The 71,239-nt window shown below is 42.0% G+C and overlaps 3 protein-coding genes, 1 long non-coding RNA gene and 1 pseudogene across 4 annotated transcripts; 4 read left to right on the top strand and 1 right to left on the bottom strand.

The window, feature by feature from the left end:
• Positions 1 to 18,238: 18,238 nt before the first annotated feature.
• LOC113019754 (P2Y purinoceptor 14-like) lies at positions 18,239 to 19,579 on the top strand. The gene is made up of 3 exons (XM_026163575.1): positions 18,239 to 18,346; positions 18,446 to 18,705; positions 18,913 to 19,579. Exons 1-3 carry the CDS (start codon positions 18,242 to 18,244, stop codon positions 19,577 to 19,579), a joined length of 1,032 nt encoding a protein of 343 aa, XP_026019360.1. The 5' UTR covers positions 18,239 to 18,241.
• Positions 19,580 to 30,563: 10,984 nt separating this feature from the next.
• On the top strand, positions 30,564 to 32,145 carry LOC113019722 (P2Y purinoceptor 14-like; annotated as a pseudogene).
• A 6,362-nt stretch (positions 32,146 to 38,507) lies between these two features.
• Positions 38,508 to 39,727, top strand: LOC113019724 (P2Y purinoceptor 14-like). The gene is made up of 3 exons (XM_026163545.1): positions 38,508 to 38,612; positions 38,710 to 38,969; positions 39,130 to 39,727. The coding sequence occupies exons 1-3, from the start codon at positions 38,508 to 38,510 to the stop codon at positions 39,725 to 39,727; spliced, it is 963 nt and encodes a 320-aa protein (XP_026019330.1).
• Positions 39,728 to 45,898: 6,171 nt separating this feature from the next.
• LOC113015556 (P2Y purinoceptor 14-like) lies at positions 45,899 to 48,193 on the top strand. Its single transcript, XM_026157568.1, has 3 exons — positions 45,899 to 45,997; positions 46,089 to 46,345; positions 47,557 to 48,193. Exons 1-3 carry the CDS (start codon positions 45,899 to 45,901, stop codon positions 48,191 to 48,193), a joined length of 993 nt encoding a protein of 330 aa, XP_026013353.1.
• Positions 48,194 to 60,337: 12,144 nt separating this feature from the next.
• LOC113019762 (uncharacterized) lies at positions 60,338 to 60,717 on the bottom strand. Its single transcript, XR_003272074.1, has 3 exons — positions 60,669 to 60,717; positions 60,495 to 60,583; positions 60,338 to 60,411 (listed from the first exon to the last, which is right to left on the bottom strand). It is a non-coding gene; the product is annotated as an uncharacterized LOC113019762 (long non-coding RNA).
• Between the last annotated feature and the right edge of the window lie 10,522 nt (positions 60,718 to 71,239).

Consider the following 71,239-nt stretch of genomic DNA (forward strand, 5'->3'; position numbering starts at 1 on the left):
AGCCATGCACACACTGGAAGTGATTCCCCTCATCGCACATGGCTCTGAAAATGGTTGTTGGTCACTTGTGGACATTGCAGGCTATGGTTGCCTGGGTAACGCTTTAATGTATTTATTACCAGGTTGTATATCAATCAGTGGTTCCCCATGTTCTCATTGGTAGTTGCTTCAATCTCTTACCTGGGCCCAGAAAAATGTCGTTCGCTTCATTTTGCCAGAGTGTATTTTTGTTGTAGTCATTTAAAGTTGCAGAATGTCATTCACTTTCTATGTCTCAGGTTGCCAAATTCCTGTGAATTTGATGTATGTATGAAGCTTAAATCTGTAAGAAAACCTGCATCAGAATGAGGCTTAATGAAAAAACGAGTACTGTGTCAAATAAAGCAGCATCTTAACACCAGTGAACTCGTTTTGGTTTCTTTTCTGAATCTTGTCAACAGTTTTTCAGGTCTTCGCTGTGTTCCCTCTGTCTGTCCATGATGTCATAGTGTCTGCTCGTGGGTCTGTCTGTTAAGTTCAGTGTCCAGTCTGGATCTCTGTGTCTGTATTTCCTGTTTTACTTAGAAGGTCCATTTCTGATGTGTATAACTGTGTCCCAAAACGTCGGCTGTATCCTTTGGAGGCTGTCACAGCCAGGCGACGAAGGCTGTCCCAATTCGGCGATTCCTTCAAATGCAGACGACAAATGAGTCCTCCATTTCCCCAAATTTGAAGGATGGGTCGGGTGTGTCCTTTGTGGCCCACCATATCCCAGAATTCATAGTGCGGCCCAGCCAATTTCAGTTCCCAACAATGGCAGCCGCTACTAAGTTTTAAAATTACTCTTATTAATCTTTCTGGGTCACAAAATAAACTTTTAACATTTCTCAGGTGAGAAAGTAGCTGTGTAAACTTCAAATATCTGCTTTGTTTATCGAGACATTGCATATGTGCAAAAGTGCGCCGATGTTTTTGGAGACGTCTGTTACCCACCCGCTCAACCGGGGGATTCAATGGTCACTCCAGCCGGCGAGAGCAGCGGACTCCCGTCTTTTCAGACCCCCGCTCTTTCGCTACTCAGGTTAAACATGATATATAAGTCACTCGGATAACTTAAAAATGTAATTGTTTGGATTTTTTGTAATTAGCTTCCTTTAAGTTGCTTCAGTGATGCAGTTTTTCAAAACTTTTTTATGAAACTAACACCTCGGTGGTTGTCCAGTTTCCTCTTTCTGATAAAACCTGTTTTACTGCATGCCTGTCGTGTTTAATAACCCACATAGTCACCCACATGTGCACAATGCAAATTATGCGGTTTCAGCATGTTTTGAAGCAGCTCAGCAGTCTGTCTAACCCACATGAGTCACCATTCTCATCATCAGAAGTCTTTATTTTTCTTAAACACTTAAAACATCATCATCTTTATTTATACAGCACTTAAAAAAAAAACAAAGCTGTCACGAAGTACTGTACATTTAAAGTAAATAATAAAAATACACAGGTGTACAAAATGAATTGTTAAGTGATGATGAGAAAGTTGCACACATTCATCATGGAGGTGGATTCATGGTAATCTGTTCTTTTTACAAGGTGGAATGATTGCACAGCATGCAGGCTCAAAAGTATACATATGGGGTCAATTATAAACATGTATGGGATGCTGTGTAAGACATAAATAAAGCTAAAATACAAAGGTTTGGACACTGTTTTGCATGTTTCGGAGGGGGGCTATGTGTTTACGTGCATAACGAGTGGTGCTGTAACAGCAGGATCATTCACACACACTGTTCTCCTGATTTGGAGGTTCTGGCAGTCTCGTGCAGACCTTTTTACATCCCGAGGGAGTTTACAGTAGTTATTGTGATAGCTGTTTATATACCGCCGGATGCTAACATTGGCACGGCTCTCAGCCTCTTGCTCAACACCATAAACAAACAACAGCTTGCCCACCCTGATGGGGTTTTTATTGTCGCCGGCGACTTTAACAAAGCGTGCCTAAAGACTGTGCTTCCTAAATTTGTCCAGTTTGTGTACTTTGCTATGAGAGGAGAACACACTTTGGACCATGTCTATTCAAACATCAGGCATGCTTTCAGAGCGACACCCCTCCCCCACCTGGCTGGATCTGACCACCTCTGCATGTCCCTCACCCCCACCTAGACCCCCCTGCTGAGAAAAACAAAGCCCCAGACAAAGACAATAAAAACCTGGCCTGAAGGAGCCCTCTCTCAACTGCAGGACTGCTTCTCAACAACTGTATGGGATTTATTCTCCAGCCACAACCTCAAGGAGTACATGGACACTGTACTCTCATACATCAGGAACTGTGTTGACAATGTCACCATCAACAAAAGGGTCAGGGTTTTTCCAAATCAAAAACCCTGGATGAATAGCGAAGTGCAATCCCTCCTAAAAAGCCGCAACACTGCCTTCAAGTCAGGGGACAGGGCTGCGTATAGGGCGGCCAGGGCAGACATGAGTAGAGGCATCAGGAAAGCTAAGGCTGCCTATAGGAGGAGGATTGAAGATCACTTTGCTGACAACGACCCCAGAAAAATGTGGCACAACCCTCTGTAGAGCTCGTCTGTCCTGCATGGTGCTGTTCCCGAACCAGGTTAAGATGTTTCCCGCCAGGATGCTCTCTATGGTGCACGAGTAAAAGTTCCTGAGCACCTTGGAGGGCAGTTGGAAGTCTCTCAAGCGTCTGAGGTGGTAGAGACGCTGACGGGCCTTTTTCACCATGGTGTTGATGTGACAGGACCATGACAGGTCCTGCGTGATGTGAACTCCGAGGTATTTGAAGCTGTCCACTCTCTCCACTGGGCACTCGTTGATGACGGGGGTCTGGTAGTTCCTCTCCTGCTTAGTGCTGAAGTCCACTATCAGCTCCTTTGTCTTACTGACGTTTAGAAGGAGGTTGTTCCTCTGGCACCAGTTCTCCAGATTCCTAATCTCCTTCAGGTAGGCCGTCTCGTTGTTATCAGAGATCAGGCCCACCACGACGGTGTCGTCAGCAAACTTGATGATGGTGGTGGAGCTGGTAGTGGCCACACAGTCATATGTGTACAAAGAGTACAGCAGGGGGCTCAGAACACACCCCTGGGGGGCTCCAGTGCTGAGAGTGGTGGAGGCTGAGACATGTCCGCCCATCCTTACTGCCTGTGGTCTGCCAGTTAGGAAGTTGGAGATCCACTGACACATAGATGAGCTGAGTCCCAGATGCTCCAGCTTGGTGGTGAGTGTGGAGGGAATTATGGTGTTAAATGCAGAGCTGTAGTCTATGAAGAGCATTTTAACATAATTCCCCCTTCTAGTGTCCAAGTGAGTGAGTGATGTGTGGAGGAGATGAGAGATGGCATCGTCTGTGGAACGATTTGGACGGTAAGCGAACTGTAGTGGGTCCAGTGTGTCTGGTAGTGAAGAAATGATGAAGTCTCTGACCAGGCATTCAAAGCACTTCATCACTACTGAGGTGAGGGCTACAGGGCGATAGTCATTGAGAGAAGCAGGGTGGGGTTTCTTCGGGACAGGAACAATGATGGACTCTTTGAAGCATGTGGGGATCACCGACTGAGATAAAGAGATGTTGAATATCTCAGTGAACACAGGAGCTAGCTGGTATGCGCAGTCTCTTAGGATACGACCTGGGATGCCGTCTGGTCCTGCTGCTTTCCTGGTGTTCACTCTCTTGAAGGCTCTCCTTACTTCATGCTCGGAGATGACGAGCACGTTTCCGGTGCTGGCAGTATCTTCCTGTCTGCAGCCGTTAGCGCCGCTAACACTAGCATTGTTGGAGACCTTAGCTGCAGCCTCGAAGCGAGCATAGAAAGTGTTCAGCTCGTCTGCCAGAGTCACGGCCGCGTTCGTCATACCGGTTGTTGGTGCTTTATAGTCCGTTATTGTCCTTAGTCCCCGCCACAGGCTCCTAGAGTCACTCTGTTGGAGTTGTGACTCTAGTTTCCTCCCGTAGCGCTGCTTCGCCTCTTTCACCGCCCTCCGGACGTTATATGACGCGGCTTTGTACGGGTCCATGTCCCCCGTCATGAGTCCCGTGTTGTAGGCAGCGGTGCGGGATCTCAGAGCGTCGCGGATGGTTTTATCCACCCACGGCTTCTGGTTGGGAAACGTTGTGATAGTCTTTGTCTCCACGGTATCATCCGCTAGTTTCCCGATGAATCCCACAACCGCTTCCGTAAACACGTTGACGTCATCGTCGGAGCTGTTTCTGAACATGCCCCAGTCTGCGTCATCGAGTGCGTCCTGTAACGCGGCCACCGATTGATCCGTCCAGCGCGCGACCTTCCTCTGAACCGGAACTTCCTGTTTCAGCCTTTGTTTGTATTTTGGCATGAGGAAGATGGCGGCGTGATCAGATTTGCCAAACGGGGGGCGGGATTGTGCCTTGTAGCCGTCCTTGACCGTAGTGTAGCAGTGGTCCAGTGTCCTTTCACCCCTGGTGGGGCAGGTGATGTGTTGATAAAAGTTCGGCGCTGCGCGTTTGAGGTTGGCGCTATTAAAGTCCCCCGTCACAATAAGCGCAGCGTCCCGGTGTTGTGTCTGGTGCTGTGTGAGTGCCTCATGCAGCTCGCATAAGGCGGTGACCGTGTCCGCTTGTGGTGGAATATAAACGGCACTTACAATGACCGATGTAAATTCCCGAGGTAGATAAAAAGGACGACACATGATGGACAGTAGTTCCAGATTTGGTGTGCAGGAGCGTGTGAGAGGAACAAGAATGCTATGTGAGAATGCTCTTCCTGGACTTTAGCTCAGCATTCAATCATATCATCCCGGAGATCCTGGTCCAGAAACTGTCTCACCTGGGACTCTCCACCCCCATCTGCCTCTGGATCAAGGACTTCCTGACAAATAGACCACAGTCTGTCAGACTCGGCCCCCACCGGTCCAGCACCATCACACTCAGCACCGGGTCTCCACAAGGATGTGTTTTGAGTTCCCTCCTGTTTACGCTCTACACATCCGACTGCTCCCCTACCCATCTCTCAAACACCATCATAAAGTTCGCGGATGACACCACAGTGGTTGGACTCATCTCAAGGGGGGATGAGTCGGACTACAGAGATGAGGTCAACAGACTGACTGAGTGGTGTTCAGTTAGCAACCTCCACCTGAACACTACGAAAACTAAAGAACTTATCTTGGACTTCAGGAAGGGCAGAGCAGACCCGGCCCCACTCTACATCCACGGGAACTGTGTGGAGAGGGTACACTCCATGAGGTTTCTGGGCGTGCAGATCTCTGATGACCTCTCCTGGACTGCAAATACCACGGCGGTGGTTTAAAAGGCCCAGCAGCGTCTCCACTTTCTGAGAGTGCTCAAGAGGAACAACCTGGAGGAGAGGCTGCTGGTGACATTTTACAGAGCCACCATAGAGAGCATCCTAACGTACGGCATAACATCATGGTATGCAGGGTGCTCAGCTGCGGACAGGAAAGTACTGCAGAGGGTCATCAACACAGCCCAGAATATCACTGGCTGCTCTCTGCCCAGCCTGGAGGTCATTGCATACTCTCGGTACCTCAGCAGAGCTGGCAATATCATCAAGGACCACTCTCACCCCAGCAACCAACTGTTTGAACTATTACTGTCAGGCCGACGGTACAGGTCACATAAAACCAGGACAAACAGATTCAGGGATAGCTTCTTTCCCAGAGCTATCACCGTAGTAAATAAGCACCAAAACAATTGAACCTGCTTAGCTATACCATACCGTCACTGCCATTATATTATGCTGCTATTCATACTGTCATTATATTAATGCTGCTATCCTGTATATATCGTACTTACTATTGTTTGAGTACTTGCGATTATTTTATTGTACTTTTTATATTTTACATTTATATTTATTATTTATCTTGCACCAAGGGAGTGGCACTCCAATTTCGTTGTACTCTGTACAATGACAATAAAGGCTATTCTATTCTATTCTATTCTATTCTATTCTATTCTATTCTATTCTATGTTTCCCTACTGTAGGGGTCTGTTCAGGGCTCTGAGAGGGTACAAGATGACAACTTTGGAATTCTACAAGAAACAGTCGATCATATTTGTTTGTCAAAGCTGAATCCAGGGCAAACTACGCTAAATTAGCATTTTTAGCTAACAACTACAATAAGCATAAAAGTTACTGTACGGCTATCATTTGTCAACATGACGCTTGTTCTTTTACATGTAATACATTTATTAACAACCTGAGAGTTTATCCGCTGGTCATTCGACATGACGAATGACTTCTGAAGTCTTAATTCAGCTCAAGACGCTGTAGATTCCCGTCAGTAACACTTTCGGTCCGCTAGTAAAACGTAGTTCTATTAATCTGCGCTTGATTACTTTTGAACCGGAAACGGATGTAAGTCCCAAAAAAACAGAATTTTGGAACTGAAACTGAATTGTAGAACTGAAACTGAATGGTGAGAAGTGAATCTGAAATTATTCAAGAGCTAAATTTTTAAAGGATAAAATATGGTTTCAAAGCAAATGAATTCATTTTCAAACTATAAAATTCAATTTCAGCTTAGTGATGATCATTTTCAAACCAATAAATTGAATTTCAAATTAGGCTAATTCATATTCTGTTTTTAAAAGCATTTATTTAAGTTACAATTCAGATTCAATCCGAGCAATTCAAATTCAAATTGAACTTATTCAAATTCAGTTTCTGATGGCACAGATTTCTGCCCATATGAAAGGGCATAGCCTCACATATAAAACAGGAACAGACCGCTATGTAATTCATTTATTTCAACAAAGTAACTTTATTCTGAATATCACCTTTTTAAACGGTAACTGTAATGGACTACAGTTACTAAAATTTTGTTTTAAATATGTAATGCTGGTACATGCACTCTGTTACTCCCCAACACTGTCTGTGTACAATATATAGTGCTCTAGCATGGTCCATGGTAGTGATGTGCAAAAACACAGTGACTTCCAAACCCTTTTCTCAGTGATGATTCAGCTCTCATAACTCTCCTCCTCTCTCCTCTCAGTTCCAAGTTCCACTTAATACTTAATACTCCAGGGCTGACTGAGGCCCTCTGTTAAATAGTCAAGGCAAGAAGATTAGTGGCAGGTCTGACGTCTCCAGCACGGGAACGCTCCCAAGAGCGCGTGACCTTGATAAACATAAACAACACATACAGAGGGAAATGAGAGGGAGAGGAAGTGAGAACACCACACCAACGCAAGTCGACCGGTGAAGATCATCAGACCTTGACAGTTTCCATTTTGCATCATAGTCTAAACTTTGTGGTGACACCTCACGGACTAAATAATGAGTGATTTAGAAAAGTTAACATCTACAAAAGTGACCAAAGAAAAAACAAGGAGGATTTTGGTGAAACACCTTCAGTACAAGTGACTTTAACCAGCATTAGCCAAAGAACAACCAGCAAGTTTCATGTTGCCATGTTTTTATCCATGGCAACATGATGTTGCCAGGGGATCACCAACTGGTTTCTATGCTTAAGTAACTGTGGTGCAGCTGAAGTCATGTTTCCGATATCATTATTTTAACTATAACTGTGACTCTATTATTTTACAAACTTCAGCAACGTGTCTCATTACTGTCACACACAGGCATTAAAAACAGAAATATTATGTTCACTGTCATTAGTTCAAAATGAAAATATATTGTTCAAAAGGACAATTACTGAATTTTAACATTTGATATGTTCGCTTTGTGCTATGCTCCAGGACTTGATGACTCAATTTTCTTTTATTTATATTTAATTTGAGACAATTATTTACTGTACAGCTAACAGAGAGGAACTCATGTGTTTCCAGAACGATGAAGCCACTCACCCAGAAAGATGAGGAAAAACTGTGTGATATAGCTGACGTCACTACTGAGCATCATTTCTGGAACTGCCATATGTTGTTTCCTGATGTCTTTGTTTTTTTCTAACACAATAATTCCAGGTTTCAGTTCATGGCTTTGCTTTTGTTCCGGTTTGTTTGTGTTTTTCAGTTTGCCTATCGATAAAGATTTATTTTTTCAAGTTTATTAGTATTAAAGTTGGCATTGCAGGATAACATGTAGGTTTTCATTTTCAGATTCTCCCTTACACTAAAAAGTCGTCTTATCCCTCAATTGCAGCGGTGTGAAACATAAATCTGGTCCACTGGAAGGCACAAAATTTGGATTTTTAATTGTATTTTCATATGTATTACAGCTTTTCCTACTAAAGGTCATTCATACTACACCATGATAATGAAGTACAATACTACATAAACAATTAAATAACCAAGAAATGTTTTTCAATATCTAGTATAAAAAATAAAATAAGACATTTCTTGTAAACTGACAAAGATATTCTTTAAAAAAAATACAGGTCAATCAATGAATACATGAATGTAAATTTGACATATTCATATCCATTTTTCACGGCACGGTGGTTAGCACTGTTGCCGCACAGCAAGAAGGTCCTGAGTTCAATTCCACCATCAGGCCGGGGTCTTTCTGTGTGGAGTTCGCATGTTCTCCTCCTGAGGATGCATTTGTAGGCCGATTACGTCACAGCGACGCAACAAAGGCTGTCCAAATTCGTAGACTCCTCCGAATGCAGTCGACAAATGCGTCCTCTTTTTCCCTGAATTTGAAGGATGGGTCGGGTCTGTCATTAGTTGCCCAACCTATCCCAGAATTCATAGCGCGGTTCCAATTCCAGTTTCCAACAATGGCGGCCGCTACTAAGTTTTTAATATCACTCTTATTATTCTTTCTGGGTCAAAAAATAAACTTTTAACATATTTGCAGGCGAGGATGTAGCTGTGTAAACATTAAATATCTGCTCGGTTTATCAAGATATCACATATTTGCAAAAGTGCTCCGACGTTTTCGGAGATGTCTGTTATCCACCAGCTCGATAGCTATCCGAGAGCTCGAGGAGCAGAGAACAGGAAACTCCCGGCACATCATTTTCAGTTCACCGCAAGGAGCAGACGGCCGAGTTTATTAAACTCCACCGAGACAGCAGTGACACAAATCCAAAGGCTACACCGTCCAATTTCACAGGGGTTTACTTTCAGCCTACCCGACCTTTTGAGGATCCGGCCCACGTAGACCGTGAAGGCCGGGTCCTCAGGAGGATGCAGCCCATGAATTTGGACATGACTTATATACACACAATTTGTAGAACTACTTATTGAGATGGGCAGCTGGCTGCTTTCTGTCTCTGTCAAGGCTGTCCATATCTGAGAGGAGACCGTGGAGCTACAGTAGGAAACCATTTGATATTAAAGACAGAGCTTTATCAAAATACCACCATCCATGTGTGTAATGAACTGTTCAGATAGGTTACTGGAACAATAAATAAGTTTAAGTATAAATTTTCATAAGATAGAAAGAAAATGATGTTGGAGTCATTTAAAAGAAAAGTTTGTTGTGGAAAAACTGTTTGTTATTCTATAAAAAAGCTCTCGGCAAAGTTAGGACAATTGGAACAGCCCCACTCATCTTTCCAACACTGTAGCCAAAGACCCAGAGTTCAGTTCACTGAGTAGTCCCTTAACTGTAACTAGCAATTAATTTATGAATTATCTATCCATCCATCCCTCCTTATCAGGGTCAGATCAGAACTGGACACTATCCCAGGTACCATAATAATACATAATTCTTTAGGTTTTAGAGAACAAGACTGTGAGACTTTCTGCAGGTTCGAGTTAGACGAGATTAGACAAGGACCTAATAAGGCAATCAGGAATGATAAGGAAGGAGATGGTGAACAATGTGTCCGCCTCTGCCAGGGCCAAAGCAACACGTCCAGTGACCAAAAGACAGATGAAAAGTGAAATTCACATTTTTCTATCTTTACTATCTTTACTCTTCTATCTTGTAGCACATTGCATTGGACCCATTTATCCTTCAGAGACTAAAATAAAAAAAAAAAATCTGAATATAATCCAAGTAAATAATATGATGACTGGTAAAAATAAAAAGATTACAGACAGTATTGTGGAGCCCACCATCTGTATCCCCAAAATTACCTGACTGTGGAATCTGTATCGTGAGGCCATGGGTCTTTCATCTAGTGTTTGCAAATATACACCCCAAAAACAGGAACTTAGCCCAGACAGGCAGAACCTGGACTCATGGGCCAGAATGGAAACATACAGCAACACCCTTGACACTCAGCATGGACCATGACACTATTGATCTTGTTTTTAGAGTTTGTTCCTGTGTTGCTATGATTAGTGCCACTGTGCCATCTTTCAGCCCAGCTTTGTCCATCCACTGGTCCAGATTTCTAATATTAGATTAATATCAGCCACTTCTTCTAACTGTTGGTGCTAAATACCATGTTTTCATGTTTTCAATAATGGTTGCTCTTGCTCCTCTTTTTTCTCTGGCTTCGGCTGTCTGAGATAGTTACTAAGCAAATAATAAGTCGTAACTATCTTCCTGATGTATTCATGAATCTTTGTTGTTTCGTCCTGGAAAGGGGTTCAGACACTATCTAGTCTCCGGGTGCCTTCCTTCTGCTTAGTGTATGTAACACTCCCCTAGTAAAAGGGCAACAAACAGCTTATATATGGTCCTGAAAAAAAAGAGTAAATGATGAGATGGATGAAAGGTAGTGTGTTTTCCTCTCCCGCATCTGCTAAAGCTTTATTTATACACATTCACATGTTCACAATAGGTTACAAAAACTTCTTAATCTCTTGTGTCACATTACTAAAATCTGAGTAAACTAAAATAATATAAAAAAAAATCTAAACAGTCATATCTGTTGCTTGTTACTCAAAGTTACACATGACACTCTTTTTCCCCACACATAGTTTAATAGAACAAACATTCGTACTGGTTCAAATACAAACTTGTATTGGAAATCTCCACATCAACATTTCAGAGTGACCAGAGTTGTTATTACACTAACTTTAGACAATTACAGTGGTAGAACATCAAACTGTCTCTGTGAACTCACTAATATAGAGGAGCTGTGGTGTACTGTTGTTACAAGAGAGTGCCTTCAGTTTAGAAGAAGCCACAGACAAAGGCTACTCCAGCATGCGGTGAGCTAAGCTAGCTCTGCTCTCTTAACCATAACACGTTTCAAAGAGAAAAAACAGACAAATACAGATCCCACCAAGACAAACTGTTGGTCGGGTTTTACCCTTATTTGGCATCTTAATCATGTGGACCACATGTGTTGCCTTATTATTTACTAACCTGAAAAAAACAGGTGGACTACAGGTAGTGTGTTTTCCTCCCTCGTTTCGGCCAGATCTGAAGATGAGCAGTAGCTCACACTAAACCGTCTCACTAGGGTGGAGGTGCCCCCTTGTGGCGCAACTTGGGATTGCACAACATGTTGACTCTCCACCCAAAATCACCAAATTAAGGGCCTCCTTTAAGAAAAATACACCTGGAAACTTATACAATACACAAAAGGTAAATCACATAATAACGCTACCACACATTACGGTGTATCACATACGTTCTTTTTTTTTGTCCCATCTTATCTTAATGACCTTGTAGTACCATATCACCCTATTAGAGCGCTTCGCTCTCGCTCTGCAGGCCTACTTGTTGTTCCTAGAGTATTTAAAAGTAGAATGGGAGGGAGAGCCTTCAGTTTTCAGGCCCCTCTTCTGTGGAACCAGCTTCCAGTTTGGATTCGGGAGACAGACACTATCTCTACTTTCAAGATTAGGCTTAAAACTTTCCTTTTTGCTAAAGCATATAGTTAGGGCTGGACCAGGTTACCCTGAATCCTCCCTTAGTTATGCTGCAATAGACGTAGGCTGCCGGGGGATTCCCATGATGCATTGAGCTTTCCTTTCCAGTCACCTTTCTCACTCACTATGTGTTAATAGACCTCTCTGCATTGAATCATATCTGTTATTAATCTCTGTCTCTCTTCCACAGCATGTCTTTTATCCTGTCTTCCTTCTCTCACCCCAACCGGTCACAGCAGATGGCCCCGCCCCTCCCTGAGCCTGGTTCTATTGGAGGTTTCTTCCTGTTAAAAGGGAGTTTTTCCTTCCCACTGTCGCCAAAGTGCTTGCTCATAGGGGGTCATATGATTGTTGGGTATCGATGAAGCGCCTTGAGGTGACTTTTGTTGTGATTTGGCGCTATATAAATAAAATTGAATTGAATTGAATTGATGAATATCACATTATCAACTTTTTTTTTTTTTTTTTTTTTTTTGCCTGTCCCTCTTTTGCCATCAGAATTATTGTCTAAAGGCAAAGAAAGATCACATACGTTCTTAAAATGCAGATAAGGAGTTTTCTTGTCTCTCCCCTTTGCTCTCTCTCTCTCCCTCTCTATAGACAGTGACATGTTTTTTGTGTGTTTCTAAATCTGTTGCACTTTTATTGCAGTGAAGACAAACAGGAAGTAAGTGAGAGTGCAGGGTAGAAGTGTGATCGCGGTGTTTCCAGATTTAAAGCAGTACGATAAAAGAGCACATAAAAGCTCAAGCAGCTTTTCCTACTCATTGACAACTGCAGAAACATAGGTGAGTCCTGCTTGTTTTTCATCTTCCACTTTTTTCTTCTACTGATTTCATGTTTACCTTAAAATATGCATATATAAAAGATACTTTACCAGCTCTGACACGCTAGAAGAGAAACACTATGTTCCTTCGATACAGCTATCGCAGCATCACAGCTGGTTTCTGGCAGTGTTCAAGATGCACAACCTACAGCTCTATAACACTTTTTTATTAACTAAGAGCTCCTAACTAGCCTGCAAATCAACCTTACACTCATTTTTTGCATTTATTATGAACAATCTGTGAGTAACACAACATTATATTTAAAAGTGTTGTATATTCAGCAATGCAATATATTTGGTCATTTTCCATCTGCATACAGGGATTTCTTCTCTGCATTTATACATGACACACATACTGTGGCCCTTGTTAACGATTTTATCCAGTTGCTATTGCAGATGACAGCTTTAATCTATGTACTGAGGCGTATGATGACCCAATTTCGGCTTTTCAATCGGCTTTTAGAAAAGCCAGATAGTAAGGAAAGTAACAAATGTTGAAACATTGATCAGATTAGAGAAGGAAGTTAAACAGTTGATACTTGTTTAATGTGCAAGTTATGATAGGGGGCAGGGGCAGGGAGGAAGCAATTGCATGGGCACTGCTGAGCAAGAATAAAGTAGTTGTGGTAAACCAGTCATATGACCAATTTAAGGCAGCATAGTAATAAGATGCTATGTACCCATTTTTAAATTGTGGTGATAGGCCAGGTAAAACCAGAGTCATGATAAAAAACAAAAAAAACAAAACGCTGTGTTTTTTCCTGAATACTGTCGTCACATTTACTGTCTAAGGACAGCGCTAGAAAGCAGTCTCTGCTGATGACCCCCCAAAAGTTTAGAAAACAAAAAACACCATTTCCTATCGGTGGAAAAAGGTACAATGTTGACCTATCAAAAAATGATATGGAAACATGGTATTTGTTTTTTTAGGAAGAGGGGGACGTTTTAGGAGTGATGGTTGTGAGAGAACAAAAGAGAGAGAGTTTTAAGATGTGAGAGATTTGTGACATTTAGGCTACGTTCACACTGCAGGTCTTAATGCTCAATTCCGATTTTTTGATCAAATCCGATTTTTTTGTCTGCTCGTTCACACTACAAATAAAATGTGACAGCACACGCGCTCTAGTGTGAACGCTCAAAGTGGCCCGCATGCGGAAAAGAAGACGTCACACACAACGCGCTCTGTTTACACCCAGAGCAAACAGCATTGTTTGACTGATGGTCTTAATATAAAGACTTCGGACTTGTGTTATTTTGTTATTTACATAATAATGTAAATACATAATAATGTAAATAACCTAATAATGATCCTTATTGCTGTTTTAGAGGAGCGGTGCTTCAAAGGATAGCTGCAGATTTCTGTCAGAATCTGCAGAATATACAGTGCAAATAAAATGTTCACGTTTCTCCAACGTTGTCTTCCCAGCAGTTTCACTGGATGGCCAGGAAGCGTTCACGATGTCTTCTCCGGCGCTGATAATTGCCGTCTGTCTTGTGTCAGTGACGTAAAAGACGGATTTAATGCGACATGACCGTTCAAACAGCAGTCGCTTTCTGAGACATCAGATATGTATCGGATTCAGTACCACATACGAAAGTGACCCAGATCGGATTTGAAAATATCGGATTTGTGCCGTTCACACCGTCACACCATGATCGGATATGGGTCGCATAGGGTCAGAAAAATCGGATTTGATGCGCTTTCGCCTGCAGTGTGAACGTAGCCTTAGTGTGTTTAGATAGTGTAATTGTTCGTGTTCAGGTTATTTTCTACGTGCTCGTGTTTATCTGTGCCACCTTTCTGTCTCTGTGCATTATGTTCTAGTTCCACTGCATATGTCATTAGTCAGATTATGTTCAGCCCTGTACTCACCCTGCTGACAGTACCCCCCACTCCCCCCGTCAAAGGCCGGCACTCGACCAACCAAAAAAGGGTGGGCGGATGGGACCCAGGACGGGGGGGACAGACTCCAAAACAAAGACAGTTCAGGTGGGCGGCCACGTGACCAGTGGCTGAGACAAGAAAGACAGTTCTGGTGGGCGACCACGTGACCGGCGGTGATGCTGGAGTAGATATGGTGGGTGGCCGCGAGCATGGCAGCGGCAGCCGCGAGGAAGACGGCGGCTGCCACTGAGCAGGTCCGGCGGTGATGGGGGAGCAGCTGCAGGTGACGGCTTGGGAGGTGCAGGTGCAGGTGCGGAAACCTCTGGCTGAGGAGCGAGAAAGCTCACAGCTGGCTCCGAATGCTGTGGCGGCAAATCAGGGAGCAGAACAGGATGATACATGAGTGACTGGGCCAAAGACTGGGTAGGAGACTGGACTACAGGCTGAACTGACTGGACTACAAAAGACTAGATGACAGACTGGACTGGCTGGAAGACGGGCGATTGGGGGACAGGAGGAGACTGAACCAACTGGACAGGAAAGGCCGGTAGATTAACAGAGGTAGGGGAGGCTAATGGCTGAGGTTGGTGAGGCTAATGGCTGAGCTATAGACTGAATTAGTGAGGGGATAAAGCTGCAGCTTGGGCTAGCGCATCAGGTGCTTGAGCGGGGAAGAGCTCAGCTAGCCTAACTAGAGAAAGTGTGAGGGCATGAAAGGCTGGATCAGGAGGTCGATGGAGTGATAAACTAGCAGGTGGACGGGCTAGTTCTTCGAAGCCTCTATACAGGTCTGGTTGGGTTCTGGCTGCCCTCAGCCTGGGTGCTGGGGCAGGCATGGAAGGTGGCTGGACGCCAGTCACCTTCCCACCCAATGAACACGAACAGCTGCAGGAGTGGACTGGGTCGCAGCTGCCCTCGTCCTGGGCAGCTGGTACAGGTGTGGGTGTAGTCTGACTGATAGGAGTGGAAATAATGACTGGGTGAGTGATACTGAAAGGTAGGTGCAGGAGGATTTTTAAGAGTAGCCTGGGCTGATGAAAACTAAACAGGCTGACAGGTGGACGATGGAGCAGTCTCAGATAAAACAGTCCTAGAGTGAGCAGACCAAGGGCTTGAGTACACAGGGACCGTAATAGATTTATCAGAGAATGTTCTGTCCCTTCTGCCATCACCATTTACAGTCTTTAATTGAACAGTCTTCGGGGGTGTTGAAGTGCGGATATTGTCCTTAATAAATCCCAGCTCAGAGGGAGCAGAGCAGAAAAATTCTTCCCAGTTCACATCATCCTCCAGGAGGGAAACTCCCCATGGATCGGAGATTAGTCTATTATTTGTTTTAAGTGAAGAATGAAATGAGGAGGGTGGAAAACAGTCACTGGAACTCAACACGGGGAGTCGCTCAAAACGGTCCATTTTATGGTGGCATATGCACCGCTTTCTCCGGGAAGAGGAAGCGGACGGTGTAAACAACTGAGCGTCTGGTGCGGGAGCCTCCGTTGAGCGGAGGTGGGAGGCGTAGCCGCTGTGCCGTGGCGATGCGGAGAGGCCAGTGAGTGAAGCGGCCGGCGGGCGAGCGAGGAGCCGAGCGAGCGAGTGAGCGGTCGAAACTTGACCAGTGACACCCACCCGGCAAATGCTCCGATGCAGGGGAGGCAGCAGGTTCGCCCAGAGCCAGATGAGTCCCTGCAAAGACGTGTTCTCTCTCCGCGAAAAGTTGCTGTTTTCCCCTAAGCTCCTCCGGCCACCGAAGGAGCGCTGCCTCCTGCCGTTCCTGCTTTGTTCATTCTCTCGATCCAATAAATCTTTTTCACTCCTGACAGAATGACGCGACCGGTGCCAAGAAGACACACTTTTGACCCAGCGGACTCTGACTTTTTCGAGCGGCAGGAGGCAGCGCTCTCCATGTGGGCAAAGAAGCTTCAGGGGAAACAGTGGCTATTTCTGGAGAGGGAGCAAATCTTCGACATGACTCGTCTGGCTCTGGGCAGCCCTCGAAGATGCCAGGGTCCTCCACCTGCTGCCTCACCTGCTTCGGAGCATTCGCCACGGAGAGTGGGTGTCACTTGCCAAGCTTTGGCCGCTCTCTCTCTCGCTGCTCCGCTCCTCGCTCGCCCGCCAATCACATCGCCCGCCTATCACAGGCCACTGCTCAAGACATTATCACTGCTAAACCTGGTAATTTCTCCCACTCAATCACCATTTCACCCATCAGTCAACCTTTTTCTGCTAGCAGGGCAGCTCAGAGACTGCCTTCCCTTCCATCTGTTTCACTTTCTCAGGTGAGGGCAGCTATTGCTCAGCCTGTCCCTGCAGCACCTCCTCGGGTGGCTAGGGACCAGCTAGCACTCACTCCTGTGCCAGCTCCCAGGACGAGGGCAACTGTGACCCAGTCTACCTCCACACCCATTCCTGTTTTTCAGGTGGGGGTGACTGTTGCCCAGCCACCTCCCGTGGCTTTCCTAGCACCCAGGGTGAGGGCAGCCAGAATTCCACCTGACCCCCCTAGAGGCTCAGCTGAGACTCTCCAGCTAGTGCCCTCATGCTCTGGAGGCTCGGAACAGCTAGCCTGTCCACCTGCTAATCCAACACCGCTTCCATCTCCTGATCCAGCCTTTCATGCCCTCCCACCTTCCCTGGTGCCTTCAGCCTGCCTTCAGCCAGAGGTTCCCGCACCTGCTGACCCCACTTGCCTTCAGCCAGAGGTTCCCGCACCTGCTGGCCCCGCAGCTGCCGCTCCGTCACCGCTGGCTACATCACCGCCGGCTCCCACGCCATCCTCTGCAGCTCGTCGTCTGCAGCTCGTCGCCGGCCTGGTCGGCCTCCGGACCTGCTCAGTCGCCGCCACTGCCTTCGGCATGGCCGGCTTCTGGACCTGCTCAGACGCCGCCACTTCCTTCTGTGTGGCATGCCTCTGGACCTGCTAAGTCGGCGCCACTGGCTTCCGTGTGGTGGGCCTCTCGATCTGCTTAGTTGCCTCAGCCACTGGCCGTGTGGCTGCCTGTTGGATCTGTGTTTCCACAAGCCCCGCTGGTTTAGAAACTTATTCTCGTTAACGACAAAAACAAGATGAACATCTTTTACTTGCTAGCAAGGGAAGTCTTTGGTTAAGAACCAGCTCTTGGAGCTCACGCTCCTAACCTGCCTCTAGCCCAAAGTCCTTTAAAGAGCAGCTCGCTGGCAGCTATTTATTGACAAACTGTTACAATACACAATACAACACAAGCACCTACCACCGTAAACCCCCACAATGGTTCTAAGACAAGGCATTATGTGTGTGTATGTGTAAGCATCTATATCCATGTGCAAGAACCTTCGGCCGCCAGGTACCGGCCTTTGAAAGGAGGGGCGGGGGGGTCATCTCTTCCTCACCTCCACACATGACACTCCTGACATTAAGCCACGAAAATGATTTTTTAAATATAAAAACTATGACTTTGATTCTGAATTTATGGTTTTTGTCTGTGTTCAGATCAATTGTGTTAATGCAGTATGTCAAAATGAAAAAGAAAAAAAGTACATTCAGACATGTGAGATCGTGCTGAAAAGAAAGCCAAGTAGGCAAAGTAGTCAAAAACGGCCAATTAAACCCTGGACCCCAGAGGGTCAGTAAAAGTTTAAAGTAACACAATGGTTACTTTTCCTAGTAATTACTTTTTCAAAGTACCTTGCCCAACACTGGTCTTGAGACACCGAGTATGGTGATTTAGATCTGAAAAAAAGAAGAATGAATTAAAAAACAATACTAATGATAAAGTGTTAGTATAATTGGTTATTAAGACTGAGCAGTGGATTTCTATGACTGCTCCTTCTTGATCTCAATAAATTGGATTTATTTTTCAGCTCCAGAAACATGGCTGACACAATAAATGTGACTTCATCTTCCAACCAGACCTGCGATGCTGTTAACACTTCAGCCTATCCTTTCTTTATGCTGGTCTACAGTCTAGTGTTCCTGGTAAGTTTCAAATCATCAGATCACTGTTAAAAATGTGTTAAAGGTTCTCAGTGTATGTGCTGAAGTCCTGTCCTCTCCATACTTTCTGTGTTTCTTTAGGTGGGGTTGATCCTCAATGGCTTCATCATGAAGTTTCACTTTTGTGGAGCACAGCAGCGGGCATCGAGCAGCTTGAAGATCTACCTGAAAAACCTGACAGCTGCTGACTTCCTGCTCTGCCTCTCTTTGCCACTCCGCATCACCCACTATGCTAGCAGCTCTGTCATCATTCGGCAGCTCTACTGTAGTTTTGGAGCTTGTGCCATCTTCCTCAACATGTACGCCAGCATCATATTCATGGGCTACATCGCTGCCAACAGGTAAACGTCATGATGAAGATTAGAGGAACCTTTTACTGAATTCACACTGCATTTCATGACAATCTTTTTACTACAAATTCTGATAGCCTGACTAAATCACTGACATCACTTTTGACTTTATTAATTTCTACTGATCTGAAACCACTGTGACTGATTAATGAATAGTGACTGATTCATCTACTCAACCCCCGTTTCTTTTCTCTTCAGGTATCTAAAGATCATCCAGCCTTCAGGAACTCACATCCTGCAGACAGAAAAAACTGCCCACATCATTTCCATCATTACCTGGGTGTTTCTCCTGGTTCCGACTGTGACATACACCATCCTGTTTTTCATCACCCAGACCCCTGTGACCTCTAACCCCAGCTGCTGTGATCCCTTCTTTAGTGAATCAATCAAGCTGTTCTTCACAATCATCCACACTTTGTCTCCCATTATCTTCTTGTTGGTCTCCATATGTATGGTCTTCTTCTACTACAGCACCTCCCGCAGGGTGTTGCAGGCACAGCAGAGTCAGCTGGCCTCCTCTGGCTCCGAGAAGCTTGTGAAGTCTCGCAGGAACATGTTAGTGCTGGTCAGCATCTTCTGTGTTTGTTTTGTCCCCTATCACCTGGCTCGTCTTCCCTATAGTCTTCTGTGGAGCAATGACTCTGTAGGCTCAGTCTTGAACTATGTAATGGAGGTGACCACCATGGTGGCAGTTTTCAATGTCTGCCTGGACCCTGTTGTTTACTTTTTCCTCTGTAAGTCTTTCCGGGCAAAGATGAGGAAGGTGGCCATTGTGACCAATATCCGACAAGCAACTGAAGAGAGTGAGCTCAGCAAGGAGCATCTGGACATTAACAGTCTGCAGGAGACAGACACAACACTGTGAGCACAGAAGCAGGCATCAAGCAGCTTTCAACTCTGCCCTCAACAGTTCTCTACGTTTCATATCCTGATGTAGTCTCAGCGATTTTAGTAAAGCTTGTTCACTTTTGTTACATAAAGAGAAAGAGGAATGTGCTGATCTTGGCCCATGAGAAGTCCATAACAAGTAACTTGGATATGAATGAATCTGTAAGAGGTTTTGGAAAGGAAAGCAAAAGACATCCCAGTGTACTTCAGACCCAGCAACACAATCAGACAGAAACTGGTTCATCCCGAACACAAAACTCCTAAACACAGACTTAACAATGTGGTGTATGCTGTACAGTGTAGCAAGGAATGCCCAGACCTCTACATCGGAGAGACCAAACAGCCACTTCACAAGCGCATGACACAACATAGAAGAGCCACCTCCACAGGACAAGACTCAGCAGTCCATCTGCATCTTAAGGATGCCAATGTTCACATTTTGGACAGAGAGGACAGATGGTTAGAAAGAGGAGTGAAAGACACCATTTTTGTCCACTGTGAGCGACCATCTTTGAGCAAAGACACCAGCTGTCTGCCATCTATAATCCAGTTTTGAGATCCCTTGCCAGACACCTTAACGCCCACTCACATCCTGGGCCATCTGGCCTCAGGAAATCACATGATGGGGTGGGGCCAGGTTTCACAATGAGCTCACCCGAAACCCTGGCTGATTGTGACCTAAACCCGTTTTCACACCTTGGCTCATGTGATTACGTAGAAGATCCCTAAGGGGTCCCTAACCCTCTTGGGGACACTCGCATAGGGCTTAAAATCTGTGACTCTCCTCCAATTGCTCTTAGAACATCTTGCTTAACTGTAACTAGCAATGAATTTAAGAATATCTTTAATCCATTCATCCATCTTCTCCTGTATATATGTGTATTACATATATCAATAATGTGATTAGGTAGAGGATCATTAGGGGGTCGATTGTCCCTCTCGGGGGAATAATTCCCAAATCTGGGACTCCCCACCATTTGACCTTAGAACTGAAGAAGCTTCTTGTATGAGAGGTGAAACGTCTTCAAACAACTTAAAGAAGTCCAGACGCTTTTCTTTCCAAGGTCCTTAGACTACGATGAGCTGGATGACTGAGAACCTTCACAGACAAGCAGGAGACTGTTGTTGTACAGTGGATTGAAGAGAGAGAGGAGCAGTTCGGTTTCAATCAGAGTTCAGTTCCTTGCAAAATAAATAAGCTTAAAACAAGACAAAATCTGTTGTTTTCTACAAACAGTGTTGGGGAGTAATGGAATACATGTACCACCGTTACATATTTAAAATCCAAAATATGAGTAACTGTTTTCCGTTAGTGGTACTGTTTAAAAAGGTAGTATTCAGAGTACAGTTGCTTACACAGAAGTCTGTTCCTGTTTCGTATGTTAGGCTATGCCCTCTCTATTTTAGGTAATTCCACGGTGGTGGAAACCTAAACAAAACACGCATTAAGAGGCTCTAATGCCTGTGTCTCAATCTTGAGTCTCATAATGGCGTGAGGAAATATTTTTAAGAATAATTTAATATGAAGGCAAAGCGGAGTGTTACAGGTATAGCCCTAAAGAATGTAGCCTCGTGGGTAGGGATGGTATCGTTTAGGTTTTATCTGATACCGGTGCTAAAACAGTACTTTTGAAATGGTGCCGGTGCTTAAACGGTGCTTAAACTGGTGCTTAAAGAATGAAGAACACAAACTTTGTCCAAAAACCTCTCACGTTTAGCTGTTTTTTTTTTGTAAAAAGATAACAATGTTAGCCTTTTCTGCAGCTATAGGGCATATATGGTATCACTCTTGGCTGGAAGCAATGCTTAAACAGTGGGAAAAAATCCAAAAACCTCTCATATTTAGCTGTTTTCCACTTTTTCTTTGGTCATTTTAGCCTTTTTGGCCAGGGTGAAGAGAGTATCTGCCATCAAACAAGAAGACAGCCGCATGTAACTACAACGGTGTTTGCTAGTTCACCTTACGTGCATTAATGTAATAACGTGGTTAGCCTACTCAACGTAAATTACACACGAACAACATTAAGCTACTCGCCCAGAGAAGAACGGCTGCTGCTGCCATCATCATCCGTCATCATTTCTGCTACACTGGCAGGGCTAGGGGCCAGGACTCTACTCTTTGGGTTTTTGGGGGATGTTGCAAACTCCGGGCCCGATAACAGGCACCACACCCGCAGTAGATGTGCACAGTGTGAGGTCTCGCAGCAAGCTATCAAATACGGTGCATTTCTCGGCTTTTAACAAAACGCTATATGTCTCAAGGTTTGTCGTCAGATTCAAGGTGTTACCTCCTTTGACAGTATCACAGTATCAGCTTAAAGCACTTGTTGCAGGCTGCTGAGTTTGCATCTTTTGCTGTGAAGTACAGCCAGACTTTTGACCGCTTCGCCTTGGGCATTTTTAATCTGTAGCTCTTCTCTAAAAGAACGTACGTACCTTGGCCCGCTTACTATCCTTGCAAAGGTAAAATTATTGGCTAGAATCCAAAGTGTATCACATCTCAGGAAAAAAGGCAACTACCGTTTATGTCAGACCGGTACACATCCCTACTCATTGGCAGTGTAGTCTGTGCCGCAGGGAGAATGGACTGCCATATCCGTTATGTGTCTGTGAGCGCGAGGGAGGGAGAAAAAGGAGAGGCTCAGAGAAGAGCTCGAGAGGATGTGGAGGGTGAAGGTAACGGTGGTCCCCGTGGTAATCGGAGCACTAGGTGCGGTGACTCCCAAGCTAGGCGAGTGGCTCCAGCAGATCCCGGGAATAACATCGGAGATCTCTGTCCAGAAGAGCGCAGTCCTGGGAACAGCTAAGATACTGCGCAGGACCCTCAAGCTCCCAGGCCTCTGGTAGAGGACCCGAGCTTGAAGGATAAACCGCCCGCAGGGGCGTGCTGGGTGTTTTTTTTTTTTTATACACACACACATATACATATATCACTGACTTTCAGCTTGTTGTGTTTGTGGATATATGACTGACTTTAATTATTAAACATTCGCACATAAATAAGTGACGTCATATTCAGTACTTTTGACAGTTCACCCTTCGGCCGCTCCATCTTATTAGGGAAATTCCATATACATAAATGTAAATTTCAAAACTCAACCCCATCATTTAATTTGTTTTTGATTGAAATTGAATATTACTTAAACTCTCTTAAATTAACTTCCACTAAAAAAGGTTTATCATTGATTGAAATTCATTCAGAAATGTTTAACGAATGAGCTGTCACAACTTTCAAGTACAAAGTTGTTATGAAGTCTGTCACATTCCCCCCCCCCCCCCCCCCCTTTTTTTCCTTTTGTTATTTAAGAGATAAGATAAAACTTTATTAATCCCTCGGGTGGGTTCCTCTGGGAAATTCGGTCGCAGAGGATTTATCCTTCTTATTTCATTGTACTGTATATTGTTACTCTTATTTGCCTTGTATGTCTACTGTACAAACTGAAGTGGAATGACTGGCTGTTCGCTTTATAATTTCAATAAAGTTTGGAAAAAAAACAACTCTTCGGCTGCTCCCTTCTGCCGTATTTTGCGGCAAAATTATCCACACCCACCGCCGCGCTATGAATTGTGGGATATATGGGACCACGAAGTGTGCACTGGACCACGCTTGATATTTGGGGAAATCGACGGCGCATTTGTAGTATGCATTTGAAGCACACTTCGAATTGGGACAGCCGTCGTCGTGTGGCGGTGACGTAACCGCACTTAAAATGCGTACTTCAAACGTGCAGACCATGAATTGGGACACAGCCAACATGTCTTGAAGTTCTCCACAGGTCTGGTAATGAGCTAATCATTTGATTCAGGTGTGTTCACCCAGGATGAGATGCAGGGACACCAGCCCTCATGGACTGGGATTGATTTATGTGATGGCATGCCATATCTGGCCCGATTTTGGTTTGTTGTATGTGGCCCAGGGCCATAGAAAACAGGTCTTCCCTGGATCCGGCATCAAGCTGGCAAATTAACACCAGTGAACTCATTGGGGTTTCTTTTCTGAATCTTATTAACAGTTTTTATAAGCAGGTCTTCTCTCTGTTTTAATGCCGAGAGGAACACACATCAAACCCTGAAGAAGAGTTAAAAGGGACTGCTGAATATTCTGTAGTAATCTTGTTTTTAACATTAAGTGGAGTTCACACTTTCATTTTTACAATAGAAAGGACATTGGTCAGGATTGTAGAATAACTACAGGTCTGCAGTGTAGAAAACCTTTTACATAAAGACATAACAGCTATTTCGAGGTTGATCCTAGAAAGTTGATTTTCCTTATCTGGATGTTGGTTTTCAGTGGGAGAAATGTTTTGTGAGTGCTTCGGTTTCTTTTAGAAATGTTTTTCCGAAAATACAACGGCCAGATCAAGAGAATGAAGTTTCTGGGATTTCCTTACCTGGATGATTGACCATGTATCAAGAGATTTGGGGGTTCGTGTGCGCAGATATCTGACAGGTGCTGTACACTTAATGTTCAGGTTCCTTGTCAGTTTGTTACATTCTGTTGTTTACTGTAGGAGTGTAATTTGGATTACCAATGGGAAAATGGCCTGTGTCTATATTTTATGCAATAGCAGTGGCCTGTGATTTTAAGAGATTGCAAAGCATTCTGGTTGGTGAAGGATTTTTTAATCGTTCAAACAACAGAGACCAACTCTGGGCTGTTTCTGTGGTTAGAAATAAAAAAGTTAAAAATTTAAAAGTAATTACAACATTCTACAGCACATTTGGCTTAATTTCTAACCTTTGTACCCTTTTCTCCACACTAACTTGTAGCTCAAACAGTTCACTACATTTATATCTCATTTGCTTTCTTTAAATTTTTTAGTGATGCAGTTTTTAAAAAAACAATTGTCACTAATAGCTGCATGGTCATCCACTTTCCTGCTTTTGAGAAACTTCAGTTTTACTGCAGGCCTGAACTCATGCACCTATGGACACACACACACGTACAATGTTAGACTTTTAGGAGTACATTAATCTTGTGGTTTCAGCATGTCTTGAAGTAGCTCAGCAGTCTGTCACCTCTCTGGCCCACATGAGTGTCCTTCCTCTTCATCTGGAGTGTTTTTATATTTCTCAGGTCTCATTAAAGAAAAGAAAACCAATGAAAATGTGAATTATCTACCCTAACACCTGACTAACTCGGGTGTCCCACCTGATGTCCCCCCCCCCCCCCCCCCCATGTTAAAGTGGCTATTCTTCAGGGGGTAAACAGAAAACAAAGCAACAAAAAAAATAAAAATATTGCTTATCAATTTCTAAATAACCTAAAAACATGACATTTACTATAATTGGATGGCCTATGTCAAATATAATCAAGCACAATAATAACACTTCTTACTATTGCCAATATTAACAAAACTAAAAAGAGTAGGCCAAGTTAAAAAAAAGTCAATTCACCAGGTCTTGAAAATTAAAATTGAAAAATAGAAATAAAGAATAAAATAAGATATCCATCCAGATCTTTACAACCAACAACAAAAATTCTATCGTAAGTCTAATTCTGAAATGAATTTGCAAAATATAGTAAGAATAAAATAAGACCTCTCAATATAAAAAATATTTACAAACCTTGTTACGTCCTGGTCTAGTGGTGCCGGTGTAACATAAGATTCAAATGAAGAGTGACCCCACCCTGGTCCCCAAAACCATACCAAAACCAATGTGAAAAGTGGTTTATTGTGCCTAAACTGAAGCATGAATCTGGGGTGAACAAAGGCCAAAATTACAAACAAAACAAGGATAAACAGTCGGGGAGGTGCTACCTAAACCCTATGTGATGATAAAAAAAAAAAACGAAATCAAACAAAATGCAAATGCTACACCTAGCTCCCTAACTGGATAAACAGGAGAAAACAAGACAGAAAATAACAAGGCAGCTCCTCCCTTCTGCTTCAGTGACTACTTACACATGAATCTAACTGTACACTATATACAAATAGAGACATTCCTCAGAAAACACACACAAAATGTCAAAGGGTTTGGAGGCCAAGGATGGGTCTGCTGCTGCTGTCAGTGGCTGTGTCCCAATTCAGGGTCTGCACGTTTGAAGTATGCATTTTAAGTGCGGTTACGTCACCGCCACGCCACGACGGCTGTCCCAATTCGAAGTGTACTTCAAATGCATACTCGAAATGCTCCATCAATTTCCCCAAATATCAAGCGTGGTCCGGTGCACACTTCGTGGTCCCATATATCCCACAATTCATAGCGCGGCGGAGGGTGTGGATAATTTCGCCGCAAAATACGGCAGAAGGGAGCGGCTGAAGAGTGTACTGTCAAAAGTAAGTACTGAATATGACGTCACTTATTTATGTGCGAATGTTTAATAATGAAGAACATTAAAACATTGCTGTTGGCCACATGTCGGCAAAGCTATGTGACATTAGTGATGTTTGTACTTTCAGTGTTGACTTGGTTTTAATATATATATATATATATATATATAACAACACCCAGCACGCCCCTGTGGGCGGTTTATCCTTCAAGCTCGGGTCCTCTACCAGAGGCCTGGGAGCTTGAGGGTCCTGCGCAGTATCTTAGCTGTTCCCAGGACTGCGCTCTTCTGGACAGAGATCTCCGATGTTATTCCCGGGATCTGCTGGAGCCACTCGCCTAGCTTGGGAGTCACCGCACCTAGTGCTCCGATTACCACGGGGACCACCGTTACCTTCACCCTCCACATCCTCTCGAGCTCTTCTCTGAGCCCTTGGTATTTCTCCAGCTTCTCGTGTTCCTTCTTCCTGATGTTGCTGTCATTCGGAACCGCTACATCGATCACTACGGCCGTCTTCTTCTGTTTGTCTACCACCACTATGTCCGGTTGGTTAGCCACCACCATTTTGTCCGACTGTATCTGGAAGTCCCACAGGATCTTAGCTCGGTCATTCTCCACCACCCTTGGGGGCATCTCCCATTTTGACCTCAGGACTTCCAGGTTATACTCGGCACAGATGTTCCTGTACACTATGCCGGCCACTTGGTTATGGCGTTCCATGTATGCCTTGCCTGCTAGCATCTTGCACCCTGCTGTTATGGGCTGGATTGTCTCTGGGGCATCTTTACACAGCCTGCACCTGGGGTCTTGCCTGGTGTGATAGACCCCAGCCTCTATGGATCTTGTACTCAGAGCTTGTTCTTGTGCTGCCATGATTAGTGCCTCTGTGCTGTCTTTCAGTCCAGCTTTGTCCAGCCACTGGTAGGATTTCTGGATATCAGCCACCTCCTCTATCTGCCGGTGGTACATACCGTGCAGGGGCCTGTCCTTCCATGATGGTTCCTCGTCTCCCTCCTCTTTCTTGGGTTTCTGCTGCCTGAGGTATTCACTGAGCACTCGGTCAGTTGGGGCCATCTTCCCAATGTATTCTTGGATGTACGTTGTCTCATCCTGGACTGTGGTGCTGACACTCACCAGTCCCCAGCCCCCTTCCTTCCGCTTAGCATACAGCCTCAGGGTGCTGGACTTGGGGTGAAACCCTCCATGCATGTTAAGGAGCTTTCTTGTCTTTATGTCAGTGGCTTCTATCTCCTTCTTTTGGCCAGCCTATTACCCCAGCAGGGTACCTGATCACGGGCAGGGCGTACGTGTTGATGGCCCGGATCTTGTTCTTACCATTCAGCTGACTCCTCAGGACTTGCCTGACCCTCTGCAGGTACTTGGTGGTTGCAGCTTTTCTAGCGACCTCTTCATGGTTCCCATTCACCTGCGGGATCCCCAGGTACTTGTAACTGTCCTCTATGTCTGCAATGTTGGCTTCTGGTAGTTCAATCCCCTCAGTTCTGACTACCTTCCCTCTCTTTGTTACCATCCAACTACACTTCTCCCATCCATGTACAGGAGGTGGCTGACAACTGCTCCGTTCTGTAGTCTGTATCCGTAGCCAGTCTTGTTAATGATCTCACTGAGGGGGTTCAGGCCTATGCAGAACAGCAGTGGGGACAGAGCATCTCCTTGGTAGATCCCGCACTTGATGGTGACTTGTGCTATGGGATTGGAGTTGGCCTCTAGTGTTGTACGCCACATCCCCATTGAGTTCCTGATGAAGGCTCTTAGGGTCCCATTGATCTTGTACAATTCTAGGCATTCCAGTATCCAGCTGTGGGGCATTGAGTCATAGGCCTTCTTGTAATCAATCCAGGCAGTGCACAGGTTGGTCAGTCTGGTCTTGCAGTCTCGGCTGACTGTTCTGTCTACCAGTAGCTGGTGTTTTGCGTCTCTGGTATTCTTGCCAATCCCTTTCTGTGCCCCGCTCATGTATTGACCCATGTGACTGTTCATCTTAGCCGATATGATGCCTGACAGGAGCTTCCATGTAGTACTGAGGCAGGTTATTGGTCGGTAGTTGGAGGAGACCGGTCCCTTCTTGGGGTCCTTGGGGATCAGGACCGTCCGACCTTCGGAGCGGTATAATATTTATTTTTGTTTTTCCTGCAGTATATAAAAATTGGTGTATTTCAAAAATAGAACTATGAAGACACTCAAAATAAATTTCCTGTGGTAGGAAACTATTTTGTGCAACTTTTTTGTATTTACAGTTTTGAGGGATAAGCCTCTTAAATTTCTCTAACTAGAAATATATGTTAAAAAAGCAAAAACGATTTTCAATTTTTTTGTAGTTTATTGCACTTTTTTGCAATTTATGTAATTACTATGCACTTAATGAATACATATTATTAAAATCTGGGCTATAACAGCTGTATTGATGTATAGCAACTTGAAATGCTCCCAAAAATGGCACCACACCATGTAAAAATATAATATAAGCTCTGGCGGACTTGGTTCTATGGTAGGTCTTAAAGGGTTAAGACTGCACTAAACTAGACAGAGATCTTGGATGTCATTCCTTTCATGTACTGGAGCCATCTACCCATTTGGGGGTCTCTGCCCTGAGTGCTCCAGGTCATCCATCTGCATCTTGAAGTCCCACATGATCTCAGCCTTATCATTCTCCACCTTTGGGGTATCCAATTTTCACCTCTCTGGTCTGTGTCCAGATCCACCAGTTCTGCTGGAAGTGATGTGTGAATGCATGGTGAGATCTGTCTATACAGTCCTCTGTCAGGCACAACTTCTATTAGAATTTGATGTAGTTTGAAAACACGGTCAATAAATAATTTAGAGGTGTGTGACACTGTGGGCAGTTTTTCTAGGGCTAGGAAGTGTCATTTGGTACTGCTTTTATTGTTCTATGAGAAAAGGCGGTTCAGCTCCCTCCAACCAGCGTCACCATTTGTCCAGCTCCAGCCTAACCTTGAGTAGTTCACAATCACCCCACATTCAAATTTTGTTCTTTGGGGGTTAACTGATAGGAGGATAATGCACAAGGTTGCAGCCTACCCAGTGTTTAGAGACTCAAAAAAAAAATCAGAATATAATTCAAGTGAACTAAAATCAAAATGTTCAAGAAGTAAATGGCCTGCATTTGTATAGCGCTTTTCTACTCCCTAAGGACCCCAAAGCGCTTCACACTACATTCAGGCATTCACCCACACACATTGGCGATGGCAAGCTACATCAAGCTACATTGTAGCCACAGCTGCCCTGGGGTGCACTGACAGAGGCGAGGCTGCTGGACACAGGCGCCACCAGGCCCTCTGACCACCACCAGTAGGCAAACATGGGGTTAGTATCTTGCCCAAGGATATTTGGCATGCAGCCAGGAGGCAGCCTGGGATCGAACCACCGACTTTCTGATTAGTGGCTGACCTGCTCTGCCACCTGAGCTACAACCACCCCTTAACACATCATTAAATAAGTCCTGGAAGACTGCAGGTGCAATTGTGATCCAAAAAGCCATCACAAGATCTTCAAAATGTCCTAAGCATGTGTTAAACACAGCCTTACATTCATCCTCCTCCCTGATATGGACCAAGTGTAAAATGTTTCAGAGGTCAAACACTGGAGAGGCTCCAGAGCAGATCTATCGAGTGGCAAAGGATACTTACTCTTCAGGTTACAGTAGTCAGTGCATGGCCTACATGTTTTTTTTTTTCTTCTTGGCTGCAAAGGGCATGACACTGTGTTTTTTTTTCTGTGTTTTAAATATGTTGCACTATTTTGCAGTGAAGGCAAACAGGAAATAAGTTAGCGGGCAGTATAGAAGTGTGATCACTGTTTGTTTCCTGATCTAAAGCAGTACTATAAAAGAACACCTAACAGCTCAAGCAGTTATTCCTGCACACTGAAAACTGCAGAAATAAAGGTGAGTCTTGCTCGTTGTTCAACCTCAAGTTTTTTTGTACTTTTAGTGATTTCATGCTTAACTAAAAATATGATTTAACCAGCTCCTGACTCATGAGAAGAGAAGCAGTGTATAATCCTTCTGTACTGCCATCTCAATGCCAACGTTGGCTTCTGACTGTGTTCCAAATGGGAAACCTGTAACACTATAACAAATTTGTCATTGACAAAGGCCCAAGTAATGCTAACTGACCTGAAAATCAACCTTACACTCATTTGTAGCATTCATTATGAACACACCATTGTACGTAGCATTGTATATTCAATAATGTAATATATTCAGGAATTTCTTCTCTGCACGTGGATATTTCTTCATAAATTGTGCACCAATCCCATGTCACAAGTTCTTGATAAGGATTATATCCAGTTAAATGCTGGTATAGAAAACAGCTTATAATGTTCAGAGTAATGGGTCAGTTAAGAGTCAGTGTTGGATTGCATATGTAGGCTAAAGATGAGAGATGACATCTAACAGTGGTTTCTGTACTTGCATGTTAAGCTTTCAACTTTGTCTTCAAAGCTGCAAGACTGTAGGGAAAGCAACCTGAGACAACTGTAAACTGAATAGAATTGAACTTTCAGTAAACTCCTCCAGAAAGTAGCATGTATAAAGAGAGCTTTACTGAATCTTAAAGGCAACATTTAAAACTGGACCTTGATTAACACTAAGAGACTATGAAAGAGGGATCTCTGAAGGCAGATTTATTTTTCAGCTTTGGGAAAAATGAGTGACTTAAAAAATATGACTTCAACTTTGAGCCAGACGTGTGATGTTGTCGCCACATCAGTCAACTCTTTCTTTATGCTGGTCTACAGTCTGGTGTTTCTGGTATGTTTCAAATCTTCAGATTATGTTCTGTCAGAAATTTTATTAAAGATCGCTGTGCATGCACTAAACTCCTGCCTTCTTCATCTCTGTCCTTTCAGGTGGGTTTACCCCTCAATGGCTTCATCATGAAATTTTACTTTCGTCGTCAGCAGCAGACAGCAGGCTTGATGGTCTACATGAAGAACCTGGCAGCTGCTGACTTCCTGCTTTGCCTCTCCCTGCCACTGCGAATCACTTTCTATGCCAGCAAGTCTACCATTGTTCAGCAGCTCTACTGTAGTTTTGGAGCTTCTGCCCTGCTCCTCAACATGTATGCCAGCATCCTGTTCATGGGACACATCGCTGTTAACAGGTAAGTACAATCCCCGTTTCCCTGATCCAAGCATAGGCATCTCTTTGTAACTTTCCAAAAGTTGATCCTGTTCGTCTGGACGTAGCGTTTTGTCTCTGGAGACTGAAGAAATCGCTTGGATGAGTCACAAACGTTTCTCCCACAAAACGCTACGTCCAGATGAACAGAATCAACTTTTGGAGATTTACTTACCTGGACGATTGCAGGCATTTTAACCATCTTTGTAACTCAGTTATGTCTTCTGCAGATTCTCTTCCACTGTGACTGATCAGTGAAATTGCATACTGCCTCTTTTCTCTCTTCAGGTATCTGAAGATTGTTCACCCTTCAGGAACTCACATTCTGCAGTCAGTGCGAGCTGCCCACATCATCTCCATGGTCACCTGGGTTTGTCTCCTGGCTCCAGCAGTTATTTACACCATCTTGTTTTTCATCACCCAGAAGCCTCTGAACTCTATCCCGAGCTGCTGTGATCCATTCATTAGTGCATCAATTAGCTTGTTCTTCACAATCATCCACACTTTATCCACCATCATCTTCCTCGTGGTCTTCATATCCATGGTCTTCTTCTACTACAGCACCTCCCGCAGGGTGTTGCAGGCACAGCAGACACAGCTGGCCTCCTCTGGCTCCGAGAAGCTTGTGAAGTCTCGCAGGAACATGTTAGTGCTGGTCAGCATCTTCTGTGTTTGTTTCGTCCCCTATCACCTAGTTCGGCTTCCCTCAACGTTTTTGACAAGCAATCGCTCTGTTGTTTCAGTCTTGAACTATATAATGGAGATGACCACGATGGTGGCAGTTTTCAATATCTGTCTGGACCCTGTTGTTTACTTTTTCCTCAGTAAGACTTTTCGGTCCCAGGTGAGGATGGTGTCCTGGAGAGGCAACATTCAACAAGTGAAAGAGCAGGAAGGAGCAGCTGGACATTGCTACAGCTGTGAGTTAAGCCAGTAAGCTGTTGCTTTGATTCTGACAGCGTGTCATAGATCCAAGTCCTCGTGAACCACAGGAGCTTCTGCTAAGCTAAAAAATCAACACAAGCCTGAACTCAACACAACACATGGACAGCGTGAATGTCAGCACTGTTTCATACAGAAAAATATGTGAAAACTGAATTTCTGTGTGTCTTACAAGGCATTTGAGATATCAACCTTTCAGCATTGATTTGTGTTAAGATGTCTTAACTGCTGATGCTTATAAAGGAAAAAGATTTTAACTGTTTTGCTACCCTACTGACTGATTTCACGTTTTTGGTCTGAAGTATAGGAAATGCATTTAATGAAGACGTGTGATGACGTGTACAAATGTGACTCTTGTGTTGACATTTCCCTTTTGACTGGCGAAGCAACAATGTGACAAGCTGTACGGCACTATTTTGGTAAAACAGGACCTTGGTGTAAAGGCTCATATAGATGTAATTCATAAGTCATGTCCGTAAACTTAACAAAAAGCAACGATTCTCTTCTGATCCTGTTTGAATTACGGAGAATTCAGAGAAGAAAAGAAATTCACATTTGTACACGCAGTTCTTATTTTGTAAACTCCTCAAACATGCATGTTTTACAATCATTTCACCTTGAAAGTGGAAGAGTTCAAAGAAATCATTAAAAACCTAAAATTACCACGACATTCTTGTATAAAAAGTTTAGGCAATACCTATAAACCACCTTTGTAGTGGTTTTTCTAACCCTCAACCTTCCTGTCAGTCAGATTGAAAATGTAACTTGACTATGAAGAGTTTAGTTTAGTTCGATCAAGAAAACTTTGAGTCTTTTTCTTTTGTTTTATGTTTTGTATGTTTGCAGGTTGCTATGTTGTATGACAAGCATGTGAAACCACAACAGTTATTTCCTCTCTTTTTTTTTTACTCTATGTGCAAAGCTATAGTGAGATTTTTTTCACCACAGTGCTGAACATAGCATACTATCGCATACTGTGACAAAGTGTGGGTCTGTTTTGTACTTTGAGTCACTGTGTATTCATTTACACCTAAACTCACAGCACTGCTCTGTGCTTTAGTTTTTTAGAAAACAAAAACCCCATAAATCCTGTTTTTCATTGATGTTGAACATTACACTTTAGTATAACACCTGGGAGAATAACCACACTGATCATTTTACTGGAGCCAAAAGAATTTGGACTATTTTAATTCTCAGTCGTGAACTGCAGGATCCCCTGCATTTGAACCCAACATTCATTACTTTATGAGTTTATCGAGTGTTTGGCGCTCTCACTTAGAGTTGGCTCTCTCTGTGGTATTGTATCACATCCTTTTCCTGTTAAAGTGCACCCCGCTGTTTTGCCTAGCTTATCTCTGTACCTGTTTATTTAAAACCTTTAGAATAAGACTCTTTTCATATTGTAATCTCCATGTGCTATATTCAAAGCACACTCTCCTAGCGAGGCACCTGTACCAGTAGCTTTTCCCAGCAAAAACCAGGCCGACTGGGTGACAGTGAGAAGGAGCTGTAGTCTTAAATAGAAGCCCCCAGTACGCCACCAACATGTTCACATTTCACATCATTTTCTGGCACTCTGTGACACACACACCAAAGAAAAAACTATTCTTATTGCCAGTTCCGTTTTGACAAACCTGAAGTGAGAAACACAAGCAGCCAATTACCAGGGGCCAGCGCACACGGCACTGAATGGAAACCTGAAACTGCAAATAAATGTAAACTTCACAAAATAATAATTCACTTCGGCAGTAATGACACTTGCCAAAACAAAGGTGAACTGTAGTTTTCTCTGGTCCCCTCCCCAATCGGACCAGAAGTGACATTTTTAGCTGGCTTTCTGAGTGAGCTGGTGTGGTCTTTATAGATAACAAAAGTTTGGGGAAGTTTGTGGGTGAAACCTGTGAATATTCAAAGATGGAACCAGGAGCAAAGTTGCAGTTTCTCTTCCTCTATCATCACAGGAAAACACTATCCTACAGAAACTGCAGGTGGTGCTGTTGCAGAAGCGATATGAGGATCAACCTAAAGATGATGGTGTGGCTGGCATAGATGATTTTGATGAACAGGCTGACTAATGCACTTAAAACTCAAAGGGCACTAGGGGAAAAATCTTTAAAACCATAATAGCCTCAGACCTCAAAGATGCCTCCCCCCCCCCTCCCTTCTTTTTTAACTTTAGATCACAGGCAGATTTTCAAATGAAGAACCTGAGATCAACTCGAACCATGGACGTGGAAGTGCTTTGCTTTGTTGCTGATGATAGATTTTCTGCTCGTGGATTGTTCTTGTAAGATAATGTGAGATCATCTAAGAAAAAACTGCAGACAGGTGAAGTAAGTATTATATATAAACAACCTGTTGACCACATCTAAAAATGACATCAGGGTTTTCTGTGGTGGAAATGTGTTGAGACAGTCTAGCAGTGACGTCAAACAGAAAATAAGTACAAGTGCAGGTTAGCGGTGTGGTCTCTGTGTGTTTCCTGATCTTTAACAATACAGTTAAATTGAGAAGGCATAACAACTCAAGCAGCCTCTTCTGCTCACCGAAGTCTGCGAAAACACATGTGAGTCTTGCTGTTTTTTTTATGAAACATACTCTGAAATCATATATATTTTTATACATACCTATGCAGGAGTGTTTATATACTGGAATTACAATGTTAAGCAAGTGACCCACATAGTTAAATTGTTTATGACCCATATACTTAGGTGCATTACTGGTGATGTGCAGCGGTTGCTTTAGCCTACTATTTTAGACTATGGCAGTTTTATGGGTTATGCTGACAGGTTTGTCTCTTACAGTTGGTAGAGTTTGGCTGATTTGATGCATCTGGTTTGGGTTTGTGTGTCCTCGTCTTAATCTTTTTTTGTCTTTGTTAGTTTTTGACGCACATGTGCTTAAAGCTTTTCACCCAGGTTTGCTTTGTCTTGTTCTTCTGTGATGTTATGTTTTGCTCTACATATGGCTCTGTTCAGTAAGCTCTGTTTCAAGAACTCTGCTCTGTTCCAGAGGATCTTTTTGAGTGGTTTGATTTTAATTGGATTTAAAAAGCTGAATCCACAAATGATGTGCTGGATAAAGTTCATCATATTTGTCTTAAAATTGTGACCTGACACTCATCCTTAAATCTTTTGTACTTCTGTTGAATTCCTGCTTAACTTTACTCCTGTAATGGGAAAGACAGACAGCTGCCTCAGCACTACAGCTGGTTTCTGCCAGGCCCAAGGCATCTTGCTGCCAAGTGTGCTGACAATCTTACAGTCATATGTGGAGTTCTGTGATTATGAAAAATCTGTGATTAGCATATAATTATATTCACATTGAATAATGATATATTCAGTAATTTTTCTGCTGCACACCAGTGTTTCTTCCAAAAAATACATATAGAGTGGTCTGAGCCCAGACTTCTCAACCTCAAAGCTCTGATTACCTGTTCTGATCAAATTGTGCAAACAACAATGGAGGTGGAATATTAAGAAATGCGTGAACACAGTAAATCTAAAATTATCATCTGAAAACTTATTATTTGGCGCCATCGACAAGTTTCATCTTCTTGGCAAGAAAAGTACAGGATTGGAGATACCAATGACATATTCCATACCCATTATATTTTTGACCATTAACATAAATATCTGGTTGCAACATTTGTTTACATTTTCGAATAAATATACTCAGTGGAAGGCATGTAGATCTGCACCAATGCAAAACAAACACAGACTGTGAATTAATCTCATGTTACAGGTTTGATAAGAAGAAAAACAATTACTGTCCCCAGAAAGTTGGGTACATGTCAGTAATTGACTGTACAGGTGTGTTACACAGAATGCACCGTAAGACAAATGTTTTGAATGGAATTGAATTGTCAGAAAATACAAGTATCTGCCTTAAAGAGGGATGTTGCCACGGACAGGTGCAGACCATGGAGTAGCAGTGAGGAGGACCCAAAACACTATACATGGAACAATATACAGAAATACATCACGCTTACGATGAACACTGGATTTATTTATAGTGAGTGGAAAAAAACACAACTATATAGAAATCCCAGCACTGTGGCCCCACCCATATGGAAAAGATATATATAAATCTTATAAAGTTTGTATCTGTCTTGTGGAAACTTGTATGAAAAGCATATAAGAGTGAAAACAGATATAAGATCCCTTGAAAAATTATATAATGCAACTTGTATGTTTTGGATACTTACTAAAACAATATATGAAGGTAGGGAGAAAGTGGCCACTTTCATGAGTAAATCATGTAAGCCTTATATGATTTACTCATGAAAGTGGCCACTTTCATGAGTAATCACATATAAGTTTTTACTATTTCTTTTCCATATGGGCAGTGGCAATTCTCATTGATTCCCACACAGTGGACATGTCCATGAAAGGTGAAAAAGTAACATCTCCAAAAACACCCTCCGCTCCCCAATTCCTGGTAACACACAAACATACTCAGCTTAGCAGGATCAGCTATAATCACGACAGTGTTCTTGGTCCACAGTTATACTAACAAGTTTTGCGTTAAGGATCTAGTGCCGACTAGAGCTCAGCCACCCTCTTAAATAGGGCGCTCTTGACGAGGCCATCAGCTACAGCTGGTGATGGCTGATGAGCGGCAGGTGTGGAAGCCTCCAGTGTAGGAACACATCTGAGAGCGCAAACGTACATAAACACACACAGGGAGACGGAGGAAGAAGCGAGAGGATACAACCAAAACACTACACATGGAACAATGAACAGAAATACATGAGCCCTGGATCCCTAGACCCAGGCCATGACAGACGTAGTGGATCTCAATGCAAAATATTTATAATTTGTTTAAATTTGATTTGACATAACAAACTAAGAGTCTACCAAGGTCGATCCTTCTGAGTATTTATGTCTCCCAAACCATCAATGTGTCTTTTAAACCCCATCCTACAAGACTGTTCAAGAAAGTACTACGATTAATTAATGTTTCAATCTGATCAACCTATCTCTGTTAATTATTTAATCTCCACAGGCCATCAGTAGTTTAACCGCAATCACTTTACCTAGCTGTTACAGCTAATTATAGGCCAATCTCCAACCTTCCTTTCATATCAAAAATCCTTGAAAGAGTAGTTGTCAAACAGCTAACAGATCATCTGCAGAGGAATGGTTTATTTGAAGAGTTTCAGTCAGGTTTCAGAGCTCGTCACAGCACAGAAACAGCTTTAGTGAAGGTTACAAATGATCTCCTTATGGCCTCTGACAGTGGACTCATCTCTGTGCTTGTCCTGCTAGACCTCAGTGCAGCGTTCGATACTGTCGACCATAATATCCTATTAGAGCGATTAGAACATGCTGTAGGTATTACAGGTACTGCACTGCAGTGGTTTGTATCACATCTATCTAAAAGACTCCAATTTGTGCATGTAAATGGAGAGTCCTCTTCACACACTGAGGTTAATTATGGAGTTCCACAGGGTTCAGTGCTAGGACCAATTCAGTTTACACTATACATGCTTCCCTTAGGCAGCATCATTAGAAGACATAGCATACATTTTCACTGCTATGCAGATGACACCCAGCTCTATCTGTCCATGAAGCCAGATAACACACACCAATTAGTTAAACTGCAGGAATGTCTTAAAGACATAAAGACCTGGATGGCCACTAACTTTCTGCTTCTTAATTCAGATAAAACTGAGGTTATTGTACTCGGCCCTGAAAATCTTAGAAATATGGTATCTAACCAGATTCTTACTCTGGATGGCATTACCTTGGCCTCCAGTAACACTGTGAGGAACCTTGGAGTCATTTTTGACCAAGATATGTCCTTCAATGCTAATATTACAGAAATATGTACGGCTGCTTTCTTCAAGTTTTGCAGTATGTCCAAAATTAGAAATATCCTGTCTCAGAGTGATGTGAAAAAACTAGTAAATGCATTACTTCTAGGCTGGACTACTGTAATTGGTTATTATCAGGTTGTCTGAAAAACGCAGTTTTGATAAAGTGGTATAGTTTGCATTGGCTCAGGTAAACCTGACCCCTCTTTTAGTTACACTACAATGAGTGTAGGCTGCTGGGGGATTCCCTTGGTGCACCTAGTGTTTCTTCTTTAGTCATCTTTTTCAGTTAATATGTGTTCACACACCTTTCTGCATTTAATCATTAGTTATTGTTAATCTCTGGCTCTTTTTAACAACATTTCTTTGTCCTGTCTTCATCTGCACACCTGCAACCAGTCACAGCAGATAGTCGCCCCTCAGAGATCCTGGTTCTATTAGACGTTTATTCCTGTCACTGTCTCCAAAGCGCTTCCTAACAGGGGTCATATGGTTGTTGGAGTTTTCTCTGTTTTCTTTGTATTATTTACCTTAAAATATGAACTCCCTTGTATGGTTGTGTGTGTGTGACAAATAAAATTTGAATTTGAATTTGAATTTGAATTTGATTTGGTACTATAAAAATACATTGGATTGAACTGAATCTTTTTCAAGATGAAACTTGCATTTATATGCAATGTATTTATTATCTATTTTTCAGCTCCACAAACATGGATGGCCCCAACAATTTGACTTCCATTATGAACAAGACCTGTGATCCAGTTGTCCCATCAGTTAACCCTTTCTTTATGCTGGTCTACAGTCTAGTGTTTGTGGTAAATTTTCAGTTTCCATTTTTTTTAGAAATTGGTATAAGGTTCTCTGTGCATCTACCAAAGTCCTGTCATTTCCATTTTCTCTGTGTCATTTCAGGTGGGTTTACTCCTTAATGGTTTCATCATGAAGTTTTACTGTTGTCGAGTTCGGCAGCAGGCATCAAGCAGCTTGATGGTGTACATGAAGAACCTGACAGCTGCTGACTTCCTGCTCTGCCTCTCTCTGCCTCTCCGCATCACCCACTATGCTAGCAGCTCTCTCATCATTCAGCAGCTGTACTGCACAGTTGGAGCTTATGCCCTGTTCCTCAACATGTACGCCAGCATCCTATTCATGGGGTACATTGCTGCCAACAGGTAAGGAACCTTTACTAATTTCAGACTGTATTTCTTGTCATCATTGTTAATTTCAAAGCCCAGACATCTCTCTAGAAGTCAATAATGTCTTCTGAAGATTTGGCACCACTGTGACTGATTAGTGAATTTTTCTACACCTTTCTTTCTATTCTCTCTCCAGGTATCTGAAGATAGTCCATCCTTCAAAAACTCACATTCTACAGAGAGTACGAACTGCCCACATCATCTCTGTGGTCACTTGGGTTTGTCTCATTATTCCAGCAGTCACCAGCAACAGCCTGTTTTTCATCACCCAGAAACACCTGAACGTCACCCCGAGACGCTGTCGTCCCCTGTTTAGTTCATTGGTCAGGCTGGTCCAAAAAATCGTCCATATCTTCTCTGTTATCATCTTCCTCTTAGTCTTCATATCCCTGGTCTTCTTCTATAACGGCATCTCCCGCAGGGTGTTGCAGGCACAGCAGACACAGCTGGCCTCCTCTGGCTCTGAGAAGCTGGTGAAGTCTCGCAGGAACATGTTGCTACTTGTCAGCATCTTCTGTGTGTGTTTTGTCCCCTATCACCTGTTTCGACTCCCCTATATTTTTCTGTCGGGAAACTGCTCTGCTGTTAAGGTGTTGTACTACCTGAAGGAGGCGGCCACCATAGTGTCAGTTTTCAACGTCTGCCTGGACCCTGTTGTTTACTTTTTCCTCTGTAAGACTTTTCAGGCCCAGGTGAATCGGAGTATGGCCTCCATAAGAGTCAACGTTCAATAAGCAAATGAGGAGAGTGTGACATAGGCCAGTCCACTGGCTGTCACAAGAGTGACAGCATAAAGAAGGAGCTGGAGCTTTTCGAGAGTGAGATGAGACCAGTAAAACCAGTATCATGTATGCCAAGCCCTCACATACTAGAGAACTTTCTGTGGCGCTGAGAGATCAATGCAGAACAAATCAGCCCAAACACACTCCCACACAGAGAGCATCAGTTTATGTTGCCAACTTTCAGCTATTAGTCTGTGTCAGTTTTAGCAAATAGAAACGGAACCAGTCTGTGGTTAAATTTCTACAAACAATATCCAATGTGTGAAATCTGAATTTCAGTGTTTATGAACAAAAATATTTTAACATTTATATATAAAAACTGAAGTGAAAATTACTGCTGAGAATTTCGTCCGCAGCAATTTTTATGATTCATGACGAGAAGCAAAACATAGGCAATGCCTCAAGAAGAAGAAAATATAAGGTTTCCAGCCTGTTTTGCTACTTTAATGATTTTTCATTTCTTATTTCGAAGTTTTGTAGAAAATAGTTTAAATGAAGACAAAACAAGTGTTCCTCTGCAACTAGGAGTCATAGCTCTACATTACTAGAGGGGGTCCACACAGGAATCCTTGGAGAGCAAGCAAAAGACTTCACCTGTGCCTTCAACACATTATAATACACATTTATGCAGGTCATGTTTAAATAGCAGTAGTATAAAATGCCCTTTCATACTGAGGGACACTCAGTTCCTGGTTAACAACTGAACCTTCTCCAAGATCTTCCCATATGGCGTGCAGTAAATGCAGTCTGAGTGCTCATGGCTTGCCCATCGTCAATCATGTCGGCCAGCCAACAGCTGTAACCGCTTTCTTTCTTCCTCGATAAGGCAGGTTCAAGCCAGCTCTGACCAGCAGAACTCTGTTGTCATGGTTCCTGTTTAATGTTATTGCTTGTCTAAATGAGTTGACTTATCAATTCTTCTCTAAGGAGTTTTGAAGGATCCAATAAATGATCTAATGGTAGTGACCTATACCTTTAACAGATTGCAAAGCATTCTGGGTGAGCATGTTGAACAACAGAGACCAACACTGAGCTCTTTCTATAGTTATAAACCACAAAGTTTAAAGGTAACCAAACCGATTTACTGCACACATGGCTTAGCTTTTAACCTTTCTTCTTTCCACCTCACGCTAACACGTAGCTCAAACTATCTTTACTTCTGATTTGTCTTCTTTCAAATGTTTCGATGCTATAGTTCTTAAATCAATAAGTCGTTACCCTTCAGTTGTTCTGTGTTTTAAGAACAGTAAAGTGAGTCAGTTTCTTTGACGTGGACTGTTTTTTCAGCCTGCAGTTTGTCTGTGTAACAGATACTAACTCTAGCTCTGTGGTTGTTCAGTTTCCTGTTTCGAATCAAAACTTAGCTGCTCACATTTTACTGCAGGGTAAACTGTGTGGGTGTAGGTAAAATGTCCTATAAATGTCCTACACACACACCTACACACATTTCTACATTTTAAAGTAAACTAAATATATTCTATAACTTAAATACAGTTGGTACATTGCAATAAACCAACATGTATGAAAATCACATGTCAGCTTTAATTCTGTATAGACCGCAGAGTCCACAGATATACATGCACTGGAAGGCAATATGGCTGCTGTTACCAGTGCCAGTCCCTCTTCCCTCTTTAATGGTTTTATTTCAACCCTCAACACAGCCTGCTTCCTTTCAGCCAGACTCATAGTTCGAAGTGAAAGATGAACTGATAAAATCTTTATTAAGGTATTCAGTAATCATAACTGGGTGTTCAATGTATTTAAAGAGTCATTTAGAAAACTTTACCTGCTCTTTATCAGTTGAATTGACAGGACAACATTGGAGCTTGCATGAAGTTCAGATTTACAGCAAACATGAATGCACCAAAAATGAATGAACACTTGTGTGATCTTTGATGTTTTGTGTGTTTGTATGTTGCACTTCTTCCTGCACCGAGGGAATCACTTGATAAAACCTGTTACTGTGGATCATATTTAAGCCTCTTTGTGGCATTGCTCCACCAAATGATCATGCTACTTCACCAAATGTATAGATCTGTATTGTGAGCAACATGTGAGCTGAAACGAAATAATGTTCAGGGTTTATGCTCATATTTTAAGATTTACGATACATGTTAACAACTCATAAATTGTTAACAATCAGGAAGTGGTTTCAAAGTCTGAGACTGGGGTCAGACTCATTTTACATGGCGGGCCACATATAACCACATAAATATCTATGGTAGAAAGTGAAAAACAGAATTTCTTGTGGAATTTTTTCAACACCAAACACAACTGTAGACTTGGTCTCAAAGCATACTGAGAGACAGAGCTGTGCAGGAAGTGAGATTTTATCTTGGTGAAAGTAAAATTCATGATGTTTTTCAAATGTGGAGCCCAATTTTGATCTTCTGTTTCTGTTAGTTCAGGGAATTTTGGTCAGACAGTGATAAAAGGTTTGGGTAGTTTGACAGCATGTCCATGTACGTCTATCATGTCCATCTTTTTTCAGAGTCTGTGTACCTGCTCTTTAATCATTTGCTGTTTTGGCTTTTTGGTGGTTGTTGATTCTGACGTTTCTGTGGATAACACGTGTCTATATTTAAATAACAGATCAGTGATACATCCTGTTAAACTAGATGTTCTTCCTCTCACCCCCAAAAGGTTCAACAATTCATAACTTTATAGATTCTGCTCTCAGCTTTGTCTCTAGTATCACTGAAATGCAGCCAGATGCTCATTTTATGTTTCCACTCGTTTCTTCACTTTTTTCCGACGTCCCACTCTGTCTTTGCATGTGATTGGCTGCATGGTGCGCCCATCAACATAAAGCCCCGCCCCTGCCTGCATGGATTCTCAGCAGGGCTGGAGATTCAGCTCCTACATACCTAATTAATGACTGACATTTGAAATTATCACAAAACAAAACAAGAGACGTACATATGTTACTTTTGAAAACAAAAGTCTGTGACTGTAGGTCAGCCGGATTGCCCGACACTCAAACACCCACCTGTTCCTCGGGTTTACTTCCTGAAAACCTCTGAAACGTCTGCTCATCTTTCCGGGTTTACAGAGCAGCACCAGCTATGGGAGCACAGAGAAAACCCAACACAGACCTCTAGCATGACCGGATTGGACTGCATGAACTGCGCTTCAGTAAAACAAAGAAAAGACAGGTGGCGTGATATTAGTGACACAGCCACAGACTTTGCTGAGACTCTCTTCTTTGATATCAGTTACCACACTAAACACTTCCTGCTGGATCTCTTTCAGATTAAAAGGTTATTTGAAATGAGGTGACTGCAATACTTTTAATGTGAAATTAAGAGAGGAAGTGCTGCGTTTTATTCTTTGCACTCTGACATTGTGCAAGAGCGGATGTGGTTTTTCCTGTAATAAATTAGTAAAATATTATTTTAAATGGGTAAAAAATATTAGTGCATATATGAAACAGTATCATCGTGTTACCGTTTAGAAATGTACTCTTCAAATAAAAAAATACTGAATTTGTTCTCTTTGTGTCGTGTTCAGTTGAATGTTGGTTTAAATGTTTTACACATCACTGAAACTTCGTTAAATTTACATTTTGTTTCATACATTTATTATTTAGTGTACACCAAGTAGGAAAGGAGTTACATGTTTACATTACCCACTAATGTAAACTGTTTCCAGATCTGTTCTCTCTTTTCAAAAAAGAAGCCCTAGTTTTGGTTCAGTCCTTTGCTTTTCTTCTTGTTTGCATGTTTATTTCAGGACTTTTACAATACATTTTAAAAGTTGCCAAGTCATTTTTTTTTTCAAACCTGATAGTTCTGACCTGATAAGGTGCTGTATTTCATTTAAGATTAAGCAGAAAATGTCAGGATAGGCTTTTATTTGTAGGCCTTCTTTTTGATATCAAAATCTGACAGTGACATCAAAAGCACTGTGGTGATTTGCTGCCACCTGCTGCCTGCTTCCTGTCACTGCTCAGGTTGTCCATCTCCCAGAGGAAACTGTGGAGCTACATCAGAAAACCAACTGTATGATATATGACCGTGATCCATGATGAGTCTTGGGTGGGGTGGCTCAGTAGTGAATATGGGGATTGTTGAGTGAAGACAAAGTCCTTCAGCCAGGTCAAGTCAGCATACTGGGGCAAACTGCAGATCCTTTGCCTGAATTCCTTCTACCTCTCGGAAAAAGGAAAAATCCACCGCCCACGGAACTGATTCTGAAACTCCTCAAAATTTACAAAACAAAATCTGCTGGGTCCACTCTAGTCGGAGTCTGCTGTCCGGATCATGGATCCGGATCATCAGGGTCATCAAAAAAACACCAAAACATAACAAATAACTTAAACTGGGAAATAAAATAAAAAAGACACGTGACATGTGTAACAGGAAATAAGTGCTGGTTAGCGGTGTGGCCATCATTTCCTGATCTACAGCAGCACTGTTACACCAAGAGCACAAAACAACTGAAGCAGCTTTTCCTGCTCACTGAAACCTCCAGAAACACAGGTGAGTCCTGCTGGTTAATCATCCCTGAATCTTTTGTACTTCTACTAAATTTATGCTTGACTTCAAAGATGACTTAACATTTCCTGACCTGGGGACCAGAAACACTTAAAATCAACTCCACACAGCTGCCTCAGCACCACTGCTGCCTCTATCAGGATGCATGTGTAATGACACCATTACAAATTTCTCACTGACTAAGGCTTAGGTGCGTCCTGGTGCCACGTGGTGTAATAGTCATCCTTACACTTATATATGTGGTTCATAATGAACAGTCTGTCATTAGCCCATCATTACATTCAGTGCTGTGTGTTCAGTCATCCAATATTCAGTCATTCTTCTGCTGCACAAAAGCGTTTCCTTCAAAAAATACATCTACGGTTATGCGAGCAGTGAACCTCAAAGCTCTGCTCATCTGTGCTGAGCAAAGGTTTAGAAAACGGTTTAACAGTTGAACCACTTTAATGCTGTTGTTACAGCCACACTGCAAAATGAGCTGTGGGAGGGTGGGGGGCAGGTGTAAAAGGCATGCAGTGCTTATTTATCACATGTTTCAACAACAATCAAGAAAAAAACAGAGGTGGGGGAGGAGGACCAGGCGGCTGAGCCAAATTAGAAAACTCAATAATAAAACAAAACTGGTCTACAGCTTCTCGAAAGGTCATGTCTATCTACAACAAGTTCAGTCAAAACCATACAGATGTGGCATCAACCGCATAGGGTAGTGTTTCTAACATGTGTCTGTCTATGTGCTTTATATGTATAGAGTACCCCAGAATTACATACACAGCTGCCCACAATAAAGACGCTACTAATACATAGAAATCAGCAGCTGCCCCTTTTGTAATGATCCCTGGTGAGTGATTGGTCACCTTTGTCCAGATCAACCAAATACGCATGTACCAGTCAATTTTGAAAGGCCTAGAGGCTCGAGGCGCTACACCTGGAAGACAAGAGAGTGACAGAACAACCAGCTGAATATAAAACTGGGTTCTGAAAACTAAGAAGGAGCTCCTGATGAGATTCATATCAACAAATTTAATCCTCATGGCATGCTGTCTAAAGCTACGTGCAGGATCTGAGAAAACAGTGAAATATTTAGCACTGTGCTGTTCTTAAAGAAGACATGAAACACTACACAGTTAAAGAGTAATTTAATCCATTGAGTCCTGCTCTTTATAAACTGACACAAAGTTTATGTTTAGTCTGAAAACATGTTTAGCACCATCTTCTGTTGGTACAGAACATCATGTGGTTGGTTGGTTGATAGACTTACATTAGTTTATGTTAGCTAACTAGTGACCGAATCAATTACTCAGAGGAAAATAAGGAAACTAAAACTAACAATCAGTTTACAGGGATCACTTTAACGTTGAAACAGTGAGTTTGATGTTCAGAAATATTCAGAAGATATAGTGTCCACTTTCATTGCCCGTCTCTTTAGCAGTAAGTAGCAGAAACATTCAGCCATAACTGAATTTAACTGACCAGAAGATGACATTTAACAAACTTTCTGAGGGATTTAGGGGATCTCAACATTATATTTAAAATTAGTTTGACTTTTGATTTACCTAAAATAATATGAAGGCGTATCCTATCAAAGAGAGATCTTAATGAAGGGGATTTATTTTTCAGCTCCAGAAACATGAATAAACCAATAAATGTGACAGATGGCCAGACCTGTGATTATGTCAACACATCAGTCAACTCTTTCTTTATTCTGGTCTACAGTCTGGTCTTTCTGGTGAGTTTTAAGTCTTCAGATTGTGCTCTGATGGAAACGAGGTTCTCTGTGCATCTACCAAAGTCCTGTCGTCCTCTCTGTGTCTCTACAGGTGGGTTTACCCCTCAATGGCTTCATCATGAAGTTTTACTTTTGTGGAGCTCGGCAGCAGGCATCAAGCAGCTTGATGGTCTACATGAAGAACCTGACAGCTGCTGACTTCCTGCTCTGCCTCTCTCTGCCACTGCGCATCAGCCACTATGCTAGCAGCTCTCTCATCATTCAGCAGCTCTACTGCAGCTTTGGGGCTTCTGCTTTCTTCCTCAACATGTATGCCAGCATCATATTTATGGGGTCCATTGCTGCTGACAGCTAAGGAACCTAGTAAAACCAGAATAATGTGTTAGTTATGAGCCCTGTGCTCCAGATCAAAGTGTAGAAATCTCCTTTGGACTTAATAATTAATTGACCGGCCCACCAGGTATTAAAGCCATAAAGACTTTGAATGAAAACAAACCCTGTTGTGACAGTAATGTACAGTCTTGTTGGTATATGTATGATTTCTATACATTTTACATCACATACAAACTTTAGTTGTAACATTCAGATAATTATTTATTAAAAGCTAGATATTTTAAATAAGAATAAGAAAGAAAAGTATTTCTTTGTGCCCCCCTCTCCCTGTTAATGCCCTACCTGCCCCCCTGGCAACACTTTGCTAGATCCTCCCCTGCACAGTTACCAACTGTCAGCTACATAGAAAAGGATCCCGGGGTTATTTGTCTCTCAGAAAAAGTTCATAACTTCCCTTCAACTCATTCATGTTAACTAAAAGGTAAACCTGTTTCTCCATCACCTGTTCAGCTCTGATGATTCAGTAAGGACATCTCCTGGTTTCATCTTCATGTTTCCCTCTCACCACATAACCAAACCATATCATGACCAGCAGCTTTACAGCTGTGGCTCCAGCAAACATCAGCTGATACTAGAAATTAATATTAAATAAATTCTAGCAACAGCTGATCAAGCTTAAACGTGCTGCTGTTGTTTAGCGCGACCTCCGCCTGTTTCCCCGTTCTGGCGCAAAGTGCGCAAAACAAAAAATAGAGACGGGACCTGCGACAGAAAAGCCGATCAGCTGATCATTGATCAGTTTCATGATTGAAGTGGGAGAGGGACGGGGAGAGAGTGAGAGTAGAAAAGGCAACTGTGCAGCATAAAGACGCAGAATAACTCCAGCTTTGTGTCTTTTTCATTGTAGCTGAAGTCCGGGACAAACTGTGTTCCTTTTCAGCTCAATACCAAACGCACCCGCCACGGATCTCTGCTCCTCCTGGCTTCCCTTTTGCTCACCACCTGCTGGCCTCTGTGGGAGCTCTGCCATAGCCACCACCAAACATCAGAGTTATTTTTACACATCGACCTGCATCTGGCCAATCCACCACCTTTCATTTTTTATACCGTTACAAAAACAACAACAACAACAACAAAAAGAAAAAAAAGATTGGCCCATAATAAGCTATGTTGGCACCTCTGTAACAGCTTAATTAAGTTGTCTCCTGCCTCCTGTCTCTTCTCGCTAGGTATCTGAAAATTGTTCATACTTCACAAATGCACATGCTGCAGACAGTACAAGCAGCAAACATCATCTCCATGGTCACCTGGGTTTTTCTTCTGATTCCTGCCATCACCTACACCATCCTGTTCACCCAAGAACCTCTGAGTTCTACCCTGAGCTGCTGTGGTTCCCTCTTTAGTGCATCACTCAGCCTGGTCTTCAAAATAATTCACATCAGTTGCACTATCATCTTCCTCGTGGTCTTCATATCTTTGGTCTTCTTCTACTACAGCACCTCCCGCAGGGTGTTGAAGGCACAGCAGAGGCAGCTGGCCTCCTCTGAGAAGCTGGTGAAGTCTCGCAGGAACATGTTGGTGCTGGTCAGCATCTTCTGTGTTTGCTTTGTCCCCTATCACCTGGTTCGACTTCCCGACACTTTTCTTTTGAACAGCTGCTCTGTGGGGCCAATGTTGTTCTACCTGAAGGAGGCAGCCACCATGGTGTCAGTTTTCAATGTCTGCCTGGACCCTGTTGTTTACTTTTTCCTCAGTAAGACTCTTTCGGGCTCAAGTGAGAAAGGCGTCCAGGAGAGCCAACATTCAACAAACGGACAACAGGTCAAATTGGTGAGCTGTGAGGAAAACAATGCACTTTATTAAATGTGTGAAATGTGAGTTTTGTCTAAGATTCTGCTTTAATAGTTACACATGTCTGGATGACTGCATCACTTTTTAGCACTTTTTATTTTTGATAACAAAAAAATTAAATATAGCTAATATCTTCATTTCTTTTCCTTATAAAAAATCCAGCATTCACAACCATTTTTTGCTTTACTGACATCTTATTTCTCCATTTTGTTAATAAGAAATAAGAAATTTATAAATAATGATAAAATGAGAGTTGATGTGTTCACATGTTAAACTGGTGCTTTACGCAGTCTGGGAGCTGCTCCAGACTCCTTCACCTTGCTTCAGTAAGGCTTGTATCAACATTTTATGCACTATCAGTGCCCGAGGTTATAACAGGTATTAAAGGATTCTGGTTGTTTTGATTTTCATCGTCTGAGCAACTGAAACCAAAGCTGCTCTCCATCCATCCATTCGCTTCCGCTAATACTTTTCAGGGTCATGCTGCTGGAGCCTATCCCAGCTGTCATAGGGCGAGAGGCGGGGTACAGCCTGGACAGGTTGCCAGTCTGTCGCAGGGCTAACACACATCATTTTATTGGAGCTCAAACTCTCAGTCATGCCTCCATGCTGGTTGGGAACTGCAGAAACCCTTGCATTTGAACCCTTAAATGGCATTCATTACTTAATGACTTAATCAAGTGTTTGGAACTCTCACTCAGTGTTGGCTCTCTCTGTGGTATTCTATCACTTCCTGTTCATGCTACAGTGCACTGTGCTGTTTTGTGTAGCTTTTGTGTGTACTTGTTTAATTAAAAACACTTTCAATTGAAATTAACTGCCCTTTATATTCACAGTACTTTTGTCTTTTATTTTAGTCTTTCGACATTTGCTAGCTTAGCTTAGTAATAAATTTATTTGTATTAAATGCAGCCTATTTGCAGCTCTGGAGGCCAGGATCACTGAATTGGCTCAGAAACCTGGAAAATCCTGTAGGTAGCCTGTAGTTGGTAACTTTGCCACCATTAGCTTTCTCCCAGCAGAAACCAGGCTGGCTGGGTGATAGTGAGGAGGAGCTGAGTCCTAATTGGAAGTCCCCGATTCACTTCACCATGTTCATGTGTCTAATGATTTTTCCCCACTCTGCGACACACCAACTAAGGAACAACAACTGTGATTCTATTTTAAGAATCATGAAATGAGAGACATCAGCACCCATCACCAATTGTCTTCCAGAGCAGGCGACACCTAACAGAAACCTGAAACTACTGGCTCTGGATAAATGTAGATTTAATAGAACAATAACTCCTGCTGGCAGTAATGACACCCAGTTACCTCAATTGGAGTCTAGGTATTGTTACAAGTTCAAATATTTTTTTTTTTTTTTTTTAAATAAATAGGACAGGGGGAATGAATGAGAGAGAGAGGGGGAGAGAAAGAAAGAAAACCAAAGGGGAGAAGAGACGGTGAGAAGGGGGGGGAAGAGAGACAAAAAAAAAAAAAAAAACTCCTGGGTCACCTGTATGGAGAAAAAAAACAAACAAACAAACAAACAAAAACAAACAGAGGAGACAGCAAACAACAAAGAGCAACATAATAATAGAGAAAACAAAGCACCATCACAATAAACTAGTCATAGATATCAGTATTTACTAAGTAATAAACGATATTGTGCAGCACGCAAGATAGACAGCGCACAGTGTGCTTTGAGGCAGCAGCCAAGAAAGCTTTAGTCCGCGTCTGTGAATACCCATGTGTGCATACCTGTGTGGATCAGCATGCTTGCATTCCAAAGGTTTCTCCATGTAATGATCTGCTAGGGAGTGTGGGGGGGCCACAGCCCCGTCCTCCAGGGTGTGAAGCGGGTATGGAGGAGATCAAAACTCCAGACATCCAGAGGCCCCCAGAACACAAGAGACCAAGGAAGACCAACAGAGGAAAAAAAAAAAAAAAAAAAAGACAAAGGATGAACTGAAGCTCTGCCATCACGTAATGTCGCATACTGCTGTTTCTGATGTCATTTAGAAAAAAAAAAAAAAAAAAAAAAAAAAAAAAAAACAAGTTCAAATATTGAGGGTGAGCACAAAAACAGCAATTGGTCCAGGAGAGTCGGTCAAACAATGATTTTAATGAACACACGCGTGGGGAGATGAACACTGCACACAGACAGCATCGATCAATCGATCACTGAACAGATGATGGATCAATAACTGCAGCTGGATTGTGTTTGTTCTCTTCATCAGATTCCTGTCAACTCAGAATCGACACAAACACAGTAAACAGACACATTAAACTGTCTGACAACAACAGGAAGATGACACATGTGGAGGAGGTTCAGTCATATCCTGATCATCTAGACAGATTTGATTATTTTTTTCAGCTGATGTGTAGTAATGGTCTGACTGGTCGCTGTTACTGGGAGGTCGAGTGGAAAGAAACAGTTGAGATATCAGTGAGTTACAGAAGAAAAGGAAACAGTTATGACTGCGTGTTTGGATGGAACGATCATTCCTGGAGTCTGATCTGCTCTGAATATGGTCCTCATTATGTGACATCCATCTCCTCCTCCTCCCCCTCCCCTGTCTCTAACAGAGTAGCAGTGTATGTGGACTGTCCTGCTGATCCACCTCCACACCTTCAACACCACATTCACTGAAACTCTTTATCCTGGGTTTGGGTTCAATCCTGGTTGCTCGGTGCGTCTGTGCAGAGTTGGGTGTAAAGAGTGTCCTCCTGTTAGAGAAACACTCTGACTGCTGAACAGTTCTGTCTGTTTCACTCAGAAACACGTTTTCAGATTCATGGATTCAATCAGTTGATGTTTTCAACTGTTCTAAATGATTCCTTGTGAACTTCTTCCTCTTCAGTCCTTTAGCAAACAAACATGTTAACATGTAGATACTAGACTAAGATGAATATATCATCTGAATTCAGTGAATGTGATCTTTGATCTTTAGGAAATTAACATAATTCGTTTCGTCATTTTATAATATTAAAATATTTAAAATCAATCCAATGTATTTGAAATGTCAGATATAAAAATCAAGCACTTCGCTCTCGCACTGCAGGCCTACTTGTTGTTCCTAGAGTATTTAAAAGTAGAATGGGAGGGAGAGCCTTCAGTTTTCAGGCCCCTCTTCGGTGGAAACAGCTTCCAGTTTGGATTCAGGAGACAGACACTATCTCTACTTTTAAGATCAGGCTTCAAACTTTCCTTTTTGCTAGAGCATATAGTTAGGGCTGGACCAGGTGACCCTGAATCCTCCCTTAGTTATGCTGCAATAGGTGTAGACTGCTGGTGACTGAGTGTTTCTTCTTCATTCACCATGTTTGTATATACAACTCTCTGCCTTTAATTATGAGTTACTGTATTATTGTCTTTACCTTACAATATAACATGTAAATATAAAGCACCTTTAGCTGACTGCTGTGCTATATGAATAAAATTGAACTGAAGGCAACACTGTAATGTGTGTGTCTGTGTTTGTCTGTGTGTTTCCTGGAACTACCTGCTGTACTGTAAGACAAATATGAAAGCTACTGGACCAGTTCTAGGTTGGCAGGAGTTTTGGAGCAAAGCACAGTGAAAAGATCAGAACTGAAAACCTTTAAATGAAAAGCCGGCATCTTTAATAAAACACAAACAGGTCACACTTAACCTTCCATAGATTAAGATCATTTTAGTTAGTCCAGCTTTGTTCTAAATGACACACCGAGGTTGTTCTTTAAGCTTTATTTCTTGATTCACGAATAAGATTTAAACTAAAACCTTCAGTTTCACAGTTTCACAACTTACTAAAGACCATCTGAGAGTCTGAGGGTCTCAAACCGGTCTGTCCTGCAGGGCTAGTAAAGACAACTTAGTGCTATGAGCTCATTGAATTTATGCCCACTACTGATCACGGTGAGCAGTTTCTGTCTTTGCTGCCATGAATTCTAAATTGTTCTCAAACCCAGTTTGGTGCATTAATGCTTAAACAGAGTTCCTATAGAAAAATCTAATTTGGCTCAAAACAAGAAAATAATAATAATCATTAGCATATAACATTAGTCAACAGTTCAAATAATCACACTTTCAGTTCAGTTCTGTGTCAGTGTGATCAGATCAAAGCACCCCTCCAATCCGGTCGTTAAGTCTGACGTCACTAGCCGTGTCTGGGCCTAAACTCCGCTGCAGGTCCATATATCAAACGATCACTATGGCATTACTGAGTTGAAAAACTGTCTAAAGTCTTTCATCTTTAATAAAATGATCAGCGTTCTGCTCTACCAGGTGTAACAATTGAGTTTAACATCCAGGCATCCATGAAAACTGAATTTATGACATTTAACGGAGTTAGAAGTTAGCAGGAAGTTAGCTCGCTAGCTTCTATCTAAATACAATATAGCATATCCTGACTGCGGGGTTGTGGAAACAAATTAAAACGTACAGCTCTGTTATCACTTCCAGCATAAATGAAGACAGAAAACTAAAGAGCAGTGACGTTTGTAGGGTTACTAAAGTTTGGTCAGCTGGTATATAATGATGTGCTAGCGTCACAGCTATGTTAGGATAATATAAACAAGCTAACTTTTTTTCCACTCGACAAAAGTTAACGTGAGTGTTCTCAGTGGTCAGGAACAAATGTAATCGCATGGCAGGATGCTGTAAAAGGAACATGGGGGAACATGTTCCCTCTAAGCCTGAAGGAAAAAATAAGGAACACACACATGTAAAGGAAGCACTCAAAACGTGCGGCTATCCTAAATGGGCGTTCTTAAAGTCAGCAAAGAGGCACAGAAAAGAAGACCAGATACCAGCGAGGGAGGATAAGAAGGACAGACACAACAACATTGTCATCCCCTATGTAGCCGGTGTATCAGAAAAACTCAGGAGAGTTTTCTCCAAGCATGACATCCCGGTGCATTTCAGACCCAGCAACACGCTCAGACAAAAACTGGTTCACCCGAAAGATAAAACGCCAAAACACAGACTTAACAATGTGGTGTATGCTGTACAGTGCAGCGAGGAATGCCCAGACCTCTACATTGGAGAGACCAAACAGCCACTTCACAAGCGCATGGCACAACACAGAAGAGCCACCTCCACAGGACAAGACTCAGCAGTCCATCTGCATCTTAAGGATAAAGGACACTCTTTCGAGGATGCCAATGTTCACATTTTGGACAGAGAGGACAGATGGTTTGAAAGAGGAGTGAAAGAAGCCATCTATGTCCACTGTGAGCGACCATCTTTGAACAGAGGCGGGGTTTACGACACCAACTCTCTGCCATCTATAATCCAGTTTTGAGATCCCTTCCCAGACACCTTAACGCCCACTCACATCTTGGGCCATCTGACCTCAGGAATTCGCATGATAAGGTGGGGCCAGGTTTCACAATGAACTCACCCGAAACTCTGGCTGATTGGGGCCCACACCCAGTTTCACACCTTGGCTCAGGCGATTAGAGGATCATCAGGGGGTCCTTTTGTCCCTCTTTGGGGGGTCACTCCCACTAGGTTTATATCTGGGACTCTCCACCATTTGACCTTAGAACTGAAGAAGCTTCTCGGATGAGAGGTGAAACGTCTTCAAGTAACTTAAAGAAGTCCAGACGCTTTTCTATGCAAGCTCCTTTGACTACGATGACCTGGATGACTGAGAACCTTCACAGACATGCTGTAAAAGGACCAAACTTCAGCCAGGAGAACAACTGAGATGATCAATCCACAATACGAGGTTAGTCATTCATATACTGCTGCATGGGCTGGGCTGTAGTTACATCGTAAGGTTTTAAAAACTGAGCTTAAATAAATGATTAGCAGGGAGGTCAACAGTGATCACTGACTGTTTTAGGAGCTTTTTGAGATTAAATAGAAGAAAATACAAAACATTAAACATGTTAACAACACAAAAGCCATATTAAATGCAGACTACTTTAGGCCCGGAAGTAGGATTCCTCACGTCATCACTTAACGACCGGATGGCCAAACCCATCTGTTCTCTGATTGGATAGTTAAATTTGTGATTGACAAGACATTGGCCAATCAGATGAAAGGAAGAAAAAACGGGTCAAAATTCATACTTGTAACTTGATACTTGAGTGCAGAATTTGACATGTATTTTTTGGCTAAGTCCACACACAAATTCTTTTTACACATACAAATCCTGATTTACAAGTACAAAATATTTACGACCACAATTTGAGTCGGGAGATGGCAGGACCGGTTGCATGTTTCCCAGAAAAGAGTCATAATAGTATTTGTTTTTGTTGTGGTATTATACTGTATTGCCCACTTACAGGGTCATCATGTTTGTGAAGCAGACCGCTGATTCACATTGAGGTCCAGCATGCTGGAACTTCTAATTTCAACTGCTGAAATGAATTAAATCTTTTAAAAGGTAGTCATTGTCCTGTACTTCCCGAAAGAAAGAAAAAACCAAAGAACACTAACAGAGGTCAGGTTGCCCAGGTGTTTGGCCTGGTCTATCAGAGCTCCTGAGGGCAGCTGTGGATCATCCAGCAGGGGGCAGTCTTGTAGCTATTGGAATATGAATGCGAGTGAATGTTAGATAACCAGCATTTATATAGAAATAAAAGCTTAGAAAAAGTGTGTGTGTGTGTGTGAATAATGCAAGTGGTGTAACTTGCTTCATTCACCCACTCTGAGTAATGAGAAAAACGCTATATAAGAACCAGTCTGTTTGTTATTTACACAAATATCAAAGCTGAATCTCTCTCTATTCCACTTTTCTTAACACCTGCCATGATATTGAGAGAAGAGTAAGGTTGCTAGCATAGCTGAAGATTGAGGTGATGTTTGCATGCTGGTGCCTTTTAAGCTAATGTCAATTGGTAGGCCCATGAACCTGCTATACAGGAAGTCTGGTTCAGCTCCTTGAAGTTCTAATCCCTGATCCTATGAGTCGATGTGGGTGGGAGGACTCACACAGCCTGACTGCCTTGACATCTGCGTGTCTTCCCTGCTCACCCTGATACGAAGAAATCTGAGTAGTCTCGCGGGTCAAATCGTATCAGTCACACCTACTATGGCAGCTCCCCTATTGATCATGGCACTTGGTTTTTTATCTGACTTGGTTTCAGAGGCTGGACAGCAGGCCATCAAAGATAGATATTACTTGGAAACACTAAAGCAACCTATTTGAGCTATTTGGACAAATATAGATTAATAGTTGTTTGTATATATATATATATATATATATATATATATATATATATATATATATATAACAACACCCAGCACGCCCCTGCGGGCGGTTTATCCTTCAAGCTCGGGTCCTCTACCAGAGGCCTGGGAGCTTGAGGGTCCTCCGCAGTATCTTAGCTGTTCCCAGGACTGCGCTCTTCTGGACAGAGATCTCCGATGTTTTTCCCGGGATCTGCTGGAGCCACTCGCCTAGCTTGGGAGTCACCGCACCTAGTGCTCCGACTACCACGGGGACCACCGTTACCTTCACCCTCCACATCCTCTCGAGCTCTTCTCTGAGCCCTTGGTATTTCTCCAGCTTCTCGTGTTCCTTCTTCCTGATATTGCTGTCATTCGGAACCGCTACATCGATCACTACAGCCGTCTTCTTCTGTTTGTCTACCACCACTATGTCCGGTTGGTTTGCCACCACCATTTTGTCCGTCTGTATCTGGAAGTCCCACAGGATCTTAGCTCGGTCATTCTCCACCACCCTTGGGGGCATCTCCCATTTTGACCTCGGGACTTCCAGATTATACTCGGCACAGATGTTCCTGTACACTACGCCGGCCACCTGGTTATGGCGTTCCTTGTACAGTGGGGCAAAAAAGTATTTAGTCAGCCACCGATTGTGCAAGTTCCCCCACCTAAAATGATGACAGAGGTCAGTAATTTGCACCAGAGGTACACTTCAACTGTGAGAGACAGAATGTGAAAAAAAAAATCCATGAATCCACATGGTAGGATTTGTAAAGAATTTATTCGTAAATCAGGGTGGAAAATAAGTATTTGGTCAATAACAAAAATACAACTCAATACTTTGTAACATAACCTTTGTTGGCAATAACAGAGGTCAAACGTTTACTATAGGTCTTTACCAGGTTTGCACACACAGTAGCTGGTATTTTGGCCCATTCCTCCATGCAGATCTTCGAGAGCAGTGATGTTTTGGGGCTGTCGCCGAGCAACACGGACTTTCAACTCCCGCCACAGATTTTCTATTGGGTTGAGGTCTGGAGACTGGCTAGGCCACTCCAGGACTTTCAAATGCTTCTTACGGAGCCACTCCTTTGTTGCCCGGGCGGTGTGTTTTGGATCATTGTCATGTTGGAAGACCCAGCCTCGCTTCATCTTCAAAGTTCTCACTGATGGAAGGAAGTTTTGGCTCAAAATCTCACGATACATGGCCCCATTCATTCTGTCCTTAACACGGATCAGTCGTCCTGTCCCCTTGGCAGAAAAACAGCCCCATAGCATGATGTTTCCACCCCCATGCTTCACAGTAGGTATGGTGTTCTTGGGATGCAACTCAGTATTCTTCTTCCTCCAAACACGACGAGTTGAGTTTATACCAAGAAGTTCTACTTTGGTTTCATCTGACCACATGACATTCTCCCAATCCTCTGCTGTATCATCCATGTGCTCTCTGGCAAACTTCAGACGGGCCTGGACATGCACTGGCTTCAGCAGCGGAACACGTCTGGCACTGCGGGATTTGATTCCCTGCCGTTGTAGTGTGTTACTGATGGTGACCTTTGTTACTTTGGTCCCAGCTCTCTGCAGGTCATTCACCAGGTCCCCCCGTGTGGTTCTGGGATCTTTGCCCACCGTTCTCATGATCGTTTTGACCCCACGGGATGAGATCTTGCGTGGAGCCCCAGATCGAGGGAGATTATCAGTGGTCTTGTATGTCTTCCATTTTCTGATGATTGCTCCCACAGTTGATTTTTTCACACCAAGCTGCTTGCCTATTGTAGATTCACTCTTCCCAGTCTGGTGCAGGTCTACAATACTTTTCCTGGTGTCCTTCGAAAGCTCTTTGGTCTTGGCCATGGCGGCGTTTGGAGTCTGACTGTTTGAGGCTGTGGACAGGTGTCTTTTATACAGATGATGAGTTCAAACAGGTGCCATTCATACAGGTAACGAGTGGGGGACAGAAAAGCTTCTCACAGAAGACGTTACAGGTCTGTGAGAGCCAGAGATTTTCCATGTTTGAGGTGACCAAATACTTATTTTCCACCCTAATTTACGAATAAATTCTTTACAAATCCTACCATGTGAATTCATGGATTTTTTTTTCACATTCTGTCTCTCACAGTTGAAGTGTACCTCTGGTGCAAATTACTGACCTCTGTCATCATTTTAGGTGGGGAAACTTGCGCAATCGGTGGCTGACTAAATACTTTTTTGCCCCACTGTATAAATGGCTGAATTTCCATATTGCCAGCGCCCTGAAATTTTGCTAGCAGTTTTTACCAGAAGTCCCAACTGATTCTTATTCTTCACAGTCAAGGTATTGAACCAGGTAGCGATACAAAAACATAATGGATTACAGAAACCTTCTATAAAACAAAGACAACATGTCAGATGAGACATTACTCCGCACAATCCCAATATCAGCAGTTTTAATACTAGTACAGTAATAGTAAACAAGAGGACTTCCCAAATCAATAATCATGTCTTTAGTTTTAGACACATTGAGTGAATAGAAGGACTCACCACACCAAGCCACAAAATCTGTCACCAGTCTTTCCATTTTATTATTATCTCATAACACTTGTTTCTTCAGCTACCATGTCTCATGTGGACTTTACAGTGTCTACAGTCTCAGATCAACACATCCCTGCCCTCCAGCACAATCAGCAGCAGGGGCAGCGACTCCTCAACAGCAACATTGTACCCTTTAGGTAAAACATAGAATATGCATGATTTGCATTGTTCCCACATAATGTCAGTGATCGTATGATACAATTCCACATTAGATTCTTGATGAATGTAGGTTATTGTTATTCAGCCCTGTTCTAATGTGCCTCTTTATAACTTTGAGCATCTGCCCCTTCAAACATATCTGCACAGCCCTGAACCTAAGCCTGATATAAGCTGGTGAAATGTTAACTTATAACAAGGTGTTGTTGTTTATCCGGTTCTTCTCAGCTGTCCAGAGAACTGCAGAGATTGTCTTCCTCAAAGTCAAATATTTGAAATGGAGACAGCTTTAATGTGTCAAGGACATTATGTCATTACAACATGCCAAAGTGCAACAATAACATGTTTTCTCTAAAGTGAAGTATAACGAATTTAAATGCAAAAAAAGAACAGTTTGGGCTCTTTATCTTATTTTATTGATGTTCAGTGACGTACAGCAATGCATTTTTAATCTGTTACAGTTTATTTTCCTACAAGTGTGGGATTCAGCCCAATCCCAAGTCGACCCTAAGATTTAAGAGTTAGTTCCTTCTCTCGTGCTTATTTAAATTTAGTTTTTTGTCTTGTGTTTTAACGCTTGTCGTGGTTAACCTGTGGTTAACATCACAGCGCTATAAACTGCAGGTCATGCCTTAAGTCAAAGTCTGCAGACATAAAGACTCACAGAAAGTTTTTCTCAAAGACCTCAGGCTTCTCATCTGAGCAGGGCCATTGGGATTGGACCGCTTACTGTCATTAATAGAAAGTTATATATTTTATATTTGCATATATAAATATATTAAACACAATTCTACTATATAACATAACAGCAACATGCATATATTATACTTCCCAACACCAGTTTAACTAAACATATATAAATTTCTCTCGAGTTTACAGTCCGGTCTCTTTTCCCAACCTTCCTGTTTCCACTTGAGCTGCTCTTTTTTAGATTGTAGAAATCACATTCAGGTCTTTTACATTTTAAAACCGCTGAATTTAACACGGGCCTCAAACGTACACAGAGAGAAAAAAACTAAAGAAACAGAAAACTTTATTGTCAAGAGTTTTTATGTTTATAGATCTGTAACAATGTTACCTGATTTATTACTCTGTAAAAACCCACAAAGGACTCATTGTTTTATTAATAGAAAAATAAGCTCAAATCACCAAGAAAACACATTAAGATCAAAATAAAAGAAGTAAAATTATCAGGACTTGAGTCTAACTTAGCATTTTAATTTACGTGTTTCATTAAATATTGCTTCTTGTATACTTGCCTATGTGATGCATTTGTGTAAGTCAGCAGAGGTTGCTGCCACAGTGAAACAGAACTATGGATCTCATTAAACTGCATAAAGACAAAGCCTGTGCAGTGACGTCCACAGATGGACAGGGTCTAAGGTGTTAGAAGCCTCACTGAAAAACAAAAACAAGAGACTAGAGCCTATCACGAAAACTAGTGAGTGGACCTCTGATTAAAGAATTTCTACCAAACTACAACTGCAGCTGAACAAATGAGCTGTAGGTGGAACTTTACACTCTGAAATATTGAAAGATTTAAAGGATGAGACAGCTCAGCACAGCATGTTATTAACTTCACACATCAGTAGGGCTGCCACAAGCGATTATTTTGATAGTCGACTAGTCACCGATTATTTTTGCGATTAGTCGACTAATCAGATCATCATCCATTGGACGTAAAACGTACAGCTTATTGCACCAGCAGCATCTGCTCTCATATAACTATCATTAGCTTACAGGTTTAAGTGTTTAAGGTCTGTGCTAACTAAAAATAAAGACAAGATGGTAGTTTATTAAATTTTAATGAAATTTGCAGATTGTTTCGGTGGAGTTTAATAAACTCAGCCGTCTGCTCCTTGCTATCTAAAGTATAACAGGACACCGGAGTATATTCTCGAGCATCTCACACTTCTTATAGTAAGTTGTCTGCTTGACGTTTATTCAGCTGCCAGGAGTCCGGTGTTTTCACCGGCGCTAGTGAGCCTTGCCCCCGGCTCGCTATCGAGCTGGTGGGTAACAGACGTAACGGCAGCTGGCATCCTTGTACATGCAGTGCTGCCATCTTCTGTTTCAGTCCGTTATTACACTCTTAAATCCTACTACTTATTCCTGCATCTTTTGGGATCTTACAAAGCTTCAAAGGACGTGTCGACTATTAAATTAGTCGTCGACGATTTTGATAGTCGACTAATCGTGGCAGCCCTTCACATCAAGTGGTTCAGTCCAGTCAGACTTCAGTTTTGCAGCCACCATCCACATCCTGCTTCTTCAACTGGTCGTCATGGTAACTCTGGACTTTCCTCCAACGAATCCTGAAGTCTGTCAGTCCTTCTGACAGCATGAGGCCTGACAGCTGGACAAAATGTGCAGATGATGAAAAACATGAAGCATAGTTTGAACTTGTGTCAAGTTTGTGTTGGTGACTGAACTGCTGACCTGCTGTGAAACCTGCTGCTGGATCTCTGTGCTGTGCATGTCTGCCTCTGACTGAAGCTTCATTTTCACCACTGTTTGCTTTGTCACTGCTAAAAATGAACCACGTATAACAACACAAACATTAGTGTTTTACATGATGACAGGATCTTACAGTGTTTGCATTCTGGACCTCACCTGTGAAACAGAAAAAACTGAAACTGAAGGTGCTGGAGCCATCTTCCCATGTCCCCGTCTTTAAATAAAATGCTCCACAGTACTCAGTGTGATAATAGTTACTAGGCTCAAAAGGCTTCCAGTTAGTGAATGTGGAGGTTGTGTTGTCAGACCAGAAGGCCCAGGGATCCCTGTAGAGACCAATCCACACATACTGAACCCCTGATCCATTCAAAGTGAGCGTGATGTTGGATTTCTCCTCTTTGCTTCTTATACTGGTCAGGTCTGTGTGGTATGTCCTGCAGTACGACTGAGCCGCTGACCAGGAGCGGCTCTCCTTCACTAAGATGTAACTTGTGTTTTTGGCTGCGAAAGATTCAGAAAATGATTAATTTTGAAACATGCCTAGTCTCATAGAATTGTAGAGATAAGTAGGCCAACAAATCTTTTTCCTACCATTGTAACACAGGAAAGGGTAAGAATCTCCACAGGGTCTATCATCCATCTGTGTTTGTCCCTGAAGAGCCACACAGTATTCATTTGCATTTACAATGTCTGGTTGGCCGTTAGCCCAGATCAAAAATTCATGTGTACTGCCAACATAGAAAAGTTTTTCCTCCATGGACCACTTCCAGCTGTAACGATCATCATAGAGCCCTATCCAAGCCCAATCATGGACCCTTGGTGAAATTGAGAAAAGCAGTTGGTTGATGTCGCTGTTGTAGATGGTGACCAAGTCAGTGAAGTGTTCTCTGCAGTAACTCTGAGCTTCAGTCCAGGTCATTTTCTGGTTCACAAAGTGATATTCTCTGGAGTGGGGAGGAAGAGTGGAAAGTCCTCCTGAGAAAATGAAAAGATTTTATTTATGTATAAACATATATTTTATATTTTCCCTTAAATTTTTACAAATATTTAAGTCATTTTATTTATTTATTTTTATAATGTTTGGTTTACCACATTTCTTGGTTCAAACTGTTTGAGGGAAGTGTTTTATTTCACATCACTGCACACCTTCAAACTTCAAACTTGTTTGAGTCCAAATGGAGGAAATGATAGCATATGAAAGAAAGTCCAACTGGTGAACGAGCTGTATTTTTAATTTTATTTATTTTTCTCTTCTCTGTAGTCAAACTGCAACAAGTATGTGTAGTGCAGCCATGTACAACTAATATAGTTCAACTAATAATACATGTATTACAACATTTTTGGAACATCATTTTAAAGGAGTGAGTACAAAATTGAATGTTTCTCAACTCTCAAATGACCTGAAGACAAAGATTGTTCACCATCATGGTTCAGGGGACGGATACAGAAAGATGTCTCAGAGATTTAAGCTGTCTGTTTCCACAGTTAGGAACATATTGAGAAAATGGAAGGCCACAGGCTCAGTTCAAGTTAAGGCTCGAAGTGGCAGACCAAGAAAAATCTCGGAGAGACAGAAAGGACGAATGGTGAGAACAGTCAGAGTCAACCCACAGACCAGCACCAAAGACCTACAACATCATCTTGCAGCAGATGGACTCACTGTGCATCGTTCAACCATTCGGCACACTTTATACAAGGAGATGCTGTATGTGAGAGTGATGCAGAGGAAGCCTTTTCGCCGCCCACAGCACAAACAGAGCCGCTTGAGGTTTGCTAAAGCGCATTTGGACAAGCCAGCTTCATTCTGGAATAAGATGCTGTGCCGGGGCTGGATATTTCAACAAGACAACGACCCGAAACACTGCTCAAAATCCACTAAGGCATTCATGCAGAGGAACAAGTACAACGTTCTGGAATCTCAGTCCCCAGACCTGAATATTATTGAAAATCTGTGGTGTGAGTTAAAGAGAGCTGTCCATGCTCGGAAGCCATCAAACCTGAATGAACGAGAGATGTTTTGTCAAGAGGAATGATCCAAAATACCTTCAACCACAATTCAGACTCTCATTGGAACCTACAGGAAGCGTTTAGAGGCTGTAATTTCTGCAAAAGGTGGATCTACTAAATATTGATTTCATTTCTTTTTTTGTGGTGCCCAGATTAATGCACCTGCCTGGTTTTGTTTAAACAGTTATTGCACACTTTCTGTAAATCCAATAAACTTCATTTCACTTCTCAAATATTACTGTGTGTCTCCTATATGATGTATTTAACTGACATTTTTTTATTGTAACAACCAACAATTTATACAGGAAAATAATGACCATTAACAAGGTTGCCCAAACTTTGCATCCCCTTTTTGGCTCCTACCTCAAAGCACACTGTGTGCTGTCGATCTTATGTGCTGCACAATAATGTTTAATATTTAGTATTTACTGTCATATTCCCATATATCATTGTGATGTTGTTTATTCTATTACTCTTGTTTTCTTCTGCTTGTTTTCTTTTTTCTTTCTCAACAGGTGATCCAGGTGATCGATATATGCATTTTTTTCCCTCTGCTCATTCTGTTGGTTTTTGTTTTTCGGCCCTTCTCCCCCGTCCCTCTTCTCAGCTGTTTCTCTTTCCCTCTTTCTTTCTCCCCTTCTTTCCTCCAGTCAAGTCTGTCCCGTATTCAGCAAGTGAAAATGAAATAAACAATAAAAGGTGAATCAAATGGACCATTACGGCAAGGCTAGGATGGTCAATTTGGTAAAGTAAATCCGTTGGGCATCTTTCTTCGCCTTTAGACAATAATTCTGATGGCAAAAGAGCCAAACGGGACAGGCAAAAAAAACAAAAAACGCACGTCCTTTGAAGCTTTGTAAGCTGAACGATAGGCTATAGGCTAATTGCTAACTAGAACAACAATACGTTGTTCACGTGGAACAGAAAGCGCAAGTACGGAAGACAAGGGGTTGTCACATGATTCGGAAGGCATTGTGGGCATTGTAGGCTCGGCATTTTGCCGTAACACGGGCAGAAATATTGCAGTTCAGTGCATTCGTTACTGGAATTTTTCGTGAAACGGGGTATTTGTAAGTCGGGGTTCCACTATACAGCAAAAGTACTTACTCAGTTCAAAAGTTATAGTGCTTCTCCATACAATGGGTTTTGTTAAATAATATCATGGGTTTGTATTAACTTTAGCTTTAACTGAGCAGACCAGCAACATATTCCTCCCAAAAAGTTCAGCCATTTGTGTACATGGCCATATCACTAAAGGTTAACTTGACTTTAACCATCTCATGTCACTTACCTACCAACTACTCCTGGCCCTTTTTTTAATCAGTTCTGAATTCTTCAGTAAATCCTTCTTTTACATTTTAAAAGATTAGATTTCATTATAATGTCTGTACACCATAATAAGCATCGTATCAAAAAATGAAAAAACAAATCAAATTCCTGAAAATATCCCACTATGTATAGTTTAAAAACTTAGCATATCTATCTGTCTATCACAGCTACTGCTGTGAACTCAGTCCACTATCTTAGTGAAGTGGCTGTGTTAGCTTGATAGCTGTTAGCTTATTAAGTATTGGTGCCAGTGAGAATTGGTTTGCTGGCATGTCAATAAAACTGACTTGGAAAACATAGAAATCTAAAGAAAATTAGCATACTTACTGTGATACAAATAATACTGGTAATGGTCAACGCTTTATAGCTGGTGTTCCTGGGCTTTCAATGAATCTCCACTCCCGCCCACTCATATTGCAAAGCAAACAACGGCAAAAAAAGTGGGCGAACCTCCATACATCACACAAAATTACCTCACAAGTTGAGTTTTTCTTGGAAGAAATACATTCAAAGCAAACAGCTAGTTGACTGTTTTTACAGCTAGCAGTTGATATAGGCTTTTTTTTTAATCATAAATTCACTACAGTAAATTCCTAATTTTTGTCATATATTTTTATAACAAACTTTATGTGATGTTTCAAAAAGAAATTTGTTAAACAGTGTGCATAATGTTAGTGCAAGAACCTGTGAGCAACTGATAATAGTCAAGGTCAATCTCAAAAAGACATAAAAAAAAAATCTATTTTATGTTTGTGGTCAAATTGACCCCACGAATCGAAACATTCTAAAGATGGCTGCGATATAACTGAGATAAATATGTGAAATTAAATGAAGTTTTTAAGTAGCGGGTATTTTTTAAGTTGTCTTAAACTTTTGATCAGGACTATATGCACCTTCATTCTCTGCAACACATCAGCCAGTGCTTTCCCTTTACAGTCATAGTCCCTACATTTAAAATCCCTACTCTTACACACCATACTGCCTTTACCTCCCTATATTTATACACCTTCCCCTATCCTCCTCCTTTGTCAAAGCCCAGCAGTTTGTAATGGCACTGAGCTTATCAACAGCACTGGTGCTGGGAAATGTTAACTCAGGGCGCTAACAATCCAGTATGGAAATGTACTTCTTATCCACATATTTGACTGTGACTTGATGTCAGGTGCCATTCCTGGTACAAGTCTTCTTATTTTATCTGGGCTTAGGACTGTCATGATACAGGATACATTGGCTGTTGTTAAAAACTGTAATCCACAGTAACTATTTAGTTTAATAGCTAAACTAAATAGTAACACAATTTAAAGTGAATGCAGGTATTGTGGTATAAGTAGGTAAAGATTTTCTCTCTGTCATTGTTGTAAATGTGTTAATAAATACATTTATTTTTAAAAAAAAACTTAACATGTAATCTGATTACCCAAATGACATTAATCTGTCTCAGTAAGTTTATAAACTATATTTCAATGTTTAATATTTTATATTACTGACCTGAGAGCAGCAGGATGAGCACTAAACAGGTTTCTTCCATTCTTTGCTTCTGTAGAACAAATATAGTCGTCATGATTATTTTTGTCATTTTTTATCATTTAGAATCAGAATCAGAAAAGTGTTTGTCAGATATTGAGCAGATTTACAACATTAGGAAATTGCTGCGGTACTTAGTGGGAAACATACTATAAGACAAACACTTAGATAAAAAAAAAATATGTGAAAAGTGCTAAGCAGATTGATATATACATTAATGTAGGTGATGATCGGTGCAAAAATGGAACAGATGCAGAGAACACAATACAGGTCATGTGTTTGTGGTGGGACCAGTCATATGGTTATTGTTCATGAGTCCAACAGCAGAGGGGAAGAAACTGTTCTTATGGCGAGAGGTTCGGGTCTGAATGGACCGGAGCCTCCTGCCTGAGGGGAGCAGGTCAAACAGACAGTGTCCAGGGTGGGAAGGGTCAGCTGTGATCCGAGCTGCACGCCCCAGTGTCCTGGAGCTGTAGGTTTATTATCTCCAGTCTGATAAGATGCTTAATATAGAGTTTAGTGTGTATATCCAAAATAATTATACCTTTTGAATATCTAAAAGTCTATTGTATCTTTAAATGGTTTCAATCATCAATCATAAGTTTATATGTTTTGTCATTAATAAATTAATGATGCGTAACTTACCGGGCAGCTCATCTAGTCATCTGCTGACTGGGGCTGACTTTTAACAAGGTTTTTGTTTGATTTCTTTGTATATTTTACTGTCAAATGAGGACATCAAGAGGGAGTGAACTAAAGTGAAGGTAATGTGGTAATGTTATGGTAATGGGGCGATCGTGGCTCAAGAGTTGGGAGTTCGCCTTGTAATCGGAAGGTTGCCGGTTTGAGCCCCGGCGTGGACAGTCTCGGTCGTTGTGTCCTTGGGCAAGACACTTCACCTGTTGCCTACTGGTGGTGGTCAGAGGGCCCGGTGGCGCCAGTGTCCGGCAGCCTCGCCTCTGTCAGTGCGCCCCAGGGTGGCTGTGGCTATAATGTAGCTGCCATCACCAGTGTGTGAATGGGTGGATGCCTGAATGTGTAAAGCGCTTTGGGGTCCTTAGGGACTAGTAAAGCGCTATATAAATACAGGCCATTTACCATAATGTTATGGTAATGTTTTAATAAATGTTAATTAATAATATTATTGCATTCATGTTTTTAAGCCAATGCTGTAAACACACTTTTCTAAACTATTACAATATAAACTAGTTTATTGATTATCACCTTACCTTCCGTACTCAGGCTTATCTGTAATTTTTGAAAAGGTAACAATTGTCAGTTTGTCCAGACAGTCTACAGAAGGTTTGGCACCACATGAAAAACCTCTGCAAGGTCACAGAAAGGTGAATACTCTTTAACAATATTCAAATTATTAGGGAAATCAAGCTGTTAAAGCGGGAAACACACACACACACACACACACACACACACACACACACACACACACACACACAAAGAAGCTCAGACATGTTTCTAAGGATCAGACAACATGGGTGTTAGTAACAAGCGGGGAAGATATATGGAGTCTGTGCTTGTCATTTGTCTTCGTCATTCAGGGCACTGTACAATTTATTAGGAGGCAATTCATTTTTGTCAATTATACTTAAAAAAATATTAATGTTCTTGTAGGTAGAACTTAACAACAAAGCATTTTAACTTAAAAAGTACTTTGTGCACATGTCCATGTTTCAGTGAGCTGACTAATCATTTTAAAACTCAGTGCACCAAAAAGAAAAAACACTCCTTCACTTAAATTTTTGAGTATATTGAACAAAATCTTTTTGTCATCACTTAACAACAGAAAATATTAAGCTTGTGTAACACATAAAAGTGAGTCTGAAAACCCTTTGTGTTTGAATTGCATGCCCTGTACCATCAGAATCAGAAAGACTTTATTTATCCCCAAGGGGCAATTAACATATAACAGAGCAGCATGGCAATGAAGATAAGGATAGGGCAATAAGAGTGAGATAATAAATACACGGTGAATAAAGAACTGTAAATTAAAAATAAGTTAGTTAAGTGTCAGCAGTAGAAATAGACTGTAGAGTAGTTTATGTTTCTGGTGTGGGAAGTGTTCTTATCGGCTGGAGTTAAAAAGCAGAGTGCCTTTGGGGACAAAGGTGGCGCTCCTCCTCTCAGTCCTGCAGGAAATGCAGCGGAGGCGTCGCCCAGAGGGGAGCCATTGAAATGTGGGGTGAAGAATGTGAGAGGGGTCGTTGATGATTTTGGCTGCCTGTCTAAGGACCTGTTGGCTGAAAACCTGAGCCAGAGTTCTGACAGGCCAATGATTTTAGAGCACACTGATGCAGTGTGCTGCAGTCTGTTCCTGCTCTGAACGGTGAGGGAGTGGAACCAGCAGGTGATGGAGAAGGTCATGATGCTTTCCAGGAAGGCATAGTAAAAAGTCGTCTTGATGGGTGTGCTGACTCCAAAGGAGTTGAGTTTCCTAAGGAGGTATAGCCGTTGGTGGCACCTCCTGAGAATCTCCTCTGTGCTGCGGAGAATTTCAGGAGGTTGTCAAAGTGGGCCTGTGGTGTTGTGAGGGGCAGTGACATGAGAACTGTCGTCAGCGTATTTAACCAGGTGACAGTTGGGCTGTGAGGATCTGCAGTCATCAGTGTAGAGGATGAAGAGCAGGGGGGGAGCACACAGCCCTGAGGGGAGCCAGTGGAGGTGGAACAGAGACCGGAAAGACAGTTGTTGACCCAAACTTTCAGAGCCCTGTTGGTCAAAAAGTCCAATATCCACAGGATCAGCTGATCATCCAGGTGAAATTGGGAGGAAAGTTTAGTGGCCAGGATCTGAGGCTGCAGAGTGATGAATGGTGATGAGAAATCAGCAAACAGAAGTCTGGCCGAGGAGTCAGGGAGCTTAATTTGTTTGTGGATGGAGTCCAACATGAAGATTTTTGCATCATCAACAACTCTGCGTGCACGGTAAGCAAACTGGAGTGGGTCCATCACGGGGTCTTACGATGAGCTGTTTTATGATCTTCTCCATGGCCTTTATCACCAGGGAGCTGAGGGCCAGAGGACGAAGATCATTCAGAGACTTTGGGTTGTTTCTTCTGGGGATGGGGATGACTGTGGAGTGTTTCCACAGCTGGGGGACGGTGTGACTATCAATTGAGTGCCTCAGAACTCGACTGCTGATGTTGTCAGCTCCTCTCCCTGGCCCTCCTGAGGGCTCTCAATAGGTCCTCATTCCTGAAGGTGACTGCAGAGCTGCCAGCTTTGAGTGAGGATCTGGAATCTTCAAGCTGGGCCATGTTGTCCATCTCAAACCATAATGAAAACATTATTACAACTGAAATAGGAAAAAACATTAGAGGAAACAAAAAAATCTGAGGTTGGCAACACTTCCTGGTAGGTTTCATGTTTTATAGTGTTTTATTAATATGTACTAGTTATATAATTTTAATGTGCAAAACATTTTTGTCACAAAACAAAAACTTTGTAGTTATTTTTTGTAATGTAGCAGAGTGAAGATGTTAAAAAAAAACTCTAGCTAGCCATGTTTTTTAACTAGCAAACATTCCTCAGAAATATGAATCTGTGATAGTTTCACAATGGCTGCTGAATGATATGAACTGAATAGCCCCCTAATAAACTGCCCTGAATCATAAAGACAAATGACAAGGTCAGACTTCCCCACTTCTTGCTACTCACACCCATGTTGTCTGTTCCTAAAAACACATCTGACCTCATTTAATTTAATTTCCCCCAGGGATCAATAAAGTATTCTGATTCTGATTCTGATTCTGATTTGCTTTTAGGTTTGTACCTGCTTTAACAGCTTGATTTCCCTACTGATTTGCATGTTCTTGAAGTAGATTCACCTTTGTGTAACCTTGCTTGTGTTTCTTTGGCCCAGAGGCGCGTCATTTCCAGAGATATTTTTCTTTTAGACAAGCACAGGTATGGACACATCACCAAAAATACCACTATATGTATTTTTGGAGCAGCACCACTTCCACTACACTACATGTAGTTGTTTTATTGTCAATAAAACTCTGAAACATGAGCATTATAAAATTTATTGGTCAATATATCATAGAAACACGTTAAATGAAAGTTTAAAGTTTACTTTGGTGTGAAAACATTTGACGGCATAAAAATCCTGTTGGCACCAGTGTTGGGCAACTTACTTTATTAAAGAAGTAATTAATTATAGTTACTAGTTACTTCTTCAAAAAAGTAACTGAGTTACAATATTCTAAAAGTAATTAATTACTTGAAAAGTAACTATTGAGTTACTTTAAAAAAAAAAACTTTTAACCTTCTGGGGTCCAGGGTATTATTGTCCATTTTAACTACTTTTGATTTTCCCTCCACATTTCACCTTTAAACTATTTACTTTGCCTTGTTTGGTGTCATTCTTTTCAGCACAACCTCACGTGTCTGAATTTACAGTTATGTTTTCATTTTGACATACTGTATTAACACAATTGATCTAAAATCAGACAAAAACTGTAACAACCAAACTGTATTTTATTTAACATATTTGATGTTTTGAACATCAAACATTTACATTTGTACTCAACAAATCACAAATAGTTACTAGTTATCTCCATGACAGTAACAGTGAGGAATCACAGAATTCTTACAAGTTCTATTCAAACTGTGCAAAACCAGTGCTGTAAGTTGAGCACACATTATACTTCACATTACCTTTAGCAGACAATTCAGACACATTTAAGTGTTTTGGTGCTGTTCTCACTACATAAATGTCAGTACACGTAGAATCTTGACTTTTCAAATTATCCAAATACAAATATAGAGAATGAAACATTTTTTCTATAATTGAAAGAAAATCTGAATTGAAGAAATTACAGGAACAAGTTTACACCCACATATTTTGCACACAGAACTGAGCAGTAAACCTGAAAATGTACATCTTAAAACTGCATCAGGTAACAAACAAAAACTTTACATTTGTTTTGAGAACTGCAAATTTTTGGATAACTACAAAATGCCAGCAATGTACATGCAGCATACGTTTACACTATTGGAATACAAATATCTTTAAAACTGGGAAAATTAAAATCCAAGAAACAAAATCGCAGGTTTACCACATTTTTACCAGATACATTTTTCAGATATAAAACAGTGAATCAAAAGTAGACCATGTACTTTTACAAATTGTATCTAGTAAAACTTCACATTGTTAAAAACTTCCCACTCACAATCAGAAATGTAACAATTGTTTCAAAAACATAACATCTGTAGAGTATGTAACATAGTATACCTTTATCACTTTGTCTCAAACAAGAGGGGTAGGACTAGATCCACTCATGGTCAGCAATGTCTGAGATGAGAGTGAGGACTCTGGGATTGACTGAGAACACTTTTTTCTTCTTGGATTCAACCTTGGTGCCTCTCTCAGGATTTATGGAAAAGAAACACCTTCATGAAAAAAGGGCGAGAGAGATTGAGGAAATTAACAACCTGAGGTGGGATATCAAATGGCCAAGTTTGAAAAGCACAAAAATAAATCCATAATAAAATAAATTTTACCGTTGAAGGAACTCCAGTGTTGATCGTAGTTCTACAGGGTAGTGTATGTTAAAGCAGTAGTAACTACCAAACATTAGGCAGATAGCAGAGGTGAAGGTTGTGATGCGGTTGTTGACAATCTTCTTGTCAATGCTCAACATGAATGGCTCAGCAGCGAAGCAGGAGGAACCTGAGAATTAAAACAACAACAACAACAACAACAACAACAAATTAAAAACTTTAATAACAAGAACTTTAATGTCAGTCATATATACAAATACAGAGATGAGATACAGAGACTTGTTACATGGATCATAGGATGAGTTATGTAACTAGTTGAACTTATATGGTTGTGTTATCCAGTGTATT

This window comes from Astatotilapia calliptera, chromosome 3 (genome assembly GCF_900246225.1).
Source record: "Astatotilapia calliptera chromosome 3, fAstCal1.2, whole genome shotgun sequence".
NCBI lineage: Eukaryota > Metazoa > Chordata > Actinopteri > Cichliformes > Cichlidae > Astatotilapia > Astatotilapia calliptera.

Bases quoted from the DNA above. Each gene is read 5' to 3' on its own strand.
- LOC113019754 (XM_026163575.1), top strand. From the start codon at position 18,242: ATGGCTGACACAATAAATGTGACTTCATCTTCCAACCAGACCTGCGAT. The intron at 18,347-18,445 runs GTAAGTTTCAAA...GTGTTTCTTTAG, and splicing joins TCTACAGTCTAGTGTTCCTG to GTGGGGTTGATCCTCAATGG. The intron at 18,706-18,912 runs GTAAACGTCATG...TTTTCTCTTCAG, and splicing joins GGCTACATCGCTGCCAACAG to GTATCTAAAGATCATCCAGC.
- LOC113019724 (XM_026163545.1), top strand. From the start codon at position 38,508: ATGGATGGCCCCAACAATTTGACTTCCATTATGAACAAGACCTGTGAT. The intron at 38,613-38,709 runs GTAAATTTTCAG...GTGTCATTTCAG, and splicing joins TCTACAGTCTAGTGTTTGTG to GTGGGTTTACTCCTTAATGG. The intron at 38,970-39,129 runs GTAAGGAACCTT...TTCTCTCTCCAG, and splicing joins GGGTACATTGCTGCCAACAG to GTATCTGAAGATAGTCCATC.
- LOC113015556 (XM_026157568.1), top strand. From the start codon at position 45,899: ATGAATAAACCAATAAATGTGACAGATGGCCAGACCTGTGATTATGTC. The intron at 45,998-46,088 runs GTGAGTTTTAAG...GTGTCTCTACAG, and splicing joins TCTACAGTCTGGTCTTTCTG to GTGGGTTTACCCCTCAATGG. The intron at 46,346-47,556 runs CAGCTAAGGAAC...GTCTCTTCTCGC, and splicing joins ATGGGGTCCATTGCTGCTGA to TAGGTATCTGAAAATTGTTC.